Genomic DNA, 51,737 nt, shown 5'->3' on the forward strand with positions numbered 1-51,737 from the left:
AGCAGCAGCAGCAGCAGCTCAGGCTTGTTTTTCTTGGTTAAAGCTGTTAAATTCAACTAGAGTCTGCAATGAAGTGAGTCCTGAAATAACCTGGAGAAGTGAATGGAGCCAAGGCAAAAATGCTCAATAAAACCATGGGCTTTTTTTATTTTTATTTTTTTTATTTTTTGCTGGTCAAAACACTTCTTGATATTGTGTAGCTTCAATATTTGTCTGTGTTGACAGTAGACAGACTTCACCTCTGTGCTGTTGCTGGAGAAAATCGGATCTTATCACCCAAAATGGCAAACAGCTTCAAAGGTGTGATTTATTTTATTCTTTTTTTTTTGCTTGCAGCCAACGAATGCTGCTAAGGCATGGATAATCCAAGAGTTAAATTAAAAACCTGCTTCCAATATTGCAAGAAAATCTACACTGAATGTAGTTATTGTCATGCAAGAGGAGTTACCGATTTGTCAAACATCTCGTTTAGATTTAGTACATAAATTATAACGAAGAAATACGAAGGAGTAACATCTTTGTTTGCAGATGTTAAGAAATTGGTTCAGTGTCATTACTTTTCAGCATCTACCACGATTAAATGAAGGGTTTTATTTCAGATGGAGACTTTGACTTTACTCTGGTAAAAGACATCAGTTTTTCTTAAGTTTAATTTATTCACACAGTTATTATTAAATGCACTGTAATCTTAAATGTAGCAATCTTGCTGCTCCAATTTCAAGCCAGGAATTCATAAACATATTTCTCTCTTTAATGTTTTTGCTTTTTAACAAAACTTAAATGTTGCATTTTTATCAAATGAAGACAGACAAGATGAGGTAACTTAAGTACGCAGGAGCTCAAATGATAAGTTGATATATTAAATAAAAAACCTATCAGAGCATTGTAAAAATGTCACTGGTTCCATTGTTTAAATCATGATGTAACTGTGGAAGTATTCAGTGTGATTTTTGGTTAGGTTGCTGCTGCCTACTGCCTAACCTGTCGAGTCTAGAAATCACTTAAGCAGAACCAGACTGGCGAAAATACCAAAAAGAGGAAAAATATCATAATTTGAGCTAAAGAACTAAAAAAATAAAAAATAAACAGATATAAAACATATAGGGAAAAAAACACATATAAAACGAAAATAAAGGTTGCTGGGTGTCCTAGTTAAGTTCTGCACTAAAATCTATTAGAGATGTTGATGTCACATGATCCCACAATAATGCTTCAACAACCGCAATCCTGCAAAGAAGAGCGGGTCAAAATTCTTCCACAGCAACGTTAAGTTCTTATTTCCATATTTCACTGTAGTTATTGCACCCAAGCTTAGTTTGGTTTGCTCTTTTCCCTTAATAAATAAAAAAAAATCATCATTTTAAAACACCATTTTGGTGTTTGCCAGATATTTGTTTGTTTTTTATTTGTTTTGATGATCTAAAACATGTATCTGTGTCAACAAGGTAAAAACACTAGAAATTTGTTGGGGGGGCGGGGGGAATAGTTTTACATCTCAAAAAAAAAGTTTAATGAATTGCGGACACAACCCTTTCGAAGATATTGTCGTATTAATTATATGATTATGCCATTCTGGCCTAATGTGCGCCCTGCTTTATTATCTGCTTTATTACAAAGGGGAGTATTATTAACAGAGTGGGCATCATACTCTATTAAATAAAACACAGAAGAAGCTCTTTAAATTGCCTTGCTGGACATTTTAATAGAATTATCTTTGCAACCAAATGCATTAGGAAGAATCCACTTTTAGGATAATTTGGCATATGTGCATTTTATCTAACAGAATTGCATTTTACAGAACTTTAAAGTATGGTGAACTGCAGCCTGGTATTTAAGTCAGAGACTAATGAAATGCTCTCATAACATTCATGAAATGGCAACTTGTAGCCAGAGGAGCTTCGGCGGACACGTTTAACAGGTCCGATGTTCCATCCAGAAACGCTTTCAAAGATCACATTAATGGAAGAAATCCTTCCAGACAGTCTTCATCTGCTCTGGGAACAAAATGGATCCTGCAGGCAAAAAACTGGCAACACTAATCTCGTTTGCAAGTCAGAAAAAGCAGGCATTGCAGAATAATTTGCATGCTGAAAGACAGACATTTTTGCTACATGTAGGATGCATCTAAAAAAAGAAGCGTCCTGATTTTTTCCAAGTGGAAACGTCCTAATTTCTTCATTTAATGAGGAGTAAATTAGTTTGCCAAATTCACAGACAGCTTTCTTTCTTTCTTTTTTTTTTTTTAAATTTGTTTCGTTGTCTCCTTTGCCTGTCCACAGGGTTGTCCCAGCCTCGGCCCCCTGAGCACCGGCACCTGGAACTCTCCACCTCCTCCTCTTCCTCCTCCTCTTTGACCAGCAGCAGCTCAGCGTGGCGAGGCCAGGGACAATGGGACGCAAGCTGGACCTGTCGGGCCTAACAGACGACGAGGCAGAGCATGTGCTGAAAGTGGTTCAGCGTGACATGAAGCTGCGGAAGAAGGAGGAGGAGAGGCTGAGGTGAGATGACATTCTCCTGCCTGGGTTCTTTTTTTTTTTTTCTTTTCCACATTTGACACTCAGAGGATGATTTGACATGAGCTGATAGAGGAGAGATGTCAGCCATCTGTGAGTGAAAATGACCAGATAAAGTGACGATCAGCGGGCTTGTGTGGAAGTGTTTTTCCATTATAACAGTTTTAACGTTGGTAAAAGAAGCAATATCCTGCAAATAGAGCACTGGATCATTGGAGCTAGTATACCACTAAACCTTCTTAAAATGATACGGTTATGTGGTATAATCTTCTGCCTGGAAGTGCTTATCATAACATCCTTTATTGCATGTCATTTTAGAACCTTTTAAGGCATCCTACTTTATTTACTTGAATTACCAGATGTACACAATTATCGTTTTATTGCAATGAGACCACGACATTTGAAGAAAATATGGGAGTAAACCCTCAAACAAATGGGTCAGCTATGCTTCTGCTCACGTTTCCACGGTGTGAGCGTCTGCCTCCGAAGACCATTTCTATTACAAGAGATTTCAACTGTTGTCCTAGTTTTTTGTTGTTTTGTTTTTCTGAACCTTATCTGTGTTCATTCGGTGTTATCTTCAACTGGCCTCCCTCATTTTATGTTTTCTCACTGCTGATTCAGAGTGCGTATGCAGATGCGTTCTTGTGTAACCGCCGTCCTCAGTACTTCTGCTCCCGGTTTGTTTATTCCCTGCCTACATCTCACCTCACGAGGTTGCTACGTGCTGATGCCCTTGTGTTCTCTGTTGCAATTCTTTCCGTCTTTCAACATCAACTGCATGATCGTACCTTTGTCCTGCCTGCGTTTGTGTCCTCCATGAGAAGGAGCCAAAGCCTGTTGCAGATGTAATATGTCATTACAATTATTACGGCCTTCCTTCTAAAATCTGAGTGGAAGTGTATCTGGAACATGTCGGGGTTGGGCAGGACGGTAGTACTGTATCCTCCATGCAGATTAAAGAAACTCCAGTCTCTTTAGCTCATCTCTTTCACCTCAATTAAAATACTTTGCTCTGTAGGAGTGGTATAATTAAAACTTTACTGGTCTTGAAATGCTACCTGTTCAAATTGGAAGTATAACTGGCATGCATGAATACACTTTTTTCAGTGATCACAATCAAAACGAGACACCTGGGGGCCCCCAGGATATGGTTTCAAAAGTTCTTTTGCTTTGATTATCTTTACTCTGTCTACAGTTTCAGCAATAATTATAATAACCTCTCTGCAACTTGAGAAAGCTTTGAAAAAGTCACCAACAGCTTTATTTAATTGGCTATTTCTTTTCTCTTTTCTCAACAATCTTTTATCCATATCTCAAAGCCTCTGGCCATATAACACAACGGAGACCTTACTGATTCACACATAACCTGCCACATGTTGTGGTCCGTGTCGTTCCCCTCTCCTCCTGTCCTTTAGTGTCTGCTTACTAAACTGGTTTTGTTTTACCACCGTGTGGATATTGCCAAAAAAAAAAAAAAATAAAAATCTAGACTCTGGGTAATTTATGTTGTGCAGCTTCATTGCATCTGGTATCCCAACAAAATATGTTTTTATCAGCTTTTTTATACGTGGCCATAACGTATAATTTTGGAGGCACAAATATTCCCTGACTTGGCCTAAACTCTGAGCTATTTTGTTATGGAGACGTAACAAGTCAGTGGTTTACTGTTCCTGAGTGGATGCCACAAGTGATTAGACTGCTTCGATTGGAGCACTAAACATCTCGGCTAAACTCCTGAGGAGCATAACAAAGTTACATCACAGAGCAGAATCCGAGCATCAGTATGCGGAGCATGCACGAAACACGTCTTATTTTCCCAGAAACGGTTTCAAAGCGAAGATGGTGTATTCCCAAATTACTAGGCTGTAAAATGTTTCCCCCACCAAGCTGTCATGAATGATCAGAAATAATTTATGTCGCTCAGGCTGTTATTACCGCTTTTTTTTTTTTTTTTTTTTTTGAAAGAAGATGAGCTGGAAAGCGGTGATTTATATGGCAGCGGTTGTTTATAAAAGCCATCAGCATTTGAATCCATGTTGTTTTTGTTCTCCTTTCCGAAGCAGCTTTTTCCTAATGGATATTAGATTCAAATTGACAGATTGCTTCAGTTCCGCTGCTGGGCTTGACTGTGTGTTACTCAATCACTGATATGACAGACTCAGCCCCATAATAGGTAAAAGTGCTGCTTTAAGGCGTAAAGAAAAATTACATTGCTGTTTGCTACTACATTAAATATCAATAATAATGTTGCTCTTCGTGATTCATATCGTTGCGTTTCTTCTTCGTGGCACACGTAAAATCAAGAAAACGATGAGTTTCTATCATTCATTGCTCTTGTGTGCATATGTTTTTAGCAGTTTTTCATCCTTATAAGATCCCAGTCCAACATTACATTAAAGTTATAAAAATCTGTGAAAAGAAATGTTTACATAAATTGTTTTCAACTGCTTAATAAGCCCTGTACTTTAAATTACACAAGTTTTAATAAACATGCAAAGTAAAAGTGTCCATAAACCATTAGTGTTATCAGTAAAAAAATGAAAAAAATAATTGGTAACTCTCCCCATTTGAAAACTTATTATCTACATTCCTAACTCTTATGCATGCAGCATACCTACCCCGTTATTTTAAATTCAAGACAGATTTGGCTTTGTTTTATTTTCTTTATTTCAGTGAGTTATACAGAGCTGTTCCTGGTAGAAATTCAACGCATGTTTTATGACTTAGCTTATGTTTTAATACTTTATATGCCTTGTTTCAATTCATCTCTGCACTGTATAATTCATTACTTAGTTAAAATATCAGCATATGAAATGTCATGAATATGCAAAGAAAAGGACAAAGATAGCTGTTTGGCTATTTTAGGGGAGTTTGTGCAGTTTTTGTTATGTGGCTGAATGAGGACAACCACATTTTGAGGTCTCTGTACTTTTGTACTTTAGTTTGTAAAATTAATTATGTTTTGCATATACTTAGTGTAGATGAATAACGATAATACAAAAAAAAAAAAAACAACCCCTCCAAACCAATCTAGTTTATGGTTGTCTTTCTATGAACTGAGAAGAGAACTGATTTTGCTTTCTGCAGGTTTTTGTCCATGCTTGGCAAATCAATTTGTTCTTCGGCTGATGAGATATCTGATACTGTTTTCTGTTGAGTTTACTTAAGAACAAAGTGCCTCAAACAAATTGAATTATATGAACTGTCTGTATTTGTTCTTTTGTTCATCCGTCTGTCTCTGTGCCCGTATGTTCTCAAGGATGCAGCATTTCAATGAAAGCTTTGTGGAAAAAAGAAGAAACGTCTTTTCATTTGATAACATTCACTTGTCTAACTCCAACACTTCCTTGTATCTCCCCCCCCCACCCCCTTAGCTTGTGGTGACAGATCCCAGTGCAGTATTTTTTATTTTTGATTGCTAAATAATTGCTTCAGTGTAGTATCTTAAGCTGACGCTGTGCCTGGCATGTTTATGTGCCGTTTCCATGTTTTCATGTTATGGCTAACATGTCAAAGATCGTAGAAATTTGGCTTCTAAAAGTAGTTTTAATCTCCTGTTTTTTTGTTGCTGTTAAGAAACGGCATAAACATGAATTGGAACCCATTTATAGACGAGCTACATTTAGCTAATTAGTGTAATTCTTTTTTTTTTTTTTCCATAAATGGTTTCTCCATATGCTCTTATTCAACTCTCCTTCTGAGTGTGGGGATTGAAAACTGAGCAATGCTTTGTGGCTGAATCCACAGTCGCTCCCACTTTATTAGTGTGGATTAAGTCCAGGCTCAGGAATGCAGTTTTGCCTTTTCCAGACAAGAATTTAAAGAGAAAAAATGTTTCTTGGCTAAATGACAACTCACTTTGTTCTTATGAATGCTTTTGTACATTTATCCATATATGTGCATTTAGTTAATAACTACGGCTTATCAACATTAACGCGTTAATGCCTATGACTAATCTAAAAATTTTATTTGATATTATTACATAATGCAGATTAATCAGGCATTAGAAAGGAGTGGGGAACCCAAGAACTGGAAAATAAAATGTCTCTGTCCCCTGAACACATCTGCTACCACCTGCATGCATGTGTAGTTCCTTGGACAATCTATTGTCCAAGGAAATTTGTTGTCATGGCTGCACAACTGGATGTATTTATTCCAAGTAAGAAACATTAAACGGAGTATTTTGCTGCTATGTTTCTAGTTGGCGAGACGGTCAACAATGCCGCCTTCCAGCAGGAAGATTTATTGTTTACACCGTGGTGATACAAAGGTCTGTGTTGAATTTGCCAAGTTTGCAACAACGGGGGAAAATTGTGGAGTGTTTTACGAGCCAGGGTGAAATTGGAGTGTCACAGGGTTAGGGATGAAGAAAAGAAAAAGCTTTCCAGGACAAATAAGCTGTTAAATGCAGCGCTGTACTATATCAGCATGGAAAAACTGAACGGAGTGACTTTACATTTTGTTCACAATGAGGCTGATATGAATAACAGTGAGTGTGCTGTTCAAAACCCCACCTGGAGTTTTATTCAGATAATTTGCCATATTCACTGACTTTTTCCCCCACTTCCAGCCCAAGCTATGTGCATTTTTGTACAAGGAGAGATTGAATATTTCCGGGATCTAGCAGCTTTTCTCTCTTCTCCCGTTTTCCACCCCGTTCATTTACTGTGGCTTAGCACGACGTGGGAGACAGGCAGGTACACGCCGCAGGAATCGCCCTGGGAGGTCAGGGGCATTTTGCGAGCGGCAGCAGAGGATGTCACTTTGTCAGGGACAGAGTGACCTCTATTCCCGTCTGTGTTTATTCTTCCTCTGCAGATGACTCAAGCACAGACACACAGCTTTTTAGATAAGTGGACAGCTTCCAGAATTGTATTCATTTCGAGCCAAGATAAGAGACAAACTGCTCGGTATTCATATGAATCAGTGAAAAGGGTGTAAGTGAAATGTGGAGCCCGAGCGGTGAAAGGATATTAACGTTCCCTTGAGACTTCACTGACGTCTCGTTTTTGTTTTTTTTAATCACCACTGAAAAGGGACAAATTGACCTGCTGAAAAAAAGAAACTGAACTCTGAAGATTGCTTTCTTTCATTGCAGATTTTAATTTTACAAATGATTTATTTGTAAAACTCAGAAGTCGCCGGTTAACGTCAAGTGGTTTTTAAAATGTGTGTTTTCCTGAGGTGGATTTTGCCAGACGAGTGAACTGTTGACCGCTACTAGAGCCTGTTGTGGGAAATTCCAGAAATCTAATAACTCGTCCAGTCCGGCTTTGCAGGTTATGAAATAGCTCCATTGTGTTGAACAGAAATGCATTATTCCTTTCTTCCCAGTGTGCAACATGTCTACTTTGTGCCATAATCCGCTGCGGGGGTTCTACTTTAACATGCAGGTTTGCCAGCATTAATTGTTGGTGATGTCTTCAACAGTACAAGTGCTGGTGCTTTGACTGGAAACCATCGATCTAGAATCATGTTGTCAGCACATTAGCATCCTGAAGAACAAGGCAATGAATATTGTCTATATTGCAGACTTCAACACATGAATTACTATGTAAGATTAGGAAGCATGGAGACTTATTTGAAAGCTTCATTTGAAATTCCTCACTCGTACGCAAAACACCACCAGTCTCTCCATTTTACTCCTGTTACCCACAATGCTTTGCATGGGTTTTGTTTGGTACATCCAGATATTCTAATGCATAATACAAAATACACAAATAATCTCTCATGACAAATTTGGATTAAAATAGGAATATCATTTTTTAAATTATTTTAAGCAGAATAATATAAAGGAGACATAATAGCTGCTTTCTGCACTCTGCTGGGGATGAGAGATGGTGGCCAAATATATTTTAAATGACTGCTTATGAGGACTTTGCTGTGCCTTACATCACAGAGAGAGTGTCTTAGTTTAGCATTTGATCATTTTAAGAGGAAATTTTTTGCTGTAGGAAGATAATGTGGTGCGATAAAAAAGACCCAGACATCATACGCTGATGAATAGTTGGCAAGCATAAAAGGATCCGACTATGTTACTTATTATTTCTTAAACCCAAATTCATACTTGTTCTGCTTTTACCGGTACAGTATATTTTTCAGAAGCCATTATTTTCTACTCTGATGGTAGCCATAAGCAAACTGTAGTGTGGTAAGGATTTTGCCTGAAATATTGCTGCTAACTCATACAGGAACTTCATCAGTTTCCTCCGGTTTAGATGCCACAAGGATGGCAAATAGTCTACTTATTGTAGAAATGATCTAATTTTACCTTTGGTGCATGCATGCATGCTGCAGCGATTGTCACATATTAGGTTTGATCTTATTTTATATGCAGCCCCAAAAAAGTGGTTACAAGGTACGAGTTGGAGATGAAATTCTGTCCTGGAGCTTGGTTTGAAAGGGCTTTTTGGTTCAGATCCACACAACAGACAAAAGTGGCACCGCAATTTTCGAGCAAAATAACTTTATTTACAGCATAAAAACATCACATTTTTGTAAGGCAACAGAGCTGGCAACTGTGCCGCTGTGCAGCCCCATAAGGGAAGATAACACATTTTCAAACCGGTCTCAGATGTTGAAAAGCTGAGGTTTGGACCACAATCCTTTGTTCTTAAGAAGTTCATATGATTCTAAGGGAAGCCGTAATGCCAAGCCAGTCCCACACACACTGCACCTGTACCTGCACACTGTCCTTCTTCTCCTCTTCCTCTTTTATCTCCTCTTCCCTCTCCTGTATCTCCTCCTCCATCTTTCCCTCCTCCGCCTCCCTCCTACTCCTACTGGCTTTATGCAGTCTTTCATTTATAACTCCATGACCTCAGCTGACTTTGCCGCTGTCTGCTACTTAACAGCGACAATGATCGACTTTGTAGAATTCATTGTGTTAGAAAACAAATGCAATATAAAAATCAACTTTAGAGAAGTGCTGAACACACAGGAAGTCGTTTACTGACTTTATTTGTAATTTTTCTTGACTTGATTAAAAAAAAACTATCAGTGGGACAAGCAGGGCAGAGCAATTATGTATGTCTGTAAATGTAGATATTTTCTTGTTTACTTTGAACACAGGCTTTCTCCTACATCGTTTTCTTTTCTAATAAAGGAATACATGCCTTTTTCTGGCCAGCCAGTATGGATTGATTTTAATTAATCAAGCAGTTAAATTATTTAGGCACATTTGGCGCAACATTGCTGGTTGGTTGCCTTTAATTTTCTGTGTGCCCTGAACCCAACGGATGTCAAGTTTTTCTGCAACACCCCTCTCTCTCTTATTTCTTTTTGCTATGTTGGTTAATTTAACCCTCTCCTCTTTCTTTCTCTGCTTCTTTTTTAAAATTGTGAGGAGCCGCTGGTACAGTATGCAAGATATCAGACTGAGCCAGTCTGACCTCTGACTTAAAAGCGGCTGCGCAGCAACGCCGCCGATGGAATGGGTCGACTGTTTGGGAAACCTCCTGAGCTTCCCGACCCGACCGTCATCCTGCTCCTTATGTCTGGACAGCCCTGAGCCGCACAGGGATGTTTCAGTAAGAGCAGGATTATGAAAACAGACACCAGAGGTGAAGTTCAGCTAAAATACAACTTAATAACACAGTTAGCAAATTAGCAAAATGCTTTACTGCAAGGTCCACTGTCTTAGCAGGGTGAGGCCTCAATAATGAGTTGTTACTTTCCAAAATAATGACTTGATGCAGTTGGTTTACTTTTTTAAAAAAAAAAAAAAAAAAAAAAAAAAACTTACTTGGCAAAACAAATTGAATTGACAATGTAGCAAACAAATTGAAGTGGCAGGACCCAAGTACGGTGGGAAATGAAGGTTTTTAATGATGAATCCAGGCAGCACAGGCGAGCAGCAGCAATAGCTCAGACTCTGGTAGCAACTGGTATTCAACAAATGACATAAGACTGTTGACAATACACACTGATAAGACAAGGATCCGACAGGGAACAAGAGACACAAGTGGGTTTAAATGCACGGGGAGACAATCAGGGGAAAGAAGGGACAGGTGTAAACACCAATCAGGTGTAGACGGGACAACATGGAGACATAAATTAATACATAGAAAAAAACCAAATCCTCACAACTTCACTGCTCATTCCTGTGTGTAGAGTGTGCTCTGATGAAGTGGTAAATTTAATTAGATTTAGTAGATACGTTGACATAGGGTTAGTTAGGGTCAGGACACCAATAAGGTTGCTTTAGCTTAATCTAAGAGTCCGGCAAAAGACTATTCTGAAGAAACTTGTCGAAAACCGTGTGAAATTATGTACCATACATCTGTTATGGGCCGGAGCAGATACAGAGTCGTTCTGTCACCAGATACCACTCAGCTTTTAAACATGAGTAACCAGCGAATGCCTGAATGCAACACGTCACTGTAGAGCAACTGCTTTACACGGGCGATTACCTCATCTACCTCTGTCTTTGTTGTGAATGTGGAATATTTCCCGCGGCGTGTAGTCACTGAATTGGGTTTTCATGTCGTTAATTTTAGTCTGGCTGTTGTTGAGGCAGTTGTGTTCTCTTGGCTGCGGTTTCTCCTCGGTTGGGATTAGCACATTGCGTTATTGATGTGGGTTATTTGTCTGAGTCATGTTGATGTGGATTGTTTTTGATGTGGAGGTGTGTGTGCTTGGCAGTGCCTTTGTGTTTTTGCACATGGCAAGTAGAAGCAACCTTGTTGTTGCTGTTGCCAGATTGTCAGACTTAAAAAAAAAAAAAAAAAGCATAATTTTATAGGAGACCATAAAAAAACGACCTGCCCGGGCAGTGTTATGTTCCCTAAAAAAACCATCAGATTATTCAATACTTACATGTTGTGAAACAGGATTTTTCTGTAATCTTGCATAATGTTTTTGTTGGACTTTCTGACTGTTTACTTATTATAAACCTAACACTAATGAGAACTTATTTTTGTGCACTTCAGAGGTTGGTTGTGGCCAAAGTTCACTCGTTCATTGGCGTGATTCTCATCCTAATTTTAGGCCTTGCATGATTTTGTTTTTGGATGATGTTGATAATTCAACATAAATAACTCCTGTTATTTATGTTACTTAAAATCAAGAATAGGCAGCATATGTTTGAACTTTAACACAGAGTAATTTAATGGTTTATGCTTGGGAAAAAAAAAAACATTTTAAATTTCTTTGATTGTCTCTGTTTTAATAAGTGGTTACATATCCAGCCAGATTAATTTAAGAAGCTTATCGCTACAAAAAGTGTTTTGTTGAGGTGCAGCTACTGATTTCACTAGAGTTTCCATGTAAATTCAGTGATAATTCAAGAAAAATCCAAGCACTGTGAAACCTGAATCTTTTTTAAATATCAAAGTCGTTTGTTGTGTATTTATCAAGCAATGGAAAAAAACAATGCAAATAAATCACAAACAGTTAAAAAGTAATGCAACAACATGGCCGTGATTTGTGGATGTAAACTTTTGACTTGTACTCTGTGTGGCAGGAAATTATTCAAATGGAGAAGAAAAGTAAAGGAACCATTATGAGATCAAACTTTTATCCAATTGTTTGTTTTGAGATTTAAAACGATACGGACTTTATGAACGATTTTCCCTCCTGTCCTCTCTTTCTTTGTAAGGAGGACTTGACATCAAGTTGCCACACAGTGAGTTTTCCCGCTGACTTCTGATCAGTCCAGTTCTGCTTTAATTAGCTTTTTTTTTTTTTTTACATGCGGGGCTACAGAGCTCCGACAGACTCTATGATTTCTAATTAGTTCTGATTTGACTCTTCGCAGATGATATTATGACAATCAGACTTAATTAGAAGACAGAAATACGGGCCCCTACTGACCACGGTGATTATACGTGTGCTTGCTGACGCAGGCACCATTGAAACACACACACAGCGATGCATTGCATGTCTGCTGCCGTATAGTGATGCAGAAAAGAGCATCTTACTTGTTAACTCGGCCAATCAAAATTCACAAAGCATATCTATTTTTATTTTTTTTTACAACATGAGCTTATATCGACCAAAACCTAAAAGGAAAACTGGGATTGAACATTCGTTCTGTCTTCTGTATTAGCATAAAATGCTCTGTGCAGTTGGTTGTTTCCAGCATATGAAAGAGAAAGGAAGGTTCTGATTTCCCCCGAGCTCAACAAATCAGCACATCACCTCTATCCACTGCAGCCGCTGAGTCCACAGGATTGGCTGATGAGATAGTGCAAAGCTAATCCACCCCAGCTACTTGTAGAGAAGTTGCTTTCACGGCGCACACACACACACACACACCACTTGCTTCCAGCTGACGGAGTGGATAGGTTTCACCTAAATAACCTTGCCTGCCAGGACGTGTCTGTGTGTCTGTGAAAGCTCCGGCATGCTGTTAAGGTTCTGCTGACTCAAAGTCAAACGGAAGAGGACAGAAAAGTGCGTAGCATCATGCTACTCTATTTAAACGTGTTTCTCGTCAAGATAAACCCTAGATGGAGCCGGAGTAAGACTCGCATGGCTTGAGAGCAATCAACTGAGCTGTAACTTTGGATTTCTGTAATCCTACAGAGACTCCTTATGATGGTGACAAAATGTCAAGAGAAGTGAAAAAAAATAATTGGCTGCAATAGTGTGTGTTTTGGTTCTTGCTTTAAATTGACCAGTCTATTTGGTTTCAAGACAAGCTTCTCCTCTGTCTGTGTCTCTCTCCTTACGTCTACAGACAAATTGAGGTAAAATGGAATCAGATGCTCTCTTTCCAGGAGTCATTTATCCAGACATCGACTAGCCTTATTAGTAAAAATAATTTCTTCACTGTAAGCCAGCTCTTCAGCATTGTCACCAAACTGATTAGCTATGCAGAAATCCACTCACTTATTCACTGCACCTCTGCATCTTAGTCAGTCTTCATTTGTTTTTATGTGGATACAGCATCAGGATCTGGTCAAGTCCTTGGGGAAAAGAGACGTTGGTAGTTAAAATGACTTCAACCCTTTGTGCAATAGTCTCCAGAATAATGAGAAGTCTGAGCTGGCTGTCACACTGTAACTTTCTCCACAAGCCTTCGCACCTCCTTTCCTCGTAGCGTAGCGTATAATAAAGCAAAGAGCAGGACACTGGTGGCCTTCATCACTCACCCGCCTCACTGGCGAGCAACAGCCTGTGAGATTACAGGCCCGTGAATCAGACCAGGTGGTTGGCAGCACCAGCCACCTCCCCACCCTGGGAGACTCTTCTGACTTTAATTTTGCTCACATATTTCTCCACAAGAAAAAAAAAAAAAAAAAAAAGAAAATACTAAAATAGCACAAGGTCATCTACATAGCTGCTCAGATGGCAACATAACTCTTTGATGGCTCGGGATGGTGAGTGGAGAGGTCTCATGGGATAATTTGTCAACTGGCTTGACAGGTACCATCTGTTATTTGTCCCAAATAAAAGGTGCTCTTATTAAATAAGCACCAGATGAACATGAAGCCTTTCAAAAAAAAAAAAAAGAAAGCCTGCAGCTTTCCGCAGCACAGAAGTAATCTATCTAAATGTATTACTGGACACACTGCCCAAGGGGTACATGAGTTTTGATTTGGTGGAGGGCTGAACGTTTCAATAAATTAGAGCATAATTGAAAAGTTTCTTTTTTTTCTTTTTTTTTTTGGTGCTTTGATTTAAAAAAAAAAAAGGAAAACCCAATACTAAATTGATATATATAGCGCCAATATGTTGTACACACTGATTTAGCTCCATCAATCATTACAGATGAAATGAATGCATTCTTCGTCCAAATAAAAAGAAAAGCTGAACTAAGTGCTTGGAATACATCACTTTGTGTCTGTAAGGATTAATTTACATTTTAATCTCCAGGTTGTGATGGATTTCACGCCATTGCTACAGTTTCTAGGTGGATTAAGTGGCTTTAGCGCGGGGCTCCAATGTGCAGGAAGCCATTGCAACGCATCAGCCGAGATCTGCTGGTAGCATAAACTGTAATCTGATTACTTCTGATGACATCATCGGTAACAGAGCGGCTAAAAGTGTTGCACACCAAGCCGGCCAAATGCAGGCAATTCAATTTAGACGTCGCGCTTTCCCTCCGGTCCTGTTGAGCTGTTTGGGTATATTCCTCCGCTCATTTGAGACTCGCCAGTAGGGTTCTGAGTAAAGGATTGCCTGCGGGAGCGATCGCAAAGGAGGGACAAAAGCGATTCGCTTTGCAAACATGTTTTTTTTTTTTTTTTTTGGATCCATTGATTCTCATTTTCTTCTCCGCTGGATCCAGACAGCACCGGTCCGTGTGTTTATCCGGGTGATGCACTCGCTGGTTACCCCGTGAGCAAATGAGCAGGATTTGATCAATGTCTACTTCGGGGTCTGTCGCTGCAATTAATCGGTCACCACAGCACAGCATTTACACGTTAACAAAATCTATCTTGTTTTTGTCTGAGGGGGGTGGAGGGGTTCAACATCTTCTGTTCATGTTGCTGTGGTTTACTTATATTTACTTAAAAGCAGAAAAGCCTGTGTAGAGTATCTGGTATCGCTTTGATGTGTTTTATAGGCTCACACTTCTGCTAAAACCGCCTATTAAAGAGCCTCATAAAACACTTTAAATGAATACAAATCCCCTCATAAGTACTTCAAACTGGGCTTAACTTTTACGTAATATCTGAAGACTTCCCAATGTTTTTTTATGTGCTTAATATGTCTTCTGCTCTTCATTAATGTGGTCTCTTTTTATTTTAATGCATCTTTAAGTTTCTTGCGCTCATAATTTTTTCCTGCTGTGTGTGGAAGAGACATTTGGATTTACTGAAATCTCCAGTTTAAGAGTCAACCTCAACTGCTAGCTCATGTTTCAGATGCATCTACAGTGCCTTTCAAAAGCATCCTGAACCATTTTTCACATTTGTTTTACGCTACAAACACAAACTGCATAAAGTGAAATAAAAATAAGCTTTTTGTAATGTTATGCAACGCAATAAGCCAACAGGAAGTAGTGAATTGATTTTTAAACAAATAAAAGACTAGAAAGTGCGGTGTGCGTTTGTATTTAGGCCCTTGGAGTCAAACAACACTTTGCAGGGCCACCATTTTGTTGCAGTAATGCTCCAAGTCTACCACCTTTGCACATGTACATAATGAAAGTTGAGATCATTTCTGACTTTCAAGTCTTCTCACAAATTTACACAGATTGGGATTATGGACTTTGACTGACATGCTACGTGATTAAAACCAGGAACAAGTCACGCTGAGGATGTTTTAAGTGATTTGCTGATTTTTGTAAGCGTGAATTCCAAGCTTCCTTATGATGTCTAACGAATAGAAAAAAATGAAAGAAATTTTATGACATTTGTTCCCTATAATGTTTTCTAGCTAACCTTTGCAGAACTGTGAACTCAGCGGAAAAGTTCAAGGTGTCTGAACGCTTCGAATTCTGAGCGCACGTGTTGAGTGTGTTTAATTAATCAAAGTCTTTCTCCTCAAACTGACATGTGACTGAAATGTGAAAACCTAATCAATCTCCTGCTATTTTCCATCTCCTCAGACAGACGTGTGTTTCTGGGTCTTAATTTTCATTGCGTACAGCGGAGCTGGTCTCTGTGGAAACTAAACAAGACGTCCTACACTCCTCGTGACCTTCAACCACAATCAGATTAAATACAGAGAAGGACTCACCAAATTATTGCTACCTCCAGCTCATCCAAATTAAAGATGCCCTAAAGTAAAGTGTTATTGCTAGAAACTTCAGTAACCAAAGTCTTGCCCTCTAATCAAACTGTAACGTCCCTCAGCTTGAAGAAGTGTCATCTAAAGTGCACAAAAACGAAGACGAGAGGCATTTTCAGGTAAAACGCAAACGCTCGGCGCATTCGGTGACAATCGGTGTGACATAAATTCATCCGTAACGGTTGGTAAACAACACATATTCTGACTTTAATTAGCCAGACGTACAAGAAGACGCTTCCCTGACTTGTAATCAAAACAAGCCAATAATGACAGCTGGAAGCCTTTCCAGGAATCTGCATCACCGCGGTCTGAGGTGAGAGGAGCAGGCGCCGGCATTTATGGGCCTCATATGATAGGTTGAGACACCTGTCAGTCAGTGGGTGAACGTGTTAAAATGATCGGCTCGACGCCTCCATCAGCTCTGCAATTTAAATAATATTCTAAGTTGTTAGCTGTTCTTTTAATTAAGTTCTCTCCCATAAAAACCTTTCAGCTGGTTTACATGACTAGCTTTAAAAAAAAAAAAAGACATTAATAGCTTTAATTAAATCAAGTAAGACTGTGCTGTATTATTTAGTGACTTAGCTGTGGTTCTTTGCCACCCGTGGGTGTTTTTTTTTAATGTATATTTCTCAGGAATTGCTCACTGGTTGAGAGACGGTTTTCAAGGGATTATTATGAGTCACATCTGGAGCAGCAGTGGTTTTGCTCTCCCCCCATCTGGTTAATGAAGGCAGCGGTGGCTTAAAGCACACATTCTCCTTTCCCCTAATGTCTACCAAGTGGTTGGTTGTTGAAACTTATTTTGAGGAGAATAAACGTTTTGCTTCTGTTACAACTGTTTAACATGTCAAAAGAAAAAGAAAAAAAAGTATGCTCCTTCCTGTTTATTTGTTGCCATCTCTGACAAAGATGTGTTAAAAAGCTCCAAAATGTGTCGGTCTCTTAAACTAGCAGCAAAAATCTTAAGTGGGAAATAATAAAAACGGAATAAAAGTGAACTGCGAATTTGAGTGATTTCGTTCATTTGGGGAAGGAAATCCCACATTATGCAAAACTCATAGTGATGGATTCAAAGACTTTAAACTAAATGAATAAATAATCTAAAAATATTTTTAATCTGTCATTTTTAATCCATCACTTCCTGTTTCCTGGGGAGGGTTGGATTCTGGAACCATTTCTTTTAGCTACTCTTCAAAATGGGAAAGACGGGAAAACGTATAACTCATGTGTTTGAGCCAATGTCTAAAAGAAAGCAGCTACTCAGCCAAATGAACAGTCAAGAGGAGCAATTAGGTTGTTTTTTATTGGATATTGTTTTCAGTTTACCGCCGACACAAAATCATTTTCTTGTTTCTTTCGTAAACCAACCTAAAAACTTTCATTCCAACATTTATTTTTTAACTTAGGCCATCATTCTGTTTTTTTTTTTCCATTTAATGTATAAATACCTTAAAACTAAACAAAAGCAGGGATTAACAAAACATCTTTAGGTATTTTATCTTTGCTATTAGATCATTAATGTTCAGAAATGCAGCACCACACTGCCAACTGAGTCAACATTTAACTTATTTTAAGTGGTTTTAAAGTAGGTTTAGTTCCTCATCATCAATCTAGAATATTGTCCCTACCTGTACGCCTTTACTAAATAAACTCAGAGCCCAAACTACAACTCTGATATTTAAATAATGACTCTGCCTCTCGTCATTTTTTCTTTTTTTTTCTCTCATCTCTCCAGCTCTCCTGCAACAAGTCCATTTTCTGTTTCCCCGACTTTCCATTTCCCTTCTTGATGCTTGCGGTTTTTGTCTGGACGGATAATACGTTTGCCTGACACATACTCCATTCTCCCCGCGCCGAGGACCCTGCCGCGAAGCCTGTCTGACGTCCCAGCTTTCACCTTTCTTTTCTTGTGCAGCCACTGTAAACAGTCAATATGGAAGCCTGTGCAGTGTGTATCACTGGGTAGGTGGATTAAGCCCTGGGGACTCTTGCTCGTCAGCTGTGAATCACTGCCAGCTCTACGTCTGCAATTACAGTTGTGGTCTGGTGAGGGCAAGCAGCGGCGGAGACATGTGGAATACATATTTAGACTTCTTTGGCTCTTTGGGGAGAAGCAATATTAATATTTAATTGCAATTAAATATACAGCCAGCCTGGGTAGCATCCTGTCTGCTATACTTAGCAGGGCTAAAAAAAAAACAAAGGTTTTGAAACGATTGTTGCTGCTCCACCTATTTTTGCCATTGTAAGGTGTTTTTTTTAAGGTCGTGCATCGGAGTCGCTAATGATATTATTGCATTTGGTTTGACTGGAGACTTGCTGTGTGTTGTAAATGAGTTGTTTGAGCAGCTGCGTGGCTCAGACGCTGGGGCGAAAGATGTCGCTTCAAGCATACAGATTTTCTGCAGCACAACCACAAGCAGGATTGTGAAATTGAAATGGCAAAAAAAGAGTCTCGTTAACAGGAATGTGATGTCTTATAAAAAAGGAAGAAAAATATAAAAATAAGTTGTTGTTTTTTTTATTCTGGGGATGGACCAACTTCAGCACAAAACAATGAATGTGTTGTGCTGAAGCTAGCTCTGCTTTAAGGCGGCTTGTCCTCTTCATCTTTCTCATTTCCCTGTGAGGAAATATTAAATTGTTTTAAAAACACGGCACCTCCTGAGAGAAGGCTCTTATGTTCACTCATTATTATAAAACATTACGGCTGAATGTCGGCACTTTGAAAACAATGCTAGTCTTTACAGTCCAGTGTGCTGCACCGCAGCCAAAACCAGCACAAACATATAGGAGCTCCACTACTTACAGAGTGCTCTGTTGGCAGTGTGCTATCGAGGCTAAAGGGAGCCAATTTACGCTCTGCTTTACAACTTTGCCCCTGGTTTTCTTTTTTCTTTTTTTTTTTCACTGCCTTCCTCCTGTGACTCAGACAGGGATATTTTCTGACCCATTAAAATGCACTCCCACTCTCCGAACACCCTCATCTATGTGCAGGCTTGCAAAATGACCTTCTCTGCAGAACCCGTAGGGAGCACTGTTGTCCAAGTTGTCATGACTGAGCCGGAGCTGCCTGCACATGGCTGCACTCTGTCCGTCCCAGCGGTCGACCACACGCCTCAGACCAGACAGACAGCACTCTCTTCCAGGCTCCTGACAAAACTGCTTGTTTAAAAAAAAAAAAAAAAAGGCTAAATAAATAAAATAAAACACCATCATCCTCAATCTATGAAATATTATTAGATTGTAGTATTTAGAATTCCATAAGAATTGCATTATAGCATAATAATCATATATTTTGACAGGGATCTCTATCACAAACGTGTTTGCAACATCATCATTGTAGTAGTTTTTACTGATTTTTGATTCTGTAATATAAGAAATTGGACATTTTGTCACATTTTGTTGTGTTATTTTGTGTGTGTGTGTGTGTGTGTGTGTGTGCGTGCGTGCGTGCGTGCATGTGTGTGTGTGTGTGCGTGTGTGTGTGTTGCACCAGCACAAAGTAGTGCATAGGGATCAGAAAGACAATTTTTGATGACTTTCAAAATACGCTACAAAAATGTGTGTACCATGCGTATCATGAATTCAACCCGTCTGAGTCTGTACTTCATATTCCAGAATAATATGACACTTGTAAGACTTTTCCTTACCTCATATATCACTGAATTTATTTGCCAACTTTTGTCCATTCTTCTTTAAAAAAACAGTGTATAATTAATGGAGAACATCTGTGAATATCCTCAGGTGGATTTAGGTCTGAACCTCGATTTGGACACTGAACTGAGACGTTCCTTGCAGCATTGGCAGTACGTTTAGGTTCTTTGTCCTGGTAGGATCTTAGCAGCCCAACAGGGTTTCTTCCATGATTGTATTTTGCACCATAAGGTGACCTTTAAGTGACCTTTAAGGGAAGCTGGCTGCACAGGGTTTTATTTTGGGGTACCAGCGTAAAAGGGAGTGAACACAAACTCACTCATATCTCACTTCAACAAACATTTAGAATAATGTAAAACCACTACAGTTGTACAGTTTTGCTTCCACTTTACAATGTGCTACTTTGTGTTGGTCCCTCATATAGAATCTCAATAAAATAAAATAAAAAAAAACAACAACTTGTGGCTGGAATACAACAAAATGTTAAAAAGTAAAAATAAAAAAAGGAGAGAGAATAAAGTGAACACTGCAAGGAATCGTAATGACGCTGTCTCTTGAGAGCAGCAGACTGCGCTTTACATAAAACTACGTAGATCAAAGTGTAGCAACTGTGTTGAACGTGGAAGTTAAGCCGAGTATAGATCGAGGAGGAATAAAACCGACGGTGCAGCCCGAGCCAAACCGAGCAATGCAAGTGAGAACGCACAGAGATAAGCAATGTGTGCAGTGATGTTCGGAGCTGCTGTGTGAAGTTAACCGGGGCCACGTCATCAGGGAGGAAAGCTTCTCTTCGGCCTGCTAGATTAGAGGAGTCCACGGCCCAGCGCGTCCCTGATGATGCTTTTCGTGACGCCCGCCAAGCGTTTATGGCGGCTTGAATGCTCCACGGCGGTGGGCAATTGGATCATGTTAAAGTTATTCTCACCTCCTGATTCTCAGCAGTTGTTGTAGAGTGCTGAGCTGTGGTTGATAGCTGTAATCTTTTTATTGAGTGAAAAGAAAAAAGAAAGATGACACACATTGGGACACAGTTGAAGTCTGAAAAGGCTGAGTGGGACATAAATGAGAAGTTATAGTGCCCTCTTGGGGTTTTAGGTGTCATTACTCATTTTAGTGACTCCAACTTGGCCTCATTTTCTGTCTTCTTATCTCCATGCATTTTGTTTGTTGGCTCAAGTGAACAGCTTAGTGATTTTATAAAGCGTCTGCTGTCTTTCAAAGGATGAAATATTGCATGTATAATGTCAGAGCAGAAGCTGATTGTTAATTTTGTCCTTCTACTCTTTTATCCATCACTCATCCCAGCTTTAATTTCCGGCAGCGTTGTTGACAATAGACGGGTCTGTGTGCGCGCAGACACGCAATTTTATTTATGCATTCCTCAAATGAAATGTGCTCAGGGTCGCCGTTGGCTCCCCGACGTAAATTGTGTCCTTCCATATTGACATTTTCTGAGGAGCCAGAAAGAAAAAGAAAAAAAAAAGATCTCCTGAGTCTCCTCACACTTTAAAGCAATTCAGTCTCATCTCTGTCTAAAGACAAACCCGAGGAGACGTTCGGTCAAACTTTACTCGGCTTTACAAGCAAGATAGACAGGTGAGGTGAAGTGAGATGTATCTTTGTGCTACACAGAGAGTGATTGTAATAATTAGCAGGACACTTATTACCCGGCTTCTAGGTTGATGCATCCAGTCATTGCCAGAGAAAAGAGAGAGAGAGCAGGAGTCAACAGAGGTGGGGTTGGGGGAAGGAAACTCAGGGGATGTGGGTGAGGAGGATTGCTCAGGGAGGAGGAAGAGGAGGGAAATAATTAGCTGAGCTTGTCATTCTAGTGATTAAACACTGATTTAGAAGCGTGCTCAGTGGGTGCGCTGAGCTAAATTGGTTGCTCTGCTCTTAGCAGAGACGTGACATGCGAGGACTGGGTCACTGCTCTGCAATGCAGCAGCACAGAGGTGCAGCTCAGTTCAGCTCCATCGCCGCTCCTTCCGTGCAGCTCTGATTGGTGTTTGTGCACAGAGCAGATGAGTTCTGAGATCAGTTAAGTCCCTGCTTAGTTTTCACGTTGCCAACACAAGGAGGAGGGTGATGAGGGGGGCAGGGGAGAAGAATCCTGCACCTGGATGTTGCACCTTGATTAATGGTTTTCATTAATGCCACAGAGAGAGCGCGTGTTGTTTTTCCTCGGTTAGTTTAAAAATGAAAGATGGATTTCTGCGTGCGGTGCGTGGCCTGAAGTCTCGACGCTCCAACAACTGTACCTTCAAGCCAAGCCGCTTTCTGTTTATTAGCATTCCAAGCAGGCGCTCTGCCTTGTCTGATGCTGAAAAAGCTGGTACTACTTACTCCTAATGCTCGCATTAATAACTTCAGGCCCTTTATTTAACCCATTCTTGTCTTTTTACACCTTATCCTTGAGGTAATGTGCAAAACAACCTTCATTTATGTTGCCAAGCACAGAGGCGTTTATGAATATTAGAAAAAGGCAATAAATATGTTTTCCTTACAAGGCCCTTCATGCCCTCTGAGTCCCCCCCCCCCTTTTTTTTTGCATCTTCTGGCTTATTTTTTCCTGATAAGCAGCATCACTGGTGTTTAATTCAGATTCACATTGCATCAAGCATCATGTGCTCATATTGGTAAAGTTTTGAAATGAACCAAGCTGTGATTGCACAGTTTTGTTTGCTCTGTCTGCTCTGGATTCACAGAGAAAATTGCATTAAAAATACACCACCGCTCATCGAGTCCGACCTGTAACAGTTTATCCCCTTTTTTCACATTAAGATTATAATAAGATGTACTTTGTCCATCCCAGAATTTGGAAATTATTGTTGGGTCACAAAATGAAGCAGGAGATCAACAGGCAGATTGGTGCAGCATCTGTAGTGATGCAGGTGCTGTGCCAGTTTGAGCTGCTCTACACCATAATCTGTCGTCAGATCTCCGGGTCATGACAGAGAGACCAAGACTGTGCATACAGCGACTGACATTAGTTTTCTCTGCAGGGTGTCTGGGTATTTCCTTAGAGATAGGGTGAGCAGCTTGGTCATCCGGGAGGTCATCCCGAAGAGACAGACCTTCTACGTCTCGCGTTCCAATTTTGGTCGATTTTTTTCGTTCTCATCTTTTGTTGAGATCTGCATCAGATCAAGATCAAGCACGAGCTGCAACCATGAACACCTGCGGTTTGAGAGATAAGCGGCGGCTGCCAAAACTGACTCAAAGAACATCGTGGCAACTTTTTTCAGCTCGGACTTGAGGTGCTAAACATCGTTACCAGCACACGACTCATTGATGGAGGAGTTTCGTGAAAAGTCTAAAAGTGTGGGGATGGACTGGAGCCTTTTGCCTCCCTTCTCCCGCTTCCCCATCCTTTGACAGCTGGCTAGATAAGCAGATGACCCAAGGAGGCTTTTCCACCCAGAGTTGAGGAAAAATCCCAAAAGGTCTCGCAGCTTTTCAAACTCGAATTAGTTCACTGATAAATTGTCGGAGATTCATTCATCTTAAACTCGCATTAGCAGGAGACTATTTGAGTTCCATGTTTTGTCTTTGTGTTAGTCTGTTATTTATGCTTCTCACCAGTAATTACTTGTTGATATAGATTAACCTGATTAATAATTCATTCACACTTTTGATTCAAAATATGACTGCGGATAACGTTTTTCCTCGCACTCCGAAAACCTTTCAGTTTTACTTTTCTGTCCCCAACTGGAAGCGTCTTCACTCGCTAAGTCTGACATCATGAGAATCTGCCGACAGCATGTTCCTTCTTATCATTACATAAGTATTTCGTTCTGAGTGAATATGACGTCTTAATAAAACTGTGTTGCTTTCCCCCTAACACCACTGATTCCATTTTGTCACTGAAAACTGATTTTTTTTTTCTTTCTTTCCTTTTCTTCCATTTCGCCGGTCTCTTTAGAGAGAAGGAGATTGTAGAGGTTTAAATGAACACAGCGGCAGGGACTTTCCATCTGTAGACAGCCTAATGGGAGCATACTTTTTAGTGCTTTGTACAAACAGCTTTAGATGTGTGCAGGAGGAATGTGAAAATATTAGTTTTCCCCCAGAGATGTTTGCAAGGAAAGACACAGTCAGCAGGAAACACAGTAAGCTTACATAGAGAAAAATAAAAATATAAAAAAATCCTTCTGAGTTGTTTCAGTCATCAATATTGTCTTGTAGACGGCTCTGTGTGCTTATTTTTGCACCCTTGCGTTTAGGTCTAAAACAGATGTGATGCTTCTGAATTTCAGGAATTTAGCTTTGGCAAGTACTTGCCAAAGCTAAATTACCTGTCTGTTCTGGTTTAAGTGTAAACATGATCTGTAAATGTACGTAACGTAAACTTTTCTCCAGGATTCTCCCTCCTGGTGGAGCTTAGAGGCGTGTAAATAAGATGCCCTGCATTCATAGTAATCTATGACTCATTTTCTAACTGGTTAGTCATTACATGACATGAAGACAGAAGTTGTAATTTCCATCAGCCAGTTCCCAAGGTAACAATGAGCAAAGTTGCAGTCTCTACAAAAAAAAAAAAAAAAAATGTTGGATGCCGGGTCGTTCTGTAATTTATGACCCCATTTTATATTAAGCACACTTTATTATCCCAGCACACTAGCTGGTGTTCAGCAGCATTTATTGCTCTTTCCTCTCCCTCAGTTTAGCCTGCATGCATTAATTAAGTGATTTTTAGTAAGAAAGCCTCACAGAACATTAAAGTGATTTACAGAACGGGACAGGGAGGTAGCAACCTCTTCTAAACATATTAAGCAAATATGTTTAAAAAACCAGCTGAAGTCATTTAACCTCTTTGGAACATAAATCACATATATGCATTGTAAAATAAATGGGAGGACATGATGTAATGTGAATAACAAAAATCCTGTCTGGCTTAATAGACCCTTGGCAAGCCCAGTATTTGTTCACACGCTGCCCTTCCTCCTTATCCTCTTGTTTATCCTTCTCTCCATCCCTTGTATTTTGTGTTGTCCTCTTAAACTGCATCCTATACAGGGGTCATATTTTATAAGCTCTGTTTGGCCCATCAGCTGACACTTTATAGTTTTGTACTTGCTGTGAGCAGCATAAACAGAAAGGTTGTTTGTTACAAGCTCAAGCTGGAAACTCCTCATATATCCTATGTCTGTATATGCATGCTGCAACTATTAATCAGTTTAATTGGAATTAATTCTTTTTTTTTTTTTACTAATTTAGTAATCGACTAATCTACTAAAACATACTATTTGCTAAAATGTGGCGTGGTTTTGGCTTCAACCAGTTCAAATTCTGTTAAAACACAAAACAAAAAATAAACTTCTAAGTACCTTTTACTATCCGAGTTTTATTTGGTTAATCCAAAAACAACAGATAAGTCAGCCCTACATTTTACTGGTGTTATCAAGCAGAAAAGGTGTTATTGTTACACGTTTTGATGTTGGAGTCCATTTTTTAACTGCAGATGCATCTTTGCCTACAAACAATCTTGTGTACACTAAAGGAATGCAATGGTATTGCACTTTAGAGGAAAAAAAATCATTTTTAAGAAAAATTGAACTATTTGTTTTTTTTTTAGCATTTCTTATGTATTTCTAACACAGTATAAACTAGGCTTACGTGATTAAATGAAAAATCTGTAGAATGTGCCAATTTATTTATGCGGTTACTTGATGAATCGCAGACAAACAATATTATTTATCACATACAGAAATGTAGGACACAAAACAGCATTTTTGCCGTAGAAGGGTTTGAGTTGGAAAAGGTCAACAATTGTAAAAAAAAAAAAAATCTAACAGCTTTCAAATAAAAATTTAATGTGACTGATGAACAAAACTCAATGACGTCCTTCAAAATAAAAACATAACTAAAAGCAGATCCACAAAATCTATCTCTGTCTTCCAACAGTACAGAAGATGTAATGATTTAGTGTCTCTGATTTTTTTCTCATTCATGATGTTTAGTTTTTCTTTCTTAATTCCAGCACTACTCACAGAATAGACAAATGCACACATCTTCTGAAAAAAAAAACAACAACAAAAAAACCCAACAAAAAACAGCTACCTAGTTTGAATTCAGGCTTAAATTGACTCACATTAGTGTTTGTCAGATGCAGCAAAGAAAAGAAGTAGTTCACATATTTATCCTGTAACATTGGTTTGTGTTGTTTTGTATGGAGAGAAGCAATAATTTGGTTCCAAAACCCTGAGTGTTAGAGATGTTTCTGCAGGTTTTTCAGGCTGATTGCTGTGTGCTAATCAAAACTGTACAAGACCCAAATGTTGTTACAACAGAATCAGTGCAGCACTGAATTACACCACCTGCAGAATGTGCGTGCGTGTGTGTGTGTGTGTGTGTGTGTGTGTGTGTGTGTGTGTGTGTGTGTGTGTGTGTGTGTGTGTGTGTGTGTGTGTGTAGAAATCGTATACTGAAAAAGCAAATTGGAAAGTTAATCGAAAACTTGAAAAATAACCATGTAAGTCTTCTGAGAGTGAACCTTAATTCACCCCAGCCCACCTTTCCCCTCTGACTCAGGCCTGTACGTCCTTGTCAGTCATTCCCTGTTGCCATGGCGGCAGCCACACCTACTAATCAGACCGGCTTCATTTTCATTTGCCAGGAGATTTAGGATTAAGATTCATCAGCATGACTGACACGTACGAGTGCATCGCCCCGCTGAAATGATAAACTGCTTTCACCCGCCGCCGCGTTACCGGCCCAAATGAGCAGTCTCTGCCCTCCATCACGTACAGCAAATTTATAGCTGCGATCGCCTCAAGAAACGATTTATTTACTTCCCATTATGGGATGTGTTTTTGCAGATTTTCTGAGAAATTGCTTTTAGAAATGTTTTGCTGTTGCCAGAAAAAAAAAAATAGAAAACTAAAAAAAAAACATGATCAGAGACAGACAGGTATCATTCTGCACCGGCTAAGCTTGTGTTAAAATAGGGATTAATGTCCAGATAAGGATTTAAGCTGCATTGCTTTGATGCTCATCTCTGCATGTCATTCCAGCTGTCTGTGCAGAAGTCCACTGATACACAAACACAGGCATGATTAAATTTATTTTTTTTTTTTTTTTCTCCCCCCCCACAACGAATCAGTTTTTTCCATCGGAAGAGACGTGCCTGTAGGTTGATAACGGCACAAGAGCGCCGCTTCCTCTCATAAGATGAGTTAGACCGACTTTCTGAATGGTAGCAATCAGCGGGGACTCCGACTATGACTCATCCGCGTGCGTTGTCGTCTCGGAGCACATGCCCAAGCTGTCACACAGACACGCGCTTTCAAAAATCATAATTCTTTTTCTGCTGTGCTCTTTGAAAATTGCAGTTTGTTTATTGCAATCCGCTCTTTCTCCTCCTCTGTTTTCCACTTTTACCGTCACTCTCTTCTCCCCTTCACCGCCAATCTGTCGCCTTTCATTTGTGCCACAGCTCTTCTCATACGCTGTTCCCCCTGCATGGTACAATGTTGTCCTCTCATCGCCTGTCAAAACATCGCCCCTAAAACTCCCTGAGAAGTTTTTTTTTCTTTTTTTTTTTTTTACCTGTTGTTGAAATCTGTAGCACACACTACTGTGATAACCAAGGGCATGTTTGGTATTAAAAGATTCAGAATGCTGCTGCCTTGGTAAAAATTACATCAACCGTGTTTTGTTTGTAATGTATTTTGAATAGATTCAACTTGAACATGCACTGACTGAATACTGAAGTATTGCAGCATTTTCTGGAGAAAAGTTTGACGAATGCAAGGCGTCGGCTCTCTTCAAATGTTTTAAAGTAGTCTTGATCGATAGTGCTTCGGTTTAAGCGTCGCAGTTTTTATGGTTGCCTCCTTCTAAGGTGGAGCAAATGCCTAAAAAATAAATAAACAGAATGCTTATCTATTTTTTTTCACAATTAGAAAAAAGCTTAACCAAAGTAATAAAAATTTTAAATCCGACATAAACTAATATATTTTGTTAAAAACTGTAAAGTTGTCATTCATTTTAGCACAGATATGAAGCAGAAATTGTCTTTAGTCACAGTATTTTTTTAGCTCCTACAATCTGTTCACATCTTGTTTGCCGCTCTGTTCAGATTTATTTTTCATTCCCACTGCACAAAATGCTGCACCCCAAATGATTTAAAAATATTTTGGCCAACCCGACAGTCTGTAAGAGTCTCAAACTTAGATATGGGGTTTTGAATGTAACATGCTCATTTCGTATTACCTCCTCAGTGAGGCACAGCCCTGCTTCATCCTTTGGGTTAGGAGCTTTTTTTCTGTCTAAATATCCCTCAGGTCAGAGTTCATCATCACTTTAGGTTCTGAATCAATGAGAACAAAAGCAGTCAAAGTTCAAAGTGAGACTTCAAAGGAACTTACCCCAAAGTCAAAATGTAAAAGGGACGACTCAGTGCTTTTGGACAAAGCATGCTTCATGATCTGTTTTGCAGTGGTAGTGCTTGCTGTTTCTTTCAGCACCAAAACTACATTTGAAAGTTAAAAGTTTCTCTCAGGCATCTCAGAAAAATTGTAAACCTGAGTGTGACGTCATTCCCTGTCAATAAATTAAATTAGATTAGCCGTACACATCAAATACATCTTAGCCATGAAAAGTTAATAAGAGATCAAATTATAAACATATTTGATGGCCTTATTGATTTACTTGTTAAGAGCTTGAGTTATCTGTGGACGTCCATTTTCAAAGTAATTACTGTTTAGATAAACCAGAGCTGGATCTATAAACATAATCTGTATTTATTTTGATTTTTTTTTCTTCTCTGAGGGCTCGTGATTCGCTTTCGCTCAGTTCTGTTTGAAGCAAGGCAAGTTGATCCTCATTAACCTCCACATGACAGTGTGTGTGTGTGATTTCAGTGTCAGTGAGTGTGTAGATTTTAGAGCCGTGGTGTCTACAGTGAGGAAAACAGTAAAAATAATCAGATCTACTTTTTAAAAAAATGATTTAACTCTGGAGGAGCTGCATAGACATACAGCTGAGATGATGCCACAACCATTGGTTATGCGTTACAGAAATCCGCTCTTTGTTGTTCAATTTGTCATGTATGAATAAATGTTTGGCATTGATGCAAAGTGGTGTGTGGCAGAAACATTTAACATCGTCCTTACTACGGTGGCAGCATCGTGCTGTATGCACAGCACAATGAAAGGCAATCAAATCCTTTTGAATTCATTTAAACGTGACATTTATTTATTTATTCATCAAAGAATCATGATAGTTGGATACTTTTTTGGACAAAAATTTCTTGGATTTTTTTTTCAGAATATGGATAAAACAAACCCAAAGCAACATTATCAGGTTTCCTTTGTCTTCTTTAAGCACAGCCAAAGTGTTCGAACCATCATTTTTGCCGTTTGTGTTGTTTTCGTCTGTTGTTACTTGACATGTTTATTGATTTTTCATTAACAATAAAGCAGCTCAGGCCATTTCTCACTAAAAGTGATACTTTAGGTTTCTCCAGAAACAGGTGAGCAAATAGAACGTCCTTGTAGTGTAACTCTTATCAATGAGCTTGTATTGAAATTGTTAGCATAACTTTTGCGTCTTAGACATTACACAGGTTATTAATGTGTAAATATAAGGTCAGTGTGGTTGAAACCTTGACCTGGGTCTATTGAAGCAAAGTGAAGAACAGCGCCGTGGAGATTTATTGCGCACAGCTTGCCTAGCCATGCACAGGCTGATTGTCAGCAATGATTTAACCCCAGTGACGTTACGCCTCACTCTGCACTCAATCAAAAAACCAATGCTCTTACTATACACGCTCTGCAGGAAGAAAGTGGAACAGAAGTCCAATTGGATTCTATCCAGACACTTAGGCTTATTATGACCTATATGTCTGACAATCTGCCGATGTATAAAATAGCTAAATGTTTGGTTTATTTCTGGACCAGAGTGATTCAGGAACAACTTGAACGTTTTTTTTTCTTTCATTCAGCCACATAAATTAAGCTGTTCCACACTTCATCTGCATATTTTTTTTACCACACAGTTTATAAATGTTCCTGTTTTACATGTTGTGTCATTGTACAGTTGCTCTTTAAGAGATTAAGTGTTTCTATATGAATGTTTGTGTTTTTTCCCATATGTACATAATCTATGTGAAAATTACGTTATTTATCTTTGGATGATGCTACATATATATTTTCCTTAATAAAATGCATATCTTATTGCAAATGCATATACAAAATAACTTTGACCAAAATAACACCCTTTAGAGCTCTTACATATCCTGTGCTACATCCTTTTTTTTTAAATATGATGGATTTCTAAAACATGCTGGTTACAGTTTGTCATCAGCTGCCAGGTTTCTTTTTCTTTTTTTCTTTCTCTTTTGGAGGCACTGGGACTCTTTGGCAGTCATAGACAGCCGACCGTGATCAGTTGGGGAGATAAATGGCTGCCATCAAGGCTGTCTGTTCAGCTGAAAGTTGGGGTTGCAAGGTTGACACTTGCTCATGGTGAAGTAAACACACAGCATGCCCTTGCATGCAGGGTGTCTGCCAAGCTCTCTGATCTGCCAATGTCGTCTCGTCACTGAATGAGCGCGAGTGGAGAGAAAGGGATTATGGGGGGATTTTGGTAGTCTCGAAGAAGGAACTATAGTGCCATCGAGAGAAGGACTTCTGGAGAAATAACGATCGCTAAACAAACTTCAGTGAGTGAAACGCCGATCCTTCGTTACAATGTTTTGGAAAAGAAGACGTAAACCTCGAAGCTAACTGTTTCGTATTAAAACCAGAACTTTCTGTGTAATTTAGTGACAGTCTAACACAAAACAGAGTGCAATGTGAAGCGCAAAGGAGGTTATTTATTTAACAGAGGAAATAATTGGGAGCCTTCCGTGCATTTCAGCTCCTCTGACTCTTTTATGGTCCTTGTTTTTGCCGGAAGATGAACCGCTGGTCCAGGCTCGATACGTTTGTAGCCTCTCAGTGGATTTCCAGTTTTAAACTCTATCCACCTTCAACTCTAACCGGATGAAGACAAGCATTCCCACAGCATGAGGCTGCCACCACTATGTTTAGCTGTAAACCAGACTTCTTATAACTTTCTTTCAGCAATACCATTCATGCCACTCATTCCATAAATACCACATTCAGGGAGCGTGGGGAGAAGTCATTATACCATCACAACTACTGATCTCTGCAGCTCCTCCAGAGTTACCACAGCGTCATTGACTGTTTCTATGGTAACTGCTCTTCTTGCTCAGCCTGTCAGTTTAGCTTCAGGAGGTTTGCAGCTGGATTATTGTCTTTCTTATATGATGGATTCAACTGGAGTTAAATAAGTTGCACACTTTTCTGATTTTGATTTGTACAAAAAACTATGTACTTTTTTCTCTATAAGATATATGTAGAAAACATGTTATGTATTCTTTTATCAACATTAACCACATTCATATTTATTGTTGTAACAAAAAAGTGTAAAAGAAAATAGAAGAGATATGAAAGCTTTGTAAGGCACAGCATGTGGCAACTTAAAATGACATAAGGTTCATACAGGGCTTTTGTCACAGAGCTGTCTCTCTGCTCCATAATAAGCTACCCTGACTTTGACCTTTGTGCCAAAGTCAGGGTACCAACAAGGCAGATGGGATGGAGCTTCAGGTCGGCGTCAGGCCTTGTCATCGCTGTCACTGTGTTTGTTACTTCATTAAGTTGAGTTATTGAGGAGATGACACTACCCAAGGACAGAGCACCTCCAGACCAAACATATGGAACATTATGGAAGAGCAGGCGGATTCTTCTGGACCAAGACGCATGAGAGCTGCTGGCTTTTAAAATGAGGGGCGGAGGAGAGCAATGCATGTTAGTGCGATTGCATTGCATGATCTTTTGCTGCACAGATCGATCTAGTTTTGTTTCATTTGTCATGGCATTTATTCAGACTGTATTTGTCCAGTTAAAAGCTTTTGTTGTTTTCAACAACATGCAACGGATGAATGCGGCTGCCGCTTCTATCACAGCAGAAATTGGTTATCAGTGGGACTTTTGTGCCGAGATGAAAGAACGCCTCGTATTTCTGTGTGAGGATGTAAAGTTTTCTGGTGGATGACCTTCTGGTGTTCTTTGCTGCAGTTTCCAAGGATTTTCCCGTATAGTCCCTGTCATTCAACCTGAGCTACACCTGGCCAGCTGTGATAAATCCTTTTTCTCTCTTTCTGCCTCCATCCTCTCCTTACCTCTAACTCGGCGACTTCAATAAACCCGAAAGGAGCCGGAAGCAAGGATAAAGGGGATTTACTTTTTCATAAAGTTTTTACCTATCACAAGCTTTTTCTTTCCTCACACCTCTCCTGTATCTGAGCCCTTGCAGCCTGAATTGAAATAGTTTTGCGTTTGGCTCCGCATGAAGAACGAATCACAATATTTACGTTTTGTCTTGAGTCTGATTACTCGAGTGGTCTCCATTGATGAGGCTTCCAATTAGCACAGGCTCTCTGAAAACTGCTGTCATTAAACAAACACACACAAACCCCCCTCCCCCTGAAAACTCAGTGTGTGTTTTATTGCTTTACAGCCAGAGAAACAACACACATTTACAAATGGGATACAGGTGTGGTGTGTGTTTGTTGTCGAGGCTTCTTGATCCTAACTGCGGTGGCTTGCTAAAATATTCATACCTCTCCATCCCTTTACACATTTTATCATGTGTCATGGCCTGGTATTAGAGCCTAGGCTGTTATAACACATGAATAACATTTTATTGAAACTAGGACAGGGAAATAAATCAAAAACAGTATATGTTGCAGTGGACATGTGAGTGATATTAATAGAAAATACGTCCAATAGATTGTTCAGTAATTTCACTGAACTCCAATCCAGAACTGCAAGGCATTCTGGGAGATGTAGGGGAAAGAAGGGCTTTAATCTTCTCAATCTCTCAATCACAGTCGGCGGCATCAACTAACTCACTTGATTCACCGACTGGGCTTTGGGTTTCTCCAGTCGTGCAGATGTATAACTGAGTTAATATTATAGAGCTTAAAGGAAACGTGAACACCTTAAGGTACTTGTGTGCGAATTAGCACTGTAATCTTGTATGGCAATAACAGAACCGTGACAGTTTAGCTAGAACGGTGGTTGTTTAGACGCAGACTCATCTTTTATGTGAAGATATCAAACAGGCTGCTCTAAGCCCTGAAAAAAAAAAAAAAAAAAAGATAATTTTCACAGTAGCTATTATACGGAAATTGCTAAGGCCTTGTAATTAGAAATCAGACCAACTGTAGTCGCTGAAATGCAATTTTAATGCTGCAGTAATCAAAGTAGCACTTTTAATTAGGCTTATCATTTTTTTTATGAACGGATTTTATTGTTTTTCCTCCCATTTTTGTCAGTCCACACCTTCATTTTGTTTATTTATTTTATTTTGTAGTGTATTTTAGCACTGTAAAGTGGATATCTTATACATTATGGAGGCTCTGTGTCTTTGTGTTGCAGTTCTTGGTAGAAGTTTGACTCAGAAAGATCCAGGCATCGATTTTAATTATTCTTGCCTTAGAAGATCAAATAAAAAATGCATTAGTGACCGTTTTCAGATTGCTCTTTTTATCCAGCTTTTTCCACGTTTACAGACTTTATTGATTTGCCGTCTACTCTGTTTTATCACAAAGGCAACATGCATGTCTGCATAAAGTCAGCTTCGCATAAAGCTCGTTGGTCGTCTCTGCTTAAACCGAAGGCATTCAGGCGTCACGCTCAGTTGGTAACATTTTGTTTTCATTTCTTTGCTGCATCTGCGTAATTTTTCGATGTCCTTTATAAATCACTCATTTGACATTATGTAACCACCAGATTTACTGAGGAAGTTTAGCGCTCCTGTAAGATACATGCGCTGCTGCCTCCTCACACTTAGTCATTAGCGGCTGCTGTGACGCTCCAACCAAAAGCTCTGTGCAGTTGCAAATACCCTTGTTTTTTTTTTTTTTTCTGAGGCTGCTATCGATAGCTTCTTCCTCTTCGATCGATATTGCATTCTTCCTTCTCTTTCCTCAAATTGCCTCTCACAAAAGGGTGCTCTCCCTGGACCTGGAATGAGGCATGTCGGTGGGTGTCTCAAACCCATTAGTCATGCGGCTTCGTACCTGTTTGAGTCAATACGGGTCCTTCTCCTGAGCTCACCTCTCCTGAGGTTCAAACGTAATGCTTTCAATTAATGTGAGCACCGCCGTGAGAAGAGTCAAACCTGTTGGTTGTCTCAACTTTTGCTTCATATGCACTCTCACTTTTGTTTTTTCTTTCTTCGAAAATGAATTGTGTCAATGGGTTTATGTCCTCACAGCATGAGAAAATCAACAAGCCAGAGTCTCTAAGGCACAGCTGGGTATAGCTGCCGGTCAGGCCGCCTCTAAATTGAAGAGGGATTCTGAGCCTCGGTGCCGTATTGTTGGTCATAATGCCAGAGCTGCATCACCTGTAATAGAGCCGTCACGTCCTATAAATAAGGTACGTCTCTTCTCTCGATTCAACCCCAAAGTTTCCCTCCATTTGTCTTCTTCCAATGTTTTTTACTCCTCATTTCCCGCCCCTCGCCCTCGTCCCATTAAACTGGATTTCTGTGAGTGATGCTCATCTCCAGCTCTGGGTCTTGCGCTGCCACCGAAATAGCCACTGGGTCCCCCGGCCGCCGTCTGAGGCTTCGTCTTCGCGTCCAGCTGTGACGTCCTCTCTCACACCTGGAATCTCTCCAGCAAGGCTGAAAACCGAGCCATCATCAAACTGTGCTCTGTGTGGCAGATGGAAGCTGGAAGTATACTAACGTTAGAGGATTCTTAGAAAGAAAAACAGCAAAAAAAACAAACATTTTCTTAATCTGCATTTTGCAAATGAGGCAACATGCAATGTTCCACTAACAATATTTTCATCATTCCTCTGGCTGCCTAACAGCAAATCTGTTTACATATGTGCTGTAACCAGATCAGTCGGTCTACATTTAGGTTCAGATTTTAGATGCCTTTGTTACCTGAGGGGCCGTAATTTTCTTAGCATTCACAGTTTGATGCCTTTGTGAAAATAACACACACACACACACACACACACACACACACGCACACACACACACACAAAATAGTCTGTACTTTCCCCTATGGTTTGTAAGGGTTTAGTAGTACAGGAGTATTCTTAAGCTTGCAAGCTTTCCTTTTGGGATTGTTGCTTAACCTCCTAATTTTCAGTTCTGGCACTTAACAAATAACAATATTCCAGTTAAACATCCTCTTCTGGATGACTGTAGTGATTTAATGTGGCATGTGACATCGTTCATATTATGAATACATCCAAAGGTTGAATTAGATCCCAAGTTAGAGGTACTGTATAAATCAGTGTGGTGGAGGACTGAAAATTAAACTCTGCCATTTAAAGAAAACCTTTAGGGGTTTCAGTTTCACTTTTCTGTCTGTTGTCAGTCAATCTGCCTTTGCTTTCGTTCAGTTTGAACGTCGGTAATAAATAACTAAGGAGCGAAATTATAACAAGGGAGAGAATTTGAAAACTGACTTTCTCCCAATTTATTTCTGCCCCACGCTGAGTCTCTGCTTCTGCTTCAAGTGGAGGAAAAATAAAGTGCAGTCTCTCGCTGTTTATCTCTTCCTTGTTTTCTCACATACATTAGTTAGCGAACAGCCAGCGCACGCTGACTTGATACGTTATCAGCGGAGCGCACATTTGACTTGAATTGTTTCCTAAACCGAGGGCTCATTACCGCCCTATTGGATAAGGAGGAGAGTCTCGTCCTCGCAGCCACTGGTTTCAGCGGGAGGGTCAAAATAAGAGAGGAGGGGAAAAGGAGAGATAAAGAGCCCAGGGCAGCTCTGATGTATGGAACTCTGCAGGAAGTAGGCCATAGTTGAAGTATGGAGGTAGATTCTTCTCTAGCCTTGCACCAGGAGTGTTAAAATGTAAAATTTATGAAGTTACCATGAAGACGGATCTGGCACAGAAATCTAGCTGAAGAAAATCATATATGCAGGTAAGAAAAATGAGTCCATAATTCAAAGAAGATGATTTAAATCCGGCATATTTTTTTAAACCATTGGTAGATTGATAATCTGCCAAGAAGCTGTGTATAATTGATTCCTCTGTACGCAGTCTTCAGTAGTTGCTCTGACTTTGCTGCTAAGCTGCAGATAAAGTCAACATTAAAACAATACTTAGCCATGTCACTATTAGCTCTCCTAGTACAAGCATTCACTTAAACTGAGGAGAGCAGCCAATGCCAAACGACTGAATATATAATAACACTGTTATTAGCTGACAGAACTAAATGTGCAGAAAAAGATAAAATCTTTAAGGAATCTCAGTACACTTTATGTCTTATCTGCTTAATTTTTGTTAAATTATATTTTTGATTCTTTGGTATTTCTTTCAGCTGAACTAAACTAAGAGTGACTATTTAAGTTACAGAATTTTAACTAACCCTATTTTTAATTTTTTTTATATATAAATTGATGGAATTTGGTGAAGCGTGGAACATTGCACCATTGTTTTAAATGAATTCATTTACGCTGTTTTTCTCGTCAGACCACCTGATTACAAAAATTGGTTTCTGAATTAAGAACAGTTTGCGAATCAAAATCGTTTCTGAATCGAATTGTGACCCTAAAAATTGGAGTCGAATCAAAAAATACTTGACGTTTATAGATTTGCGTCTCTGTGCTGCACTCAGATCAGGAGCATTACGACGATTTTGATCGGGGCCTTGAACCTTCTGCAAACCATCTTCAGAACATTAGACGTCTCTATGCAGAGTTTTGTGATGTGCATTCGTGGGACGTTAATAATCATCCTTCATTTTTATCTTGTTTTCAAATGTCTTTTGTGGCTCTGCAGGGCTAAAGCGATGCATGTGAAGAAATAAGGCAAGTCTTAACGCTCAGAGACGCTGTGAGAATCTGGCACAATGGAAAAACGAACTGACGTGTGCATAAAAAGACGTGCCACGCATTCAGAATTGGTCTATTCATGACTCGTATCTTTGAGCTGCAGGGCACCCCGACATGTGTCATTCTGTGTGAGCCCACAGTTGTTTGGGATCCCAAACATGGAAAGCAGAGACGAAGGAACACACTCGCATAATGGTATCGGTATTAGCAGTAGGCTGACTCACTCAGAAAGAGCGCTGCACCTGTTCTGACATTTAGAATCAAGGGTTGCTGGATTTATGCACCTGCAGTAAATTGACAACAGTGCATATTTGTGTGTTTGTGGCCTTCTGAACCGTCTCCGTTCGTTTTAAGTGAGGAAGTGAGACAGCGTTTAAGCTAGAGGAACACCCTTTATTTACTGCTGTGGTCACCTTGAGCTTCTCTGAAGAGGTTTAGATGATGACACATGGGTGGTCCCAAAGAGGAAGAGGAAAAAAAAAAATCACACATCTGCATTTCATTCATTGCACAGCGCAGACAAGAGAGAGGCAGATCCAGCAGGGAGGAAAAGAAGGCTGGCTCTATGTGGGCTATCTTTATTCACGCAGCAGACAAATGAACCTCGCCAAGGTCGCTGCAGAAAGATGAACAGGATTGTTAGCGCAAGCTGCATAATTTAGATATATTTCTTTCCGTGTTTAAAAGCAGCAGAGCTCTATTTTCAGAAACGATTGTCCCGGGGGGAAAAAAATCACATTAATTTGCAGGGATAAAATGCGATGGGATATAAACCAATCGCATACGACATTATGTCAATGGACTGTTGAACAACTCAGATTATCTTCTTAGCACAGCGCCTGTTTGTAGGTGGAACATATAACTCAAAGTTAATGTGTTAAAAGTGGGGAAAATGTAAAAACATGAGCAAGCTTGACAGGTGTGACTGGGTATATTCAAAATGGCAGCTCTCTGACTGAATTAGTCAGCGATTGGTAACCAGAGGGAATAATATAATGGCTTATAATGTATTTTATTATTAATGCACTAATCAGTATTAAAATGAAATAAATAGCCCAGCTTAGCATAGAATAGAATATCACATACTTTAAAGTAATATATACGTAGCATGGAACAGCACAATGGAAAGTGCTTTTTCCTAGCACTGAGACATGAGACAATGTCGATTTATGAGCTACTTCACCTAAGCACGAAAGCACACACTAAGAAGAGTTGATTTCTACTTCTTTCTTTTTTTTTTTTTCTTTTTTTTTTTACCCCAAATAGAAACTCATGCACTATTACACGCTCACAATTGCACGTTTCCAATTAATAGCAAATTAAGCACCTGGAAAGCCTGCAATCAATTCTCAGTCACCAAGTCCATTCAGATAGTGTATGCTTGAAAATGAACAGATCAATAAATAAATAAACATATACACACCTAAACTCAATACTGCACCTCAATCAGCGAAATGCACTGCAACATCCGACCGACCAGAGCTGCATCACTTACTGGTGAACTTACCAGCAGTCGATGGAGGTTTTATGGGCTTGTAGTGGGCAGTTTAAAGATATCCGTTCTTGCCACGGTGCTGTCTTCAGCGACACTAAAAGTGAGGTAAAATGCTGAAGCTATTATCGTTTTCCTTTTTCCCCTCAACAAATTTCCTCATGTAGAACCTCTTTTTTTTAATAACTGTAGTATTTATCTGTAGGCTAAAAAAAATTAAGTCGTAGAGCTTGGCTCCATGGAGTACGAGCTTATGAAACAGGTTGTGCTCATGCTTTAAAGCTCAATACTGTATTAAGGCATTTACTAAAAAAAAAATCTCTGTAATTAAAGTTTTATTTACACAAACTTTTTTTCAAACTGTTTTGACATGTATTTGGATTTGTTAAATGTCTTAAAAGTGAATTCTCTATTCAGCAAGTATCAAGAACATAACTGAATATGCAAAGTTTAAAAGAAAAAGGTGGTAGTTTACAAAATAAATTATGATCCTCACTATGTTAGGATTTTTTTTTTTTACTGCTATGTCAAAAAATAAGACTTTTCCAACTCGACTCCTTCAGACTAGTGGCAGCAGCAAATAGCAAACGACGGGTTGAACTGTGAGTCTGCTGATCTCATCAAACGAATTACTGCTCAGTCCAACACTCCTAAGAACGACGCAATGAGAAACGACATAATGAGAAGCATTGCTATGATGATGTGCTGGAGCCGGAGTTTCAGAAAGAGCAGGAGCTTCTTAAAGACACAGAGGCCAATTTCAAAGGGTCAAAATGTTTTTAGGTTATGTTTGAATTATACAGTAATTTTATAACAACTGAAAACAACAGTTAATTGATTGTGCTATAAAATGACACTATGTGGCTGTCTTTAAGTCCATGTAAAATATTACAAGAATTAGCATTTTGTGCTGCTAAATCATTGCCAGGTTGTAAGATGAGCTTCAAAATCCAAAAAAGAGGAACAGGAGACAAAAAATGTAAGGAAGTATAATGCAGGCTATTAATCGGTTGATTAACAGTCTTGTCACTCCTCAAAAACAGGAGACAACTAAAAAGAAATATGAAATTTGTATCAACTTCATATTTATTGGTACATGTTTCCAAGAAAGATGTATTTTATTTCCTGTCTTTAATCGGAAGTGACTAACCCAGAGTGTTAAAGTAAGGCTTAATGTGATGCTAGTCATTTAGGCATCCGCTTTGTGATCTGCAACTCTAAAGTCCTGAGCCAGACAGACAGCAGCTGTTAAGAGTGAAGACATAATGTAGAAAACCTGAATTTATTGAAGGCTGAAAAACACCGTCATTTAGATTACAAGTCCAGTTGTGGCATAAATCAACTCTAAGTCTGCATGTCTGTCAGGGAGAGGAAGGTGAACAGAGAGGCAAAGGAGCCACAAGAATAAAATAACAGTAGTAATAGATCCCCGTAAACACAAGGGAGGAGAAAAGGCGAGTGGGGGAAAAAAAATACTGCAGATGTGAATGAAAGATGACAAAGGGACGGATGACGACGGAAAGAGTCCATAGATCTTAAGCAAAAGCTTTTCTCATCGGGAGTGACAGGCAACCAGAAATACTTTGCATATCATTAAATTTACATGCACTCCTAAAGCTACAATGTAAGGGATCGGTGTTCAGTTTGTTGTTTCTCACAGCAACATCACCTTTTACCCCACGGTGACTCATCAGCACACTCAGTACTTTTATTTGCAATCCTAAAGTTTGGAAACTTTAAACTTTCGGCACCCTCTGAGACGTCTCCCTCACCAATTTGTCACAAGCTGCTGCCGTTAATCTTGTCGACATTAAAAAACAAGTTATTAATTTCAAATATTAGCATTTTAAATGTCACGGGAAAATTGTGACTTGATGCGACATACGGCCGCAGCTTTCAGGAAAACTCCCCAAACATCTGGCAGACTTTAACATAATGAAAGATGACGAAATAGGTGATGAAAGGGGCTGAATTTTTTATTTTTTTTTGCCACTCACGGCGTCTGAAACGAAGCTCGTCCAGAACTACCACGGCCTTTTTGACCGCGTCTCTGGATGATGCTCTGGTAAGCGGCCCACTTCCTTTGTCACGAGTTTGGAGTTGCGACGTACCCTTTCCTGTTTTGAGTTGGTGATGAATGAAACAGCAGTTAATAAGATGTCGTAATCAAATGTTCTGGTTTTTAGTAACGCGTCTGTCCTCGATTGTTCTCCAAGAAACTCCGACACCTTCGGATTTACTGAGCTTAAATCACACACAGGTGGATAATGTGACATAAATGCGAACAAGTTCAAGGGTAAATGAATAAAGTGGCTGCTGGCATCTGGAAGCCCCAAGTGTTTCTGTCAACAGTGCAACTGCTGGGAAGAGCGATGTTTTGAGCTGTATGTTAATGCAAAGTTATCCCAAGCATTACAAAACCCTTTTTGTGCATTTGCTAGATGATGTAATTAAACAGCCGGAGAGACATAACCGTCATCTACAGTAACTGCTCTGCTGATTAAACTCATTTAAGGGACACTGAAAGGCAATGCAGTTCCTGATCCTAATTAGGACCTAACAAAATGATTTTCAGACAACTGCTTTCTCCAGCTTATAGAGAGATGAGCACACTCTGTATGTTTTTTCTTTCTTTTTTCTTCAGTACAGAAAAATTGGATCTTGTCAAACCACACTATGATTCTTGGAAATAATAATAATGATAATAATAATAATAAAAGTACATTTCTGGCTTTTAGAACAGAAAACGTAGTCATGTCTGCACCAACATAGCACGCTCGCACACGGCCCTGTTCTCACGACACCCTTTATGAATTGGTTTGTTCATCTTGTTAATATGTGCCGTGTAATGATGCATATGAAAAGCAATAAGCGGAGCAGCGGAGAGTGTGCTTGAGGAGCGGCGCTGATGACTTGGGGTTGCGAGGAGATTGAAATACCCCCCAATGGAAACACATTACACGCAGGAAATTTGCAATACGCTGCATTCAGCACACTGTCTTGCCACACATTTAATTTTTAGCGGCAGTAGGGGACCGCAGACGCATCTTTTCTCCGTGGCAATCATTTCTCAGCAGCATTGTGTGTTTGAATTGTATTCTGAATGCGCGTGTCCGTGCGTGGGATCACCGAGAGTCCTGAAGGACGAGCTTTGGCCGAGCGCATCCCGCAGTGGAGCATCTTAAATTATTTACTCGCTAGCTGTTTGAGCAGAACTCCTCTTTTTACACCTTACCAACAGCAACATCTTTGCCTTGCCTCCATATCGCAGCCTGACGACGGCTGGTGGCTGACAGTGTGGGTAAATGTGTCGCACCGACCTCCTCTCTGGGAACGCTGTCAGGAACATTTCACACCACTGCTGTTTGGGCCAACGACGACTGATTTTATAGTATTAAAGCAAAACATTTATCTCTTTTTTTGAGGGGGTGGGAGGCTGTTGCTTCTAATGCACAGTCAGCAGAATTTCTACTCTAAGGCTGTGGATCATTTACATTAGCAGTCGAGGATTTACACAGCGGCCCTGCTAGTTAAAACATTGATTCACATCTTATATTTTCAGGCCATTGTTTTCCTTTCCTCAAGGCTAATGCTCCTAGTTTGCATTCAGAAAGGATGCCATCATATCCACACACGTATTTTGTTAATCAAATGATAAATAATGCAACAAATTTTAAATTTTTGCTTCTTTTTTTTTTAATTCACTGGCTAAGACTTTCTTTAAAGTCAGTCTATCAGTTGAACTTTGTGCCCTCTTTCGGAGAAGCTTTGTAGTTCTTATTGATTGATTGCACGTACTTCCTTAGCCTTTAGCATTGTTTTGGTTTTTAGCTCATTTTATCTTGGCGTTTTGTTTTAGTTCCGTTTGAATATTCATCTACGTCTGTTTTTCAAACATTTTGTTGTGTGTGTGGGTATCATTTTGGGAATTATGTTACATAAATATATAATTTAAACTAAGCCCAGTAATCTTGAACTTTTGACAGTCGAGTTGCCGTGGGCTTCCTGGCAGAGCTGAACCGACGGGGCCTTTCTTGCTCTTTCACGAGTTTCGATTGCATCTAATCATCTTTAGCTAAAAATCTAAATTACTGTGATAAATTTACACTGAACAAATGCTGTACACCCATTTTATTATCTATTAAATCTTCACTGTACTTGTCAAGAGAACCACTTCAGATTAAGACAAGCGTAAAAACGCCAAACACAGAATCTCCAATGTTATTTTACATTACTGATTAATTAAATACAGATGGTTTATGAAAGGTTTATCACTGGGACTCTGCTTTCCTAAGAATTGTTTCATCTTCTAAACTGGACATATTGATACATCCGTCCATTATCCAACAGGCGTATCCTTGCAGAGACAGGAACTAACACACACACACACACACACACACACACACACACACACACACACACACACACACACATGTAAGGATAATTTGGAGAGACCAATTAACCTTGCAGTCATGGTTTTGACCGTTAGGAGGAAGCTGGAGTATCTGGAGGGAACCCACACATGCACAGGCAGAACATGCAAACTCCATGCAGCAAATTATTATCACAACTGTAGAGTTGTTGAAACAGAAATGCCTGTCAACATTTGAAACAGACAACATGTCAAACTTTTTCATATCTATGGCAAAGCTGAAACTCCCTCTGATTTCTTAGAGGAATTTAGTCTTCCAGTGTTGAGGCTTCTACTTCCCTTTATTATAATAGGGAAGGATTCTCATTCTGAAATCTTGCATTTCAGTAGTCTGATTTGTTTCCTAAGGGATTCCTAATACTGGGACTTCACCTCTCTTTTTTTTTTCCTGTTTCAAACTTTAATTGTTTGAGCTTGTGCCTGAACGGCTCCCCGGCAGGGATTTTATTATTTTATTTTATTTTTTGTCCTAGCTTTAGGCGTCGTCTCCCAAACTAGGTTGCTATTTATGCCAGTTCACTGTCACAATGTCTTAATTAATGGATAACAAAACGTCTTGGAGGAAGCAGATGTGCGTGGCATGCCCTCTTCAGCTGTAATTTAGACGGATGCAGGGAAAGCAAGGCATGTCAGGTCTTTTCCAAATTGAAATGTCAGCCATCATGTTAATTCCACTGAATCGGTGTAAGGGACGGAGAGACGGGCACGCAGTTGGGAGTGGATGGAAATGACCCTTTCTGCTCTCTCCTGCTTTGTTTCAATGCCCTGCACCCCTTTGAATTTTTAATCCGCTGCAGCTTTTCTAATTATTCTTTGTTGCCTACTTACTGTGCCGCTTTCACTCCCCACCGCTCAACCAGACGCTCACCAGCCTCTCACTTTCTCTCCCCCTCCCTGCCTTTTCTCTCTCTCTCTCCCTCTCTCTCTCTCTTTTCCTCTCTCTCTCCAGTGAGATGAAGCAGGAGCTCACGGAGGAAGGCAGCAGATGCTCCATCCTCTCCAAGCAGCATCGTTTCAACGAGCACTGCTGCATCCGCTGCTGCGCGCCCTTCACCTTCCTGTTCAACCCCAAGCGCCAGTGCCTGGATTGCCAGTACAACGTGTGCAAGACCTGCTGCACCTACAGCAAGAGGGAGCGAGCCTGGCTTTGCTCAGCGTGCCAGAAGGGCAGGTTAGTGTTTGCTCACGCGCGCACACACACACACGCACGCTCTCGCATGCACACAGTGGTGACTGGAGGAATGAAGCGAGATAACACATGGGAGGGAAGCTGGGATGTTCCACCCAGAGGACGCCGGAGGAAAATTGTTAGTGTGAAGATAAGCTGGAATTATTAAGGTTGCTTTTGATTGAGGTGGGAAGAAGGCTGAAAGACACACAGATGTGAGAGGAAAAGTGAATGAATGAGCGGGAAAGCCGGGCTGGCGTAAACGAGTCTTTTAAGGTTTTGCAACGTCTTTGGGCTTTGGTTCACTTCATCGTTTTCAAAAAGTGACATCTAGCTCACATTTTAATGTTCCTTGTGATGCAAAGGTCAAAAGAAAACAAGGTTGTTGAGGGCAATCGAAACAGAAAAGGGACTAGAATTGTCGGAAAACCAGAGGATGAAAGGTGGAGAGAGGGGTTAGATGAAATTTGAGCAGCTCCAAAGCTAAATGTCATCTTCTGTTGTTCTTTTGTATTATTTTTTTCGACACAACTTCATTGATGTATTTATTCTTTTTCTCTCCTTGGCTTTATTTATTCTGGCAGTCGTCAAATCGACTTTCTGTTGAAGATCTTTGAAAATCGAGGTTTTCCAGAGAGAGAGAGAGAGAGAGGGGGGCGCAAACGAATTTGAGGAAAACATTCAGAGAAGCGAAACAGACAGGGGAATGTGCTGCTGCTGGTTGTTTATTCAAATGAGCCGTGTGTGTGTGTGTTCGTATCTGTTTATCCTGTTTGTTCATGCATGACCATCCAAAAGCCTTGGGAGTCGTTCTGGTGCTCCAACTCAACAATGGATGAATATTAAACTTTCTGTATAAGAACGTTTGGGGTGTTGGGAATGCTGCCTACTTATTTTTTGATTGATTTGTTAAAAAAAAAAAAAAAAAAACGCAGTGGAGAGTTGGATTATAAGAGATTTGTATTATAGTTGGAATTTGACTCCACCAGTTTCCTCCGTCTCAAATCCACAAAACTCATCGTCTGCGTTTGTAGTGACACTTAGAGTGAAATATATAATGCATTTTGATATTCCCAATGATATGTAAATGCCAGTGCAACCTGAGGTTTGGGGGACGACAGCGTCCAACACAGTTATGAAATGTTTAGGCTCACCATCTCCCCTCAGTCCTCCATCTCTTTCAGGTTTTCATTGATTTCTGCTGCTCGGCATGATGAGTTAGAACAGCTGCCCTTGGTTTTGCTATTTGACACATGGCAGGGAAAATGAAGCCAAGAGCCAGGGAGGAAAGAAAAGGGAAAGGAATCATGCCAAAACACACAAAAAAAAAAAGGTGCTTGCATCGATCATCTTCGCCCTCGCTCTCTCTTTCTCCATGTGTCTATCTCTCTCTCTTTTTGCCCGGGGGCTTCGCAATCTTCTCGTTATAGGTTCGGACGTAGACGCAGATGGGCCCTGTGTGTCACAGCATTGCTGTCCGCTTTAAAACACGGCTCGTTTTATAAGTCCATTAAACCGGCTTACATCTGATTTTCAGCCTGAATCAGCCTCTCTGAGTTGGAGTCTCGTCATTTCGGGACGGCGATTTTGTAGGTCGATCGAGGCTAAACGAGCTCTGGAAAGGATTGTTTTGGAAATCACGGTTTGTTAGCGTTCGAGTCAATGATTGCAAAGGAAAAGACATCGATCCGACGCTAAATAGACTGTAGCTGCTCTACGGCGAGGACGAGCGCAGTCATCATGCTGAAAATGCAATATTGAAAAAGTAATTTGCGTTCGTGGGTGATGTCGAGAGGAACATATCTACGGTAAATACGAGGCTTATCTGAATTACTTCAGATAAGTACATTGTACTCGTCTGTATTTCTTTGGCTTTTTTTTTGGTGGGGGGGGGGGGGGATCTTTTCGGGCCTTTCTCTGGAATTTCAATGTGCAAATTCATAACTCACCAAATGGTGTCACTCGCCTGCACCGGCTGTCCTTCAGCGCTCGCAGAGGCACGGCCGTGCTGCTCGCCACTGCGAACCGTCGAGGGAAAAGCAGATTTGTAATCATGGCACACATGGACTCGCTCAGAAGCTACAGTCACCCACCTGCACATGGATGGATGCACACATGCCTGCGAGCAGAGAGATGGTCTGCAATGTGCATTAATCAAGTGCTAAACAATTGCATTACCAGAGGAACCCGGCATTTATTCTTTTATTTTTTTTTTGATGTTTTTGATTGTAAGATTGAAACCGGTGGACCGCTCGGCGCTGACGCAGATGGTGTCAGAACAGCCGCACGCAGGCCTGCACTAAACAGAGATTTCCCTCCAGAACCAGAAGGAGACTGGAGTCTGCTTGAATTAATGGTGTCCTGAAGCCTCGGTCCACACAAACACACACAGGACCCGCTCCTCTGGCTTCATCATAGGAGTCAAAACATTTCTAGCAAGAAGTGAGGAGTTGTTTTCTTTCCTTATCTTGACTCCTCACCCAACGCAGTGAGCAAAATCCTAAAGGGGAAAAGGAAAGAAAATGTAAAAGGAAGGTCAAAGGATGAAGTGAGAGGGAGGGAAAGAGGATAAAAAAGAGAAGTGGCAAAGGAGGAAATGACCAATTCCAATTATCCAGGAGTAAAAATGATATCAGCAAGGACTTACTTCTCTCTCTCTCTCTTTTTTTTTTTTGTTAAAGTTTGCTTTATTTAATGAGTTAATCCTCTTTGCGTCCTTCCTTTACCTGCACTCTGTCCACATTTGCATTCAAGCTACAGCAACCCTCTGTGCTTAATCTGCAGAAATGGACTGCTCACGGCTTTATAGAGTCCTCCGGCTGCAGAACAGTGTACCCACCCGCCTATAAACGGCGCGCATGTGTTTGTGTGCACAGAAGTAGCAATAAACTAAAGTGACAAACTGCTCGCACCATTTTCATAATCTTTTCCTAAAGCATGACTGCAAGGAGATTAGGGCGTCTGCCGGAGGCCGACGGCATGCCACACATGTACACAAGCACATGCAAAACACAGAGGTAAATTAAAGTTAACTTTACGCAGAATAGCGGGAACAATAACAATGTATGCAGTCCATTGTGTTTTATATTATAGTTTTGAAAACACAGACAAACAGATTCCACATGTAATTTGCACCTTTGCAACAGGCCAGCCTGCTTCACAATGCCAAGCTGCTGACTGGCCGGAGGTTTTAAGACACCAGCTGAGGGAGCACTCTCAAATCTGGTCGGGAGTTGTTGTTGCCAAGTAGTTACTTAACTTGATGCGGATCTCATAAACTGCCAACGCAAAGCCTGTGTGCGTGTGACGCTCATTCGTTGTCGAACCTTTTAAATAGATTCCACCACATGAGATTTAGGCTTTAACCTACTTTTTGACTCAAAGAATCTCTTAACAAAATGCTAAGGAACAAAACTTGATCTGAACTGAGGTGCGTTTTATGGTACATACCGATACAAGGTTGGCCGCTGCCACAGATTATTTTGGTATTTTTTAAAACAATCTGTAGCGTGGTGAGTTTTAGAAGTGAGCCAAATGTAATTTTACTAAATAGCCTCTTTCTGAATTTTTTTTTGTTTTGTTTGGTTCCGTCATCTACACATGCTCACTATGACTCACGACTAACTGAAATATCACAACACAGACCAGCCCGCCTCAGGGGACAGTAATAAATCTGTATTTACTCTGAACTTTAAGTGGAATAACTGGATTGCAGAATGAGTTTCATGGAAAAGAAAGCAAAAGTATCAGCACATCCACAGAGAGTGGACACTTTGTGTCATCAGCAAAATTCCCCACAAGTCTTCCTTATTCATTTAAATGGCTGGCATGCCAGGGAAATTAGACTTATTTTTGTCATTATTACGTCACAAACTATATATGGCATTGAACATTCTTTCTAATGCTGTCACACACTTTAAATTTAACACTCTTCATCCCAGTGTACACACACTAATGCCTTATTTCCCACTGAGCGGTTAGGCACCACTGGTGCTGCACCATGCCGTACCACTCAGAGGAGCCATAGCTGTCATCACTATTGATATGTACACTTGACAAAATTACTATTTTACTAAACTTGCTTCATTGCTACTTGTTTGGACAAACCTGAACAGCTTTTTAGACAAGCTAACATGCAACGTGTTATAAATGAGGAAGTAATACAAAATAAGGGAATAACACTTTTATTCCAGCTTGCATGCACTCTGCTGCTAAAGTCAGTTTACTATCTTGTTTTTTGTTTTTTTTTCTGCATCGTGGCGATCATTTCAACAGGCAGTTGACTAATGAGTTGTTTGATCATTTTCAATATAGGTGTTGCTGGGGATATTGCTTTAATTGATGACTTATAGCATTAAAGGTTCTTTGTTGGTGCTTCAAACATTCCTGAGATTGCAAGCAGTAAAAAGCTAAGATAATTGCACTGAGCTATCCATTAAGACCTCATTTCTGTTAAGTAGAATATTAGTTTTCAGTACGACTCACAGTAATTGATATGTGTTTTCAAGGAAATTCCCTCGTGTTGCTTAATGTTTAATGACCTGTCTGTGTTGCACATATTATTGTTTTTATTTTTTTTCCACAATTCCTGTGAAATATTACTAGCTATGCTTTTTAGATTCCAAATTTAGGCGATCCGTTTTGTCCGTCTTAGCCTTGCCGGGCTAAAACATTGAAACCTCCAAATAAAACGAATCTATATTAGAAAAAATGGCAGTGTGTTTCTGGAGACACGATCGCTGTAAGTGCAATCAGCTGTCTCGCTTCTGTCGCTGGAGAACCTCGAGCGTGCAGAGGAAGCGAGTCACTGTGTGATCATTTTCTGTCCTCCGTGCAGATGTATTTTTATCAGTGTGGGTGAACAAGACTGGTCTCTGACACCTGAGGCCGAGCCCTGCAGCGCCAGCCTCCAGATGAACTATATGTGCAGAGCTCCGGATTTTAATAAGACATCCGCACGTCTCAGCCGGCGTGTGTCTTAACAGCTTGTCTGGTCTGTGCTTTTGTCATTTTGGCGGCAGCAGTGACAACGGAACGTGTGGCTCGCTTGTTGTGTCTGCCTTTTATTTTCTAACAATAAAAAAAAAGCAAATCAAGCTGCAAGCTAAGCTGGAGAATTGATTATTTCGTCCATTTCATTTGAAGTATTGTGCCGAGGCAAATAGATGCGCGCATTCACAGTTACGTGCAGCAATAGCAAAAAAAAAAAAAAAAAAGTTTCCCAGTTAAAATCAAAAATCTGACGTAAATTAGTGTCTGAACCCCACAGAGTTCTTGCCGGAAGCTTTTCTTCATATCGAAAAGAGCAGCTGTACCGAAATGCAAAGCCTTCATCTTGGCCAGCTCAAGGCACAGGAAGGAGAGCCACTAATCATCTTCCTCTCCCTCCTCCTCCTCCTCCACTTCATTCCTCCTTTCACGGTCGTGTGTCATGTTCAACCCAGCTGACATGGGGGCCACCAGTCACCCATAACTCCTGGCTGTTAGTTGCACTGGATACACAGCCGGGAGCGACAGCCGATGTGCACATGGAGAATCTCACCAGGTGCACACATCGATTTCATCCACTGAGTGAGGCAACATCAGGAGCAGAGCCAGAAATCCTGGCTCCTATGTAGGAGTCATCTTGGTGGCCTTTAGCAACTAAACATCAATATCTACCCTGCACAACTTTCCCATGATATAAGAGACAAAGATTTAGTTTTTGTTTTCCTGGAATGTCTTAATTGCCATCATTATGCCGTCACAGAAAAGAAGATGAATACCTAATGGTTTTCATAAAACAATACATTTGACAGACATTCCCCGATGATAGCTCTTATAATAACTAAAGTTTGCCACACCCATGTTGTCAGTTATTGGCTTAAAGTTGAAAAATGAACCTCCTCTGTTTAATTTGACCAATTTCAAGCTTCTGTGAAACGCTGATATTTTTTCTTCTTTGTTTCTCTCTAATTTTTGGTGATTGTTTTTTCTGCCTTCATTTTAGACAGTCATATCCCTCCGTATGTTGAATTAGGCAACAAAAGCAAACTAAGCCATCTTGTACTCCACTGGTATTATTAATGCAGATTTCAGTAACTCAACCCCTTGCTCCCGCCAGCGGGGCTCAACGTAATGTTAATTAATTAGAAATCATTTAATAATGCAAAACAAAACAAAAATAAAAAATATTTTTGGTAGAGTACGCTTTGTAAACATTCCCTCTCCACCTTCAGTCTGACGCCCCTCAAGAGAACTTGTTTTTGTCAGCACCCCCACGCCCCCCGACGTGCATTTCCAATTTGTGCAGGGAATGCTTACGAGCGAACAAAACGCAACACACAGACTTCCTTCTAAGCGCGCGCGTGACATTTCAGTGTTTTCACAAGTCTCGTGTTTTGCAGATTCAGCTCCGAGTTACTACAGTCTTTGTTGGGATCCAGATCCGGGTCTCCTCGGAGTGTGAGCCTGTGGGTCGGTGTGACTGAATCAGTTGCACCTCTCATCTGAGCACCGCTTCGGTTTCAGGGTGGAGCCCCCGCCGCTGGAAGGAGGCAACACAGGTGCTGCTGTGATGCTGCTTGTGCTCCTGCTGTGCGGTGCTGCGGTGTGTGTAGGTGCAGCAGTTTCTGTGTTTTTTTATTTTTCTTTTTTTTTTCATGAAGGAAACCGGCTGAGCATTATACGCTTGGAGGTTTTGCTGGTGACTTTTGGGACTTCTTCTGCAATCCTGAAGCACAGAGTTGATTGAAAATTTTATGATTTCTGAAATTGGTTTACGCAGTAAGTTGTCAGGAGAGAATCCGAAGCCCTTTTTGTTTGCTGGAACGGGTTGATTGGATCGGAAACAGAAGCCACCGGCGGCTGCCACCAAGAGCACAGACGCCTTCATTAATGCTACTTTGTAGCCACCACCACCCAGTTCGATTGAGCTCTCATTTCTGTTTATAATGTGTAAATCAGGTGTAGATGTGGCAATTTCTTTTAGAAGATTCAGGAAGTAATCACAGACAATTATGTAAATAAATTATATTTATGGACAAAAACACCACGAGGGATGATTGGACCCACATCCTGACGTTTTTTTTTTTTTTTTTTGCCTTTTTCCTCTTTAGATGAAGTCGTAGTCTTCTCACGCCAGGGTTTTAATTTAGGCTTAGATGTTAACTTTACCTCTGGAATTGATTTTAATTTCTTAAAGTTTGAGTTGTGACGTGCCAATCAATAAGCCATTCATGAAAATCTGCCTGTTTTCTCCTGAACAGCAAGTAATTAAATCCATCCACGCTTTCTCTAGTGTGTAAACTCATCAGCAAACAGCAAAAATCTTTAACACTTAGTGAGCCCAAAGACAGGAGTCGCCTTGCAAATACCTTGCTTTCTGCTACCACTTTTAAGGGACCAGTGTCTGTAAGTTACAAATGTTAAATCAAATTACAGCTTTTGTACATATAAAAAAAGAGATTGCAATTGATTTCAGTTTAATCACAAAACACTAAATCACAACAAATGCCGCCTCAAGGCACTTTACAAAGACAATTATTTCAGTACAATCACAGTTCTCATTGGTCCTAGTTATCAAGCTCAATTAATTCATCAAAGTGGCTTAAAAAGTTTATATCAAAGGAAAGACTTGATGCAGTGTTTCACTGTGTTGCAGACACAAATACCTTCTGTAAAAATCTAGATGATCTTATTGCTTCCATTAAAAACAACATTTATACTGCTACAGCTGGTGGCGATATTATTTGATGTTAATACATGGACTAAGGGAAAGGTTTGGAACGGTAAATAGATTTAGTAGTATTATTCATTCCAGGAATTGAAAATTGACATGCTGGATTTTCGCATTTTCCCATTCAAATGCTCAGAAGTGAAGCCGGTGAGGCAGCAGGAAGCTGAGCCTC

At 40.0% G+C, this 51,737-nt stretch overlaps 1 protein-coding gene across 1 annotated transcript; it reads left to right on the forward strand.

The window, feature by feature from the left end:
• Positions 1-2,261: 2,261 nt before the first annotated feature.
• LOC106940230 (myelin associated oligodendrocyte basic protein) lies at positions 2,262-43,857 on the forward strand (the record flags this gene model as incomplete). The annotated part of the gene is made up of 2 exons (XM_015022911.1): positions 2,262-2,498; positions 43,630-43,857. Coding segments are annotated over exons 1-2 (338 nt in total), but the record flags the coding sequence as incomplete, so codon positions are not given.
• Positions 43,858-51,737: the final 7,880 nt, after the last annotated feature.

This window comes from Poecilia latipinna, unplaced genomic scaffold (genome assembly GCF_001443285.1).
Source record: "Poecilia latipinna isolate Pla-1442-1.1 unplaced genomic scaffold, P_latipinna-1.0 Scaffold3138, whole genome shotgun sequence".
Taxonomy (NCBI): domain Eukaryota; kingdom Metazoa; phylum Chordata; class Actinopteri; order Cyprinodontiformes; family Poeciliidae; genus Poecilia; species Poecilia latipinna.